General features: G+C 42.7%; 1 pseudogene; it reads right to left on the bottom strand.

Moving 5' to 3' along the window:
* Positions 1-38,496: 38,496 nt before the first annotated feature.
* Positions 38,497-68,968, bottom strand: LOC149267335 (flowering locus K homology domain-like; annotated as a pseudogene).
* Positions 68,969-72,089: the final 3,121 nt, after the last annotated feature.

The raw sequence follows: 72,089 nt of genomic DNA, 5'->3' as shown, positions 1-72,089 counted from the left end.
GATCGCGATGATCAACAGCTGTGGTAGAAGGAAGCTATAAGGGCAGGGAAAGAAGAAATCTTGGAGACAAAGCAGAGAAAGCACGGCTCAAAGTAAACACAGGATTAAATAGAGTTTTAAAGGTGGAACACAGATAGCAGAGGATGTGAGGATAAGCGAAAATGAAGGGGAAGAAGCCTAAAAGAAACGTTGTGAGCTCCCTTTCCTGCAATAACACATGGCCAAGTTGAAATTTGATCATCCAAATGCCTAAACATGTAGCAGAGCTAACACTAGCTCCTTCTGGGGATGAGATCCTCCCTGTGAGGTCTCAAGAACTGCAGACCAATGCCTTCACAACAAATGAACTTTCAAAACTATGCCTAGTATCCATTGGGCATGGAGTCAACTAAGCCTACAATAGAAACCTGTAAAAGAACATGCTTACAATAATTAAGGCCAAAGGACCTTAAACAACGTAAAAACTCAAAAACTGGCCAACTAATGGGGCATAAAAATTGTTTCTCCTGCTCTCAGCCCCTTCATCATAGAGCTGCAAAACAAGATTTATTTGATCCTCTACCTCAAACAGTTTAGGACATTTGAGGTTGATATGTAGATACAGATCAAATTTCATTTTCCTTTTGTGTATTCTCCTCCTTGGATGTTTTTCATAAGAGCCTTTGTACACCTGCTGGATAACCATGAATGTTGTTTATTTATCTGTGTCATCTGCGATCTATATAACTAATATGAATGATGAACCATCAATTTCTTGTCCAGGGGACACAGGGACATTATTTGCTCCTTCATTTTTCTTGAAACAGTCCACATCAAAGTAGGAGTTCCAAGACTGTTCATTCTCTTCCTCTGTCTTCTGGCAAGTTGCCTTTTCAATCTGTGTGGAGACCTCCTGGGCAGGCTTCAGAATATCAAGACTGAGATGATTAGCTTCAGCCTTGAGCATTGAGTTTTGTTCTGCCTCAGCATTTAAGTGGCAACTTTGAGGGATTGTTATTTGAGTAGACACAGAAACATAAGATGATGGGGAGCTTTCTTCTCCCTTCTTGATCGTTGGTCTGGGGAAAAAATCAGGCTAGCTAATTTTCAGATTTGCATAGCCATGTGAAGATGAGTTAGCATTGGACTCATGTTTTTCGAGGCAGAAAGGATCTGCTGCTGGCTGCCACTGCTGGTCAACTCGTTGATCTATAGCTACAACAAATTGCTGAGCAATGCCTTTAGATATTGCTTTTTCATAATCAACCCTTATTACGAAAGGAGTACCTTCCAAAACATGGACCTCCTCCTCATGCTACACTTCTTCCATGAATATATTCTGTAAAATGGGCCTTACCCCTTCATCTTCATTTGTAACTTTATTTCTTTGCAAAATTTGCAATTGCTCATGTTTTCCTCTATATGTATTTGGAGTTGGAAAAGGAAAGGAACAATGAGCTCCTGCTTCTTCAAAATGCTACTCAGCCTTTAATTTGGAAACTTAAGCAGTTAAAAACTCTATCATCCTAGCTAATTCATCAATCTCAGGCTCTAGGGATGATGAGGATTCACCTCCCTGACTTCTCCTCTCGGTATCACCTTCAATTCTCTCTATAGCAATGATGTTTGCTTCTACTTCAATGGCTGCAATATGTATATCAGCCAAAGAAGTACATCTTCTTTCGCTTAACAACAGGTAGAATTGAGAATCGAAAGCATTAGCATAAGTGAGCATAGTAGAAGCAGGGGTAGGTCTTACTTCATCTGGCATTCTGTTGTACATATGATTGAATCTGATGTTAAATTCAGACAACAGCTCACCAACTTCTCTCTGCAAGTTCCCAAATTCATCATGATAAAAGAGCAGATCTTTATTATTCCTCCTGTGCTTTAAAAATACATCATCTAGGGCCTCAGTATCTGCAATAGACCTAGGGGGTAAATTTCTGAACCATTTTCTAGCTTCCCCGTCTAGGCTTTGAATAAAAACCCTCATCCAGACATCCTCTTCATTAATATCTAGATTATCAGCATAACAATAAAAAGATTTTAGGTTCTCTTCAGCTGATATTCCTTCTGTACCAATAAACTTTGGCATAAATTCTTGATAATCTCCTGCAGGCATGGCATTCAAAGGGGTAGGCAAGACTAAGGGTCCATACCTAGAAGCAACTATTTTTTCTATCTTTGTAAGGGCTTGCTGACCTGCCATGACTAGGGTATATGAAAAGATATTGGTGGACTGAGGGGAATGAATCAATGAAAAGAATGACAGAAATAGAGGAATATGATGGACAACATGGATGCTTTTTTCAACTGAGGACCGAAATGGAAATGAATGACTAAGGAGCTAAATGAATCTCTAAAGGTGACCTTCACTAACAGAGATACATGGGACTTTAAGGCTTACCTGATCCTAGTGCTCCTTACTTCGATATTTTCTTCTGCTGAACGATCTTCTCAGGACCAGGCACTGATTCAGCTGATGGTTTCTAAGTATTTCACCGAACATGCCTCACCAACTGCACCAGAACTGCAATGTGGAGTCGCCAAAGGTTGGTCTTCCTCCAATGGAGTTGCCAGATAGATGATTACAACCAAAAACTGTGTTCAAACCTTGTCTATCATCAAAGCTTGAAGCTGTTTCATTCTCCCAGGGAAGCTGAGCTTCAATTCTCCTCTCCCCAGCAATGGTGCCAATTAATGTTATCACCCCAAGAAACTCTCCTAGGTTGTATATCAGAGATGATTAGGAACATTACAAACTCAACAAAATGTTGGATAAATGGTGGATGAATAAAATAAATGCTGCATATTCAAGCCAGATCACCACTTCTACTATGCTTAACCCCAGACATGGGTGAACACCCCCAGACTACAAGGCTTTAGACCACCAATTACTCACAGCTTTAAAGAAAATGTGAAGATGGAGAGGACTAATCACACCAGCAGATGCACAGGACCCTGAGATGGCTAGCTGCAACCAGTTAAAAGGTCTGTCAATCTATTTCTTAATGCATAGACAGGATGACAACTCTCTGGCATTAAAACAAAAGAAACATGCATACATATTCAATAATACATGCTAAATTCTAACACAAAGGTGGGATGACAACCCCTATAATGCTAAACATCAACAGCACATGAAATAATGCATAACAGGCACAGCCTGGAACAAAGAAGAAGAAGTGGAAAATGAAAAATTAACAGAAAAATAAGCTTGTATTAGCTGGAAATGAAGACCAGAAGCTGTAGGTCTCATAGTGGTTACAGTCTCCAAAAGTTGAAGCTTACAACAAAATAACACTCATCAACCTATTACATTCTGTCTTCTGAGTATATATGGAGGTTGATTACAAAATATCTCTGCTACTAAGTGTGGAAGGGTCATAATGGACCACCAACCACATTAATTCTTTGAAATGGGCCTCTGTTGCAGTTTGACTGCTTTAATGGATGAATTTGATCTTTCTGGTGCTTTGCAGTCCTTCCTGAATAGGTAGAGTGTAATATGTACAAAGCTCCATGATTGATTAATGTGGTTATCTTCTCGAGCCCTGTACTGTTTTTCCTTTAGCCATCCTGTCTTTAGTTGCAGGTAGTTGAATCTTTAATCCATAGGGTACAGGTATCTATTGGCTTCGTCCTTCCTCGGGCAGTAGAGAGCAGTCGGGAGTTAAGGTTTCATGGTGGAAGAATGAGCAGACCAGGAATAAATCTCAGCCATTAGATCACGTGGATCAATGATGAGGATCTATCAGAAGGGGAAAACATAGTAGAAGCAAGAGAGAGCTGTGAGCCATCGGATCACATAAACAGATGACCTAGATTAGTTTATGGAGTCTATCGGGAGATACACAATTGGGGTTAACGAGGGCCGTCAAATCTGGACATGACAGATCCAACGGTGATCTCTAGTAGAAGGCATGCACAGGTTAACTAGCGGGGAGCCATACAAGAAGGGCGGTTTTGCAGGCGGGCGGTATCCCCCGCACTGCTTATTGAGCAACGGTGGTTTTCATATATGGAGGAGCGATGCAATAAGAAAGTGCTGCGGGGCAGCCCAAAACCACTGCCCCCACAGGTTAACAGGCGCATAAGTCACAGGAAGAAGGCTTGCAACTACTGTCAGATTAGTCAACGGATGGTCAGGCAGCAGTGAAACTGATCGATGTTTAACGCGTGAGAAAAGGCACAAAGACTATTGGATCACGACGATCAACGACTGTAGTAGAAGGAAGCTATATGGGCGGGGAAAGAAGAAATCTTGGAGCCAAACATAGAAAGCGGGGCTTAGAGTAAACATAGGATTAAACAGAGCTTTAAAGGAGGAATGCAAATAGTAGAGGATGTGAGGATAAGCGAAAATGAAGGGGAATAAGCCTAAAATAAATGTTGCGAGCTCCCTTTCCTGCAATAACACATGGCTGAGTTGAAATTTGATCATCCAAATGCCTAAACATGTAGCAGAGCTAACAGTAATTATGGATCGGACCCCCGCCTATAGGATGCAGACCGAAACGCGAGCCCTCGACCCAGATGCGGGGATGGCATGCACTGGATTTCAGGGGTGAGGACGAGGATGAGGAGGAATGGGACTGTTAGCGCTTGAAATTTCACCTCAGGCTGAGAAAGGTAAACTCCAAGGCAACATCAAACCACTTAGCCTCGTAGCTAGCCCTACGGGGCAGGAGAGGGCTCTCTCAGGTCTATCTCGGTAAAGATCTTCAACGGGCGAGATAGCCAATGAGGAAACACTGATTTTAGGCCAGTAAACTGATCAAAAGGTTTAATTTGGGATTTTTAGGATTTTGGTGGAAAGTTGGGGAAAGGCAATTCTGGGTGCGGGGATTGGACACAGTTTTTGCAGGGGGTTCTTTGGGGCAAGGTAGGAGACTGTACTGATGCCTTTAAATTAAATGGATGGATAGGAATGACCGGTGAGGAGCTAAAGAGAGCAAGAATCCTTCAAGAGTTCTCTTTAGACAGATGAAAACATATAATATTAAGCAAACTTAAAAGCAGAGCATGACAATCATGAATTCTACTTTAACACTTCATTCGCCTAATTTGCAGAAGGAAAAGTAAGATGATGAATCACATAACAAATTCACAAGTACAAAGAGATACACACCATCAATACATGTAACCACAGGAATCCCAAAAAGACTGCAAAACCCTGGTCTTTCTTCCTTTGCCAAAACTGCAGAGATACAATGAATAATACAATAGTAGCTTCTCCCTCAAGAGTCCAACCATGAAAATGACCAAGAAAGTACATAATATAGGTAATCTAAAATATTTCCTTGCCTCTAGGGGTCGAGCTCACTATCCTAGGAGCTGCTTCAACCAATTCTAAACTGAGCACTAAAATCTAGGCAATCAAAACAACTTGCCTCTATAAGCTAGGAAACCAATTCATTCATTAAATTTTTACCTATCACATGAATGAATCTTCTAGAATAGGTAAATAAGTGTCATGTCAACATGAAAATACATTAATTACATCAAAGAGGGTGAAAAATCCCATCACAAGTCCAAACTGGTCAAAACTAGGCGAATTCCTGAGCTGTAGATGAATTCCTGTGAAAACTGCCCAACAGGTCGCGCCCTCTTCCTGAACGGGTCGCGCTACTTTGGAGCTGATTTTGAGGTACTTCCCGGTGTCCAAATGAGGAAAACGTGGGCTTGTTGGAAAGTTATGGATGTCTACTTTCCAAAACAGGTGGAATTTCTGAATTTGGTGGTCATTTGCCTCTCCAAAATTGCAATCGTCCAAGACTGCTTCCTGTGTGTCAAAAAGGTGGCAGAAAGTCATTTTTTGCTTGTTTTTTTGACTTTCTGGAGGCCCAAAACTTGGTGAAATTTCTTGGAAATTGCTGAGAAAGTGTATCTTTGCATGAAAAATCCAAAAATGCTGAGTTTTCCCAAAAAGGAGTTGCCCAACGAAAAGGTCGCGCGCAGCGCGCGACCCGTTGGGGAGGAAAACCTGTGTTTGGCACAAAAAATTCACAATTGACAAAATTTTCTCCAAATTTCTTGAAATTTGGGCTGGGAGTCCCCAATCAAGTACCATGCTCAGTCAAAGAGGCTTTGGCCAAAATTTGGAGTGGATCGGGCCTTTTCCGTCATTTTAGTGCCTTGGCCAACCTCCTTGGGTCTGGTGATTGTAATTTTGACATTTCTCTAAAACCATGACACCTGTGCAAAAAGTGAAGGAGGTTTTTCTTCTTTGGCTTGTTGTGGACAAAAACCTCTCTCAGTTTTCCAAAATTCATCTTCTATTTCTCTGAAACATCATTTGAGTGCAACGTATCGCGATGTGTGGAACAAGGGATTTTGTCGAAATGAAGTGAAATGAAGGGGATAAGGGGCTTCTAAATTCTTGGGGAAATTTTTGGAAGTAGGGAGGAATGTTAGGAAGCAGGGGAAAGTGGAATCTCAGAGATTGAGTGAGGGGAAGGGGTCCGAAAGGGCAAAACACAGGCCCAACCTAGAAAATTGCCAAGTTGTAGCTAGAAACTAGGGTTTGTGGAAAAATGAGGAATTTAGGGAATCTCAGTGATGGGAAGCATTTGATAAGGTAATTTAAGGATAGGGGAAGGTGTATGAACATCTGGATACAAGTTTTGCTAATGATTTGACCATCCAAGAGAAATTAGCTTTCAAAACCCTAGGAGAGAGAAATGACCTTGCCTAGGTGCAACTGAAGCATGAACAAGGTGTAAAATGACTCATTAGACACTGACATGATAATGAAAACCCTATGAATGATGATAAACTCATCTAAATGGCGACATGGATTGGCATTTGGGCAATTTTGAAAGGAGTGAAAGCAAACCCTAGACCTAATGCCTAGTGACCAAATTTTGCTTGAAGACTCATTGAAATGACAAAATTTGACCTTGACACTCTGAGACCACTTTGTAAGAGCATATTTGATCACTGGAGGAAGGCTGGAAAGACTGACACTAACATTGGCTCCAATGGGGATGGTAGCTCCTTGGAGGTGCCAAGAACCTCAGACCACTGGGAGAGCAGACCAGTGCTTTCAACCATTGGGCGATGGAGTCATTATTTTGGCAAACGACACAAGACTTTGACTCATTTATTGACTGAAACCTGACTCAAGCCGACACAATTATGAAATGAACATGACTGAAAACTTACTCATAAATGACTCATGACTGACTTAACGAAAACAAGAACTTACAAAGCTTATTGAAGGGCAGCAGTCCATCAAGATTTGAAATCATGATGACAACCACCTTGTTTCTTACAAGACAATATACCATCAAACTATATCAAAATGCCAATGCAACCAATCAAGCAGATGCCTTCTTGATTGATTCTCCTGATCAGATCTTTTGGTCAACAGTACAAACCTATCACTGGGCATCCAAAAACATAGTTGACCATGGCTGCAACAAAACACTGTAAAAAACACTTTCACTGCTGGCTGCAACAAACTTGCTAGAGGATCATAAAAAACATGAAGATTTGCCATTGCCACCTCCTGCTGAAAGATCAAGGTGTACTTTGTTTCAAATTCTGATCTGCCTTCATCATGTGCTTCGGTAAAAGTATGCTCATGGGCTTCAAAAAACTCTGAACAAATGGATGGGCAGATCTCTTCTTGCAAAAGCATTTCAGCACATGAAACATATAAAGAGGAATCTGAATGGAAATCCTGAATGTTTTGTTCTTCTATGGTGTGAATGTGCTGTAGGTCATCTTCATATGATATCACAACCAAATTATCAAGTTCCTTATTACATTCTTCAATATTATCAAGCACAGTATTATCATTTACATCGTCTGCCACAAATTCACTCAAAGAAACTTTTTCACTTGTTTGAGCATAGATCTCACCTTGCCGTTCATGAGTAGACTAAATGACCTCCTCATGAAGACTCTGTTCTGATGACAGACTGGCAGCACGACTGAGAACATTTGAATCCATACCGCTGTCTATGATCTCAACAACAAAATTCTCCTTTTCAGGATTCAGCACAAGGTATTCTTGGTCATCATGATCTGAATGTTGATCTGAAATAGCTGACTTGACTGCATCACATTCTGAAATTGAATCTTGACTACCCTGCACGCTGTCTTCTTCTGTGGGCAGATCTGAAATAGAACCCTCTCTTTCATCATTTTCAGCCATATGGCCATCTTCAACCTGCTGATCTTGATTCTGCTGCAAAATTTCCTGATCATCTTGATGGGTATCCACTAGGTTCTCTTCATGTTGCTGAAATGGATTCTCATACAGAGCCTCCATGATCTCAGCATCCATGAAATTATCATCTTCATAAAACTTCTCAAGGCTTTCAATAAAACTATATGCATGCTGGCAACAGTCTTGAACTAAATTTAATGATGGATAAGAGTCCTTATATCGTTCAATGAACATAGCATGAAAATCCTTTAAACAGTAAATACAAGCAGGCGGCAAACTTTCATACCATGATTGGGCTTCACCTTCCAGAGTGGCTAGGAATATCTTCATTAAGAAATCTTCAGGAAAATCCACCTTCAATTTGTGAATATGCATATGAAATCTAACTAGATGAAGAGCAGCATCCTTCTTACCATCATCATTAAATGTAGGCAAATTCCTTGACCAATCTACCTTCGGAATTTTATTTGGAAAACCAGGGATGTGATCTCGGCTCAGGGGAGCATATCTTCTTGTGATTCGGTCCATCTTGAAAAGTTCAAAGCTACTAATCTTCCTGCAGTGAAGTCACCATGAAGCATTGATCTCTGAAGTTTTCAGTGAAGGAGTCGTCGGTGAATGATTTCAGCCTTGTCAGTGTCTGATCGTTGTCCACCATCAACAATCAGATCTGAAATTGATACATGTACTGGGGTGAAAAGCAAATGAAGTGTTGTATTCACAAGCTCACGGAGATGGACTGAAGCAGTGTTTATCTACTTCCGCTTATGCAAAGCAAAAGCGTTTCGAAGGCTACCTGGCATAACTTCAGTCTCCGTCTAAGACTTATGAAACAAACACATCAATCCACAGACAATTTTGTTCTCCCCAGTATGGTCGCCAATATGTTAGCGCTTGAAATTTCACCTCAGGCTGAGAAAGGTAAACTCCAAGGCAACATCAAACCACTTAGCCTCGTAGCTAGCCCTACGGGGCAGGAGAGGGCTCTCTCAGGTCTATCTCGGTAAAGATCTTCAATGGGCGAGATAGCCAATGAGGAAACACTGATTTTAGGCTAGTAAACTGATCAAAACGTTTAATTTGGGATTTTTAGGATTTTGGTGGAAAGTTGGGGAAAGGCAATTCTGGGTGCGGGGATTGGACGCAGTTTTTGCAGGGGGTTCTTTGGGGCAAGGTAGGATACTGTAATGATGCCTTTAAATTAAATGGATGGATAGGAATGACCGGTGAGGAGCTAAAGAGAGCAAGAATCCTTCAAGAGTTCTCTTTAGACAGATGAAAACATATAATATTAAGCAAACTTAAAAGCAGAGCATGACAATCATGAATTCTACTTTAACACTTCATTCGCCTAATTTGCAGAAGGAAAAGTAAGATGATAAATCACATAACAAATTCACAAGTACAAAGAGATACACACCATCAATACATCTAACCACAGGAATCCCAAAAAGACTGCAAAACCCTGGTCTTTCTTCCTTTGCCAGAACTGCAGAGATACAATGAATAATACAATAGTAGCTTCTCCCTCAAGAGTCCAACCATGAAAATGACCAAGAAAGTACATAATATAGGCAATCTAACATCTTTCCTTGCCTCTAGGGGTCGAGCTCACTATCCTAGGAGCTGTTTCAACCAATTCTAAACTGAGCACTAAAATCTAGGCAGTCAAAACAACTTGCCTCTATAAGCTAGGAAACCAATTCATTCATTAAATTTTTACCTATCACATGAATGAATCTTCTAGAATAGGTAAATAAGTGTCATGTCAACATGAAAATACATTAATTACATCAAATAGGGTGAAAAATCCCATCACAAGTCAAAACTGGTCAAAACTAGGCGAATTCTTGAGCTGTAGATGAATTCCTGTGAAAACTGCCCAACAGGTCGCGCCCTCTTCCTGAACGGGTCGCGCTACTTTGGAGCTGATTTTTAGGTACTTCCTAGTGTCCAAATGAGGCCAAAGTGGGATTTTTGGAAAGTTCTGGATGTCTACTTTCCAACCCAAGTGGAATTTCTGAATTTGGTGGTCATTTGCCCCTCCAAAATTGCAATCTCCCAAGACTGCTTCCTATGTGTCAAAAAGGTGGCAGAAAGTCATTTTTTGCTTGTTTTTTGACTTTCTGGAGGCCCAAAACTTGGTGAAATTTCTTGGAAATTGCTGAGAAAGTGTATCTTTGCATGAAAAATCCAAAAATGCTGAGTTTTCCCAAAAAGGAGTTGCCCAACGAAAAGGTCGTGCGCGGCGCGCGACCCGTTGGGGAGGAAAACCTGTGTTTGGCACAAAAAATTCACAATTGACAAAATTTTCTCCAAATTTCTTGAAATTTGGGCTAGGAGTCCCCAATCAAGTACCATGCTCATTCAGAGAGGCTTTGGCCAAAATTTGGAGTGGATCGGGCCTTTTCCGTCATTTTAGTGCCTTGGCCAACCTCCTTAGATCTAGCGATTGTAATTTTGACATTTCTATAAAACCATGACACCTGTGCAAAAAGTGAAGGAGGTTTTTCTTCTTTGGCATGTTGTGGAAAAAAACCTCTCTCATTTTTCCAAAATTCATCCTCTATTTCTCTGAAACATCATTTGAGTGCAACGTATCCTGATGTGTGGAACGAGGGATTTTGTCGAAATGAAGCGAAATGAAGGGGATAAGGGGCTTCTAAATTCTTGGGGAAATTTTTGGAAGTAGGGAGGAATGTTAGGAAGCAGGGGAAAGTGGAATCGCAGAGATTGAGTGAGGGGAAGGGGTCCAAAAGAGCAAAACACAGGCCCACCCTAGAAAATTGCCAGGTTGTAGCTAGAAACTAGGGTTTGTGGAAAAATGAGGAATTTGGGGAATCTCAATGATGGGAAGCATTTGATAAGGTACTTTAAGGATAGTGGAAGGTGTATGAACATCTGGATACAAGTTTTGCTAATGATTTGACCATCCAAGAGAAATTAGCTTTCAAAACCCTAGGAGAGAGAAATGACCTTGCCTAGGTGCGACTGAAGCATGAACAAGGTGTAAAATGACTCATTAGACACTGACATGATAATGACAACCCTATGAATGATGATAAACTCAGCTGAATGGTGACATGGATTGGCATTTGGGCAATTTTGAAAGGAGTGAAAGCAAACCCTAGACCTAATGCCTAGTGACCAAATTCTGCTTGAAGACTCACTGAAATGACAAAATTTGACCTTGACACTCTGAGACCACTTTGTAAGAGCATATTTGATCACTGGAGGAAGGATGGAAAGATTGACACTAACAGGGACTAGGAAGGGGCCGTAGATAGTTAATTTGTTACAATTGCGCAGAACGAGGGCACTATGCCTACGATTGTACCAACCCAATGAGGATATCCTATTTGTGTTGTGCTTAGTTTGATCATGAAACAATAGACTATCCTACATTAATCACAAAGATGCATGGAAAAGGGGTATTCTAGCCTCCCCCAACTCAAAAGATACAAATGATGAGGTCTGAGCCATGCGGAAAGGACCCGAATGTAAACATGATGCTCAAAAGTGGTGTGACCATGGGAGAGGATAAGGGGAAGAAGCCAAAGGAAAGTATGTGGGTGTGCAAGGCTCCTGCAAAGGAACCTGAGTTTGACATAGAATGCGCAAAGGAGACATTCATGGAAGCTAAGAAGAGCTTCACAGAGGCCTCCACTTTAGGTAGTAAGGGTCAACCAGAGCCAGGAATGGATCCTTCAATGCTTACTACCTTTCTGGAGACATGCATGAAACTGCTTCGCAACAATAAGGTGGTTAAAGGACTATGGGAATTGATCACCAAGTGCGCGGGGTCAGGGGAATTGCGTGTAGTCTAGAAAGGTTAAAGGATTACTGGAACTGATCACTAAGTGCGGGAGGTCAGGGGAACCGTGCGTAGTCCGGAAATTGGGGAAGCATGTATTGCACACTAGAAGGGAAATGAGGTTGATTGCGTAGATTGGGGAGTATGAAATGGATCAAGTAATCCTAGATCTGGGTTCAGACGTGAATGTATTACCAAAGAAAACATGGGAATGTATGGGCAGGCCCATGTTACAATGGTACCCTATTCAATTACGGATGGCGAACCAACAGAATATTTTGCCCATGGGAAGGTTGCAAGGGGTAAAAGTTGATATTGAAGGAATGAGCATGCAGATGGATTTCAAAGTAATAGAGATTGTCGATGACAGAAATCCCTATCCCACGTTGTTAGGAATAGATTGGGCCACCGATATGAATGGAGTCATCAACCTAAAGAAGCGCAAAATGATCTTCGAGAGAAAGTCACTACGCGTAGTAGTCCCACTAGACCCAACTGAAGGAGCATGCTACGCTGAACCAGTGTGCGATGATGATCTCGATCGCATTTACAAGATAACTATGTGAGACTAGGAATGGGTGAATCTGACTGCAGATGGGAGGATCTTATGGGAGCGTGAAAGCTCCTCCACTTCGGATTCAGGCGAAGAAGTAGAGCAATGGTAGAATCGGTTGCATGAAGTGACAATGTTGATTTGTAATATGATGATTAGATCATTGTATTGCATGATAGCAGAGGCAAGAGAGCTACCGACATATGATGGATTAACGGCAATGGATGAATTCCTGAGCAAATTTGAAAGCGCAGTACCAGAACAATAGTGGCTCGAAGCATTCAAATGGGCACCGCGCGTGAAACCTGCATGATGGTGGAGTACACATCAGTGAAATTTTGAGGACTGGCACGGATGTAGAAGGACGATGCGTTGTTGGGTAGCGGATCCCCCCACAATAGGGTTTTTGGGCTTAAAGCCCAGGTTTTGGTCAATGTAATGTAAAGACTCTGTGAAATGTGGGCACAGAGTGTGATAGTCTAGGATCAGTCATAAGCTTCTCTGCCCTAAAATAATGTAATTTAATGTAAAATTTTGTCGACCTACCCATGGTACGCAGACCATGGGATTGTATAAATAGAGCGAGGCTCTAAGTGTAGACACATTTTTTGGCAAGAAAGTAAGAGATAGATGCAAAGGAATGGTTAGAGGATAGAAGTGGATTTGAAGTGTATTGGGTCATAGTAGTAGGTAGAGGCTCTGCAACTGAGTGCGCAGAGGCCTAGTAGAGTCTGCAGCTAAGTGTATGGACTGTTGTAGCTAAGTGCGTAGGGCGGAATCGACTCTATATTGAACTGAACTTGAAAAGGATTATTAATAAAGATAAGTTTGATTCGTCATATTGTGCATCTATTTCGTGGATATGTATTTTGATGTTATGTGTTAATTGTATCTAGTTATTTATATGTGCACACTTGGTAAAAATTGATATGAATGCTTATGTATGAAACCCCCTAAGTAATTATTGAACAGAACCTAATTAAGGTAGAGTTGGGTAAATAATAGTGGTCGCACTGTGGCTAGAGCTATGTGAAGGATGAAAAGGGCTTGCTGGTGCGCATAGCCCTATAAGTGCGAAGGTTGAATCATGTACCAATCACCACATATCAAACATGCCCAAGGTGCTGAAACCTGGTTCTAGCACCCTCCCATACTACTTCGGGTGAAACCTTAGTCTGTGGTCCATGGACTATTGCCAAAAGGGGCAGTAGTACCAGGATTTGCTTGGTTAAATCACTTCTAATCCTGGGTTAGGCCCCACGTAGCCAAGAAATGGTTCCGTTGCTAGGACCGGGATCTGCCTAAGGGATGTTTGATGTCATGCCATTGGAACCCAACAAAGAAGGAAATTGAAGAGGGGTTGGACAAGAATATTCATGAGTTTGCGACACAGGAAAATAGGACTCTGTAGGTATCTGAGAAAAGGTCGCTAGATTGCTACGTGTATGCGGAAATCCAAGAGATTTTCTTTGCATCGTTTGCTTCTGAATTGTATGAGTGGATTGCAAGGTTAGCCGACAACCAGGGAAGGTGTAGGCTTGACCAACTAATAGTGTGGACTCCAGAATTAGTGCGCAGACTAGAAGCATCAAAAGATAAGATTGTGTGAGTTGTGGATCATTGGTTCGACCGGATAATAGGGGGATTCATCACTGAGTTCGCGGTAGACATGACTGTGAGGTACAACGAAGCAGAACGACATTTTCTCAAGGGACCGCGAGGCAAGTATATTAAATCTTTGAATACCTGGATTAATATGCTGATATGTGAAAAGTGAGTTATGTGAATACACTAATGTTCGGAAGGATGTGGAGTGGAAAGATCTACAAAGGTAGCAGGGAATTAGGAAATAGTCCCTTAATTTCACCTTCGCGAGAGAGTGAGGAAGAGCTCGCTTGGGTCTTTCTGAGAATTGCGGTCAGTTTGATAAAGTAGCGTATTCCGCAGTTACCATCTCCACCCATGCCACCACCTGCTTCACCTCCCTCACCTCCATCTCCACCCACTCCACCTCCACCAGCCCCACAGTTTAGCATGGCGAGTGCAATCAAACTATTTATATTCAGAGGTGTAGGAAATGAAGATCCAGACAAGTTCTAGTTCGTGGTAAGAGTAGTCTGGGAAGTGCAAGGGGTGACAGACGACAACATTAAGAGGGCTACATTAGTGAGCGCGCTGCAGGATTGTGCATTGACATGGTATATCAAGCACTCCAATGACCACCCAAATGCAAGTATAGTAGAGATCCATAATGCGTTGAACAAAGAATTTAGTCGGCCGAAATCAGAGACATAGTCAATCATAGGGTTTAAAGAGATCGCGATGCTACTAGGCGAGACCCCCTGGGATCTGGATCAGCGGCTGAAGAGTACAATTCATGAGGCCAATATGATGCTAACAGATGCTCAACATTGTGCATGGTTTGTGGCATCACTGACACCACACTTGAGGATGGCATTGTCACAATAGAAGCTTTCCACCTAGACCGAAGCGTTGGAAATGACAATGAGGTTGCATGAGACCATGATACAAGACCCTAGGTTGGGGGTTCAACAAACCCATGTGCAACTACAAAATCTATGCTTGGAAATGTAGAGTTTGAAGTAGGATAGGGCACTACAGCTAGAGGCATGTGAGGAAGTATGGTGCAAAAAATGTAAAGTCCAGGGCCATGACAAGGATCACTGTCCAGTATTTGCGAACTACTTAGCAGGAGGGGGGCCAGTTCCATTGAGACCATAGGCACAGGCAAGGCCGAGTGCAACACCCACATTATGGTGCATGATTTGTCAAATAGGAGGAAAACACATGACAGACAATTGCCATTTGTTGTATAAGTATACATAGACTCGCGAGTAGTTGTTTTGTAATTTTTGCAGGTCGGTAGGCCACGACGAGTGCACTTGTCGCAAATACAAGCTAATGATGGATCATACCCCATCCTATAGGATGCAGATAGAAACACGAACCCTCAACCCACCTCCGGGGATGTCACATGCTGGACTTTAGGGGCAAGGTCGAGGACGAGGAGGAATGGGACCAGGAAGGGGTCGCGGATAGTTAATTAGCTACAATTACAAAGGACCAGGGCACTATGCCCACAATTGCACCAACCTGATGAGGGTATCCTGTTCGTCTTGTGTTGATTTGATCATGAAATGATAGATTTTTCTACATTGATCACACAAATGCACAAAAAAGGGGTACTCCAACCTCCTCCGACTCAAAATATCCAAATGATGAGCTCTGAACCGTGCAAGGAAGATCCGTATGTGAACATGATGCTCAGAAGCAGTGCAACCATGGGAGAGGATAAGGGTAAGAAGCCCGAGGAAGATACATGGGTTCACAAGGCTCCTGCAAAGGAACTTGAGTTTGACTTGTAAAGCGCAAAGGAGACATTCATGGAAGCTAAGAAGAGCTTCATGGAGGCCTCCACTTTAGGTAGTAAGGATCAACCAAAGCCAGGGATGGATCCTTCTATGCTTACAACCTTTCTGGAGACATGCATGAAACTGTTGCATGACAACAAGGTAGTTAAGGGACTACAAGAACTAATCACCAGGTGCACAGGGTCAGGAGAATCACGCGTAGTCTAAAAACCAGGAAAGCATGCATTATGCACCGAGATGGAAATGAGATTGACGGCGTAGGTTGGTGAGTATGAAATGGATTAGGTAATCCTAGATCTAGGATCAGATGCAGATGTCTTATCGAAACAAACATGGGAACGCATGGGTAGGCCCATGTTGCAGTGGTCCCCTATTCAATTACAAATGGTGAACCAACAGAAGATTTTGCCCATGGGGAGGTTGCAAGGGGTCACAGTTCATATTGAAGGCACGAGCACACAGACGGACTTTGAATTGATAGAGATTGTTGATGACAACAATCCCTATCTGCATTGTTAGGAATATACTGGGCCACTGATATGAACGGAGTCATAAACCTAAAGAAGTGGATGACGATATTCGAGAAAAAGTCACTATGCATAGTAGTCCCGCTAGACCCAGCTGAAGGAGCGTGCTACACTGAACCAGTGCACGACGATTAAAGTGACGATGAGTTGGATTGTATTTACAAGATAACTGTGTGATACCAAGATCAGGTGAATCTAACTGTAGATGGGAGAATATTGTGGGAGCGTGAAAGCTCCTGCACTTCGGATTCAGACGAAGAAGTAGGGCGCTGGCAGAATTGGTTGCACGAAGTGACAACGCTGAATTGCAACATGATGGTTAGATCACTACGTTGCATGACAACAAAGGCATGAGAGTTGCGAACATATGATGGACTGACAGTGGTGGATGAATTCCTGAGAAAGTTTGAAAACACAGCACTAGAACAGCAGCAGTTCGATGCGTTGAAGTGGGCATTGTGCGCAACACCTACACGGTGGTGGGGTACCCATCAAGGAAATTTTGAAGACTGGCATGGATGTAGAAGGGTGACGCACCTACAGTTTGGAAGTCTCTGGTTTCGAACAAGAGTCAGGTAGTGAGGACAGAGCAGCTTGCACGCCCACTTGTGTCGATGGGTACAAACATGTGTTGTGCAGTCTACACAAACACATCACAAACTAAGGATAGAAAATCAGAACAGGATGCAGCCATAGGAAAAACGACACACCCCACAACTGTTCCACGTAGAAGCATTCAAGAGGGTATGCAGAATCCTAGATAGGGTTTACCAGGCAGGACAACTGATTGGGACATCTGCGTATGAGTGGTCCAATGGGCCTATAGGGCCATGCACAAAAACCTGAGAATAATTCCGAAGACGACAAATAGAGTCGAGGCCATAGTTTTGGTGGAAAGGAATCCTCACGCAATAGCTCCCATAATTGGGACAACATGCAAGGACAAGAACAAAGGGATTATGCAGCCGTGCGAGGACAAACATATGCAGATTCAAGAAGCCATTTGGTGAAGGAACCTTGAGCTTCGCGAACTCAAAGAAGACCAGGTACGACTGAGGCAGAAAATCATGTTAATGGATGTGGAAATAAAAAAATAGAAATCAAAATTGCACAAGCATGTCACGTCGATAGAAGGACATGACAAGATATGGGCAGCCATACCACTGCATTAGAATATTGTCACCGAGAATTTCTAGATCTGCTACCATGGCTATGATCACACCTTATCAGAAAAAGTAACCAGGGGAGTGCACCGCATAAAAAAGAATGCGAGGCACTGACTGGCGCGAGGGTAACTGAGGAGGGCCCGTGGACTGGGCTGGAAGGTGAATTGAAGCCTTGCACCAATGGTGTGGCCACCTAACTATCCATAGGAAGCACAGTCTCAATGCTCCAGGCAGTTGAAAGAGAGCGTAGGACTATAAAAGAGTCTGTATGGGAGCTGCGCGATAAGAAGGTTGTGTGCAGGATCAGTATGTCACATGGGTCGTGTCTGCGCACAGGGGGCTATGATGCCACGAAGGTAGGCTAGGAAGTGACCGTTGGTGTCACTGTTCATGACAAGATGTCCAAATTAAGGCAACAAGGAGTGGGCAGTGAACAATTAAGACACGAAGTCAGAACTAGATTTGGGATTGTCTATTGCCAATATTGCATTAATGAGCCGAATAAGGGGGGAACAGTCAAACTTGAATTCAAAAAAGCCTATAAATCATAGGTGGCTCACCACCAAACAACACTTGGCATTTTTAGAATTCAATTGTTGCGCTATCAATTGGGTATTGACCTACTGAATTTGGAGGCTTTGAGAGCAAGTTCAGTGTTTGAGACATTGCTGAAGGAGACATAGGATTTCCTGAACAGAATGACGTCAACAACGGAGGGATCCATGGAGAGCCCTATGCCGTCGGTGGGGGATGCACCGGAAATTCCTAAATCGCCCCTGACGCCGAGGCCCAAAAAGGATCCACAGTGTTATGAAACCAGCTCAATAAAAGATAGAAAAGGTAGATCAACGCCTTAGAATTCAGCCTCTTCGAGGGGGAAACCTCCTTTACATTACATAAATGAACAATTCTTTGATGATACAAATGAAAATACCTCATTTCTATATATAGGAGTCTAAGGGGTCATAACATAATCAGAGCCGACATAACAATAATAATGTAAGGGCACAATAATAACAATAGTGGGCTTCTATGGGGCACATTAGTAACAATATGGGCACTACATGGGTACATCAATATGATAAGTGGGTTGTACTAATAACGATAAGGGGCTACACTAGTAGTATAGGGGCCTAACATGCCCCTCTCCTTCAAAAAGCGTTGTCCTCAACGCTTGAGTAGTTCTTGATGCTTCTGTATAAAATTCTTGTCCTCCCATGTGGAATCTTCAGCGGGTAAGTTCTTCAACTTGATGAGATACTCTGAAATTTATCGATTTTGTAGTTGTCGAGTTCTTGTTTCTGTGACTGCTCCAGGTTCAAATATGATTTTTCCTTCCTCTTCAATTTCTGGCAATATTGTTTGAATTGGGATTTTTTGCAACTTTTGAATAAGTGGCCATACTTCTTTGTCCTTCTTCCATTCATCCTTTGCTTCGTTTATCCAATCTAGTTGGATAATAGAAATAGCACAAAACAATGCTTCCACATCCTCATCCTTGAAGAAGTCTTCCCATTCGGTAAGGTCGCCATTTTTTAAGTGCATGTAGTATTGCCAACATTTCCTTGTCATAAAGAGCTTGCTTTAGATGTAGCAGTAAAAATACCCAATCGCCTACATCAAAACATTTTTCACTATGATGTTGATCTACCAGTTGTTTCATTTGATTTTGCACCGAAGTGGCGTTATCCTTTAAAAGTTGGAGAACTTGTTGTTGATGCTTGATGTGATCTTTCATTGATTGAACCTTTTTCTTCTTGATATGTCCTTCTATCTTTAGAGTTTGAGGAGTGGTAATTTCTTCCAATCCTTTACAAGATATGGTCGGAATCATTTCTTGACACTCAATATGATCTTTCACTTCTTGAACATTTTTCTTCTTGATATGTCCTTCTATCTTGATAGTTTGAGTAGTGGTAATTTCGACCAATGAATTACAAGATATGGTTGGATTCATTTCTTCTTTTTCGATGTGATCTTTCACTTCTTGCACCTTTTTCTTCTTGATATGTCCTTCTATCTTGAGAGTTTGAGAAGTGGTAATTCTTGCCAATACTTTACAAGATATCGTCTGATTCATTTCTTCTTTCTCTGGGGTGGGGTCCTGGTGCATATCTTCTTCTTTTGATTTTTCTTGATCCTTTTCTTCCTCCTCTTCATATTCTATGTAAAATAATTTCTTCTCAGCACACTTATCACCTTTAATGCATTTTCTATCACAATTGTAACAAAGCCCTTTTTCTCTTTTTTCTTCCAATTGTTGTGGTGTAACCCTTGTAGGTTGTGGAAGGCTAGGAGAAACAACACTTCCATCTTTATAGTTGTGAGGGGTATGCTTCCTGGTTTCCATAATTTTGCTTTCCACTATGTCACAAAGCCCTTTTACTCTTTCCAATTGTTGTGGTGTTTCTCTAAAGAAGGTGTTGCTCTTTGTATCCTCATAATGTGCTATCATTTCCTCCGTGAAAATTGACCACGTAACAAGTTTTTTATGAGAACAAAGCCCTTCATACCATAAAAATTGATCCGGTTCTAAATATGAAGATGCAATAAATACCTTTTGTAACAGTTGCACCTCATGTAGATCGAAATATTTCTCCATTTGTAGTATCCAATTTAGCGGATCCTTGCCATCAAACTTCCTCATCTCGCTTTTTCTTGATTTTAGGAGCTTGATCTTGAAACGACTGTAACTCTGTACTTTCAGATCTTTAGGTTCTGAAACTGTGGCCTTTAGTAGCCCTCTATGTCCTCTTTCCAATGCCACAAGTCTGACCGAATTTGGATTCTCCAAGGAAGCGTTATGCGAAATCTCCCACAATGACTTGATTATAGACTAGTTCAGGAGAGTGAACTTGTATGACGTGCCACGAGTCACTGTTTCGACCTTTGGATCTAAAAAATGCATACAAGAAACTAAAGTCCGTCCTATTTTTGTACCTTTCTACAAAATTTCAATCTGATCCCCAGAGAGAAAGTTATGACGATTTTCCCCAGGTCACCTGTTTTGAATGTAATTCAGGAGTCTGCAAAAAGACCAACTTCCTCAGATCATATCTCCGCAAATATCACGTGAAAAGCTCTGAAATTCGGACCCAAGGTTCAGCGCGACTTCTTCTCAAATGGGTTTTTCTTGCGACTTCTGAAACGTCACAAAAATAAAGTTATAGCGAAAATACCACGATGACCTGTTTGGAGCAGTGAAACCCTAGAATCCAAAGCTCTGATACCAAATGTTATGAAACCAGCTCAATAAAAGATAGAAAAGGTAGATCAATGCCTTAGAATTCAGCCTCTTCGAGGGGGCAACCTCCTTTACATTACATAAATGAACAGTTCTTTGATGATACAAATGAAAAGACCTCCTTTCTATATATAGGAGTCTAAGGGGTCATAACATAATCAGAGCCGACATAACAATAATAATGTAAGGGCACAATAATAACAATAGTGGGCTTCTATGGGGCACATTAGTAACAATATGGGCACTACACAGGTACATCAATATGATAAGTGGGTTGTACTAATAACAATAAGGGGTTACACTAGTAGTATAGGGGCCTAACACACAGGTAGCAGGACTGGTTTGTATGTCTCCGCGAAATCCACGGTTTGGTAAACTGCCTATGGAAGACAAGGGCAAGACTGTTAATCTTGAGACAGATGATGAGGAGGAGGATCTCCAAGCGTTCATAGAAGAAATCGAGGTGGATGAAGAAATGGTGGAAGACATTCAGCTAGTGTGCATTGTAGCAAAACTGCCCAAGTATGTCCCTCCGCAGAAAGGGAGAGTAAAAGTACCCAAAGATTTGGATGTTGTTAAGAGTGCACTCCAAACCCCGCTTCTCCCAGATGGAATTCTGTTTGAAGGATTGGTTTTGGGCCATGTGCCCATGATGAAATTTGAATATTGGGACCTTGGGGATAGTGAAAAGTTCCCACATTTGGAGACCAGCCAACTCATGAAATAGAGCAAGGAAGGGTCAATTACAACACTAAAGCTATAGAAATTGTTGCGCGGTGTGGAGGAGGCCGAGCTACTCCACCTACTATGGATTCAACACTTTCACCAGGAACCAATCATGATCTTTGTCATCAGGCAACTTCTTTTCCTGGTGCATGATGGGTACTTGTGGCTGGATGAGCCTATTCCCATCACGACAGAGCTTATTCATAGGATTTCTCAGCTTCATAGTACGGGAAGGGACCCTGCAGAAATAGTTGGCAAAAGCGGAGACTTGGAGGTCACAAAGGCCATGAAGATTAAATACAAGTTCGAAAAGAAGCAGAGAGGCTACATAATCAATAACATTCAAGACAAAGGGGTGCGCGTAGCAACCCAGTTGCTGGTTGGGAAGGTGATGAGAAAATGTCGCGGCAACGGGGTACCAGCAACGCTCATCGCTCTGGCTGAACAATGCCTAGAGGGGTTATAGTTCAACTAGGCGTAGTTCCTCTGCGAGGAGTTTTTGACGAACTGTAAAGAGGCCCAGGAGCAGGGTAAGACTTTCCACTATGCGTGGTTGCTCTTATCCATCTTGCTGGTTGTAGGGAAACTGCCTAAGGATAGTCAGTTTCCTCCTCTTGACCAGGACTTGCCAGAGGAAGCAAAATACGCGTCACTCTGGGCAACAAATGATGCCACGTGAATCTACAAGACCAAGATCTTGTAGATACTCATGGAGGCAAGCGTCTAGATGTGGATCAAAAAAAGGCCGCGCCTGCCCCCATGGTGTATGATAGTCTGTGGAGCTTTGCAAACTTTAAGGCGGATATGCACAATGTGTATATCAAGGCATGGAAGGATCCAGAGTAGAACTAGACCAAACTCCCTTTCATCACAATTGATGACGCTGTTTTCATGGTGCTCGACTCATGGCCACCTGAATGGTGCACCCCAGATCTAGAAGCAAGCGATGGGACAACGATACAAAGACAAAAGGATGTTGCCAAGCTGCTGGCACAATAGAAGCAAAATGAGACGTTCACCGAGGAGGTAAGGGCTTCCTGCGAGGCAGCGAAGGCTACCGCAGAGTAAACCAAGGCTGCTAAAAAAGCAGCAGCAGCTGGGGCCACCACGACGTAGGAGGAAAGAGGTTCGAACCTGACCAGAGGATAGGGGACAGACGACATAGCAAAAGGCATGGACCCAAGCACCACATCTACAGAATTGAAATGGCCACGTGGTATGGAAAGAATAGGGCCACGGAAGAAGACCAAATCTTCCAAGCTAGATGGGGAACCTATTACACTGACAGAGGGTGACCTATATGACATCGGTGACACAGTTCGCGAGGTCACCAGGGAAGCACTCCATGAAGCAATCACGGAGCAGCAAAATGTGTTGGGGGCTCTTAGGGAACAACTTTAGGGACTTCAGGTGCGGCCCCCATAAGAAGGAACGGTAGTCACCTACGGTGCCGCAGGTACATCGGAAATAGAGCAGCTGTTGTGGGCCACAATGGCTAACACTGTCGTGCTGTCAGAAGGAGCACTGATAGTAGACAGCACGAAGGACAAAGCCGTGGTGGGCTGGATCAAGGGACTTGGCCTAAACTTTGCTTCCCTTCCACGAGATATATTATACCAGCTGCAGGACAGAGTGACAATAGAACTATGCACTAGAGAAGGATGCGGAGTACAAATGCTCAGTGGATAGCTAATTAACATTGAGAAACTTAGCCTACAATGAGATGAAGCATTGGGGCACAATTAGCAGCTGGAGCAGATCATGGAGGGAGCATGTCGCTGTGCCTCAGAGCTAGAAAGTGCGACAGACCTACCAATAGGAGTGCAGATCCACAAATTGGCCAGTGGATTTTGCGAGGCAAAGTAGGAAGCAATGACAATCCAACTAGAGCTCAACCTACAGATTGCTGAATTGCGATTTAAGGCACAGTCATCCACGCCCCTAAAAGTTCAGGAACAATGCACTAACGCTATCCAAAAGGGGTTGGAGGAAATAGGACAGGTAGTGCAGACCTATACAACTCTATTGGAAGAATCCTGCGGGGTCGTCATTGCCTTACAAGAGGACCCCACCATACAATGCCTGGAAACAGAGGTGTGGGAGCTTCAAATGCAATATGACAATGTGCGTGGGACAGCGTAGACAGTGATCCCGACTTACTAGCTAGCAAAGCTACAGCAGGTGAAGGCATTGAAGGAACAAGTGGATGATGCACGCCAAAAGGAGGCAATACTTAAAGCACGCATCTAGTCTTGGATTGATGAGGCCTTCATCATCACTGCTGACATTGAAGGAAAGCTAGCGCAAATGAAAGTGATTCAAGCTTTACGACAGGGATTTGCCTCTGACAGCGAGCATTCAGTCGAGCGAGTAGAGTAGATATAGCAAATGATAAAGTAGTGTGGTGTTGACCTTCACGCATCCCAGACACAGTTGGGTGGACTTCACGTAAAAATCGCCGCACCTACACGGTGACTCGGGATGAGTCACGATGATTGTGTTGGGGGCCCGTTGGGCAGCAGATCCCCCCACAATGGGGTTTTGGGGCTTAAAGCCCGCATTTTGGTCAATGTAATGTAAAGACTTTGCGAAACGCAGGGGTGAAGCACAAGACTATAGAATGAGTCATAGGGTTGTCCGCCCCAAAATAATGTAATTTAATGTAAAAGTGTGTCAGCCTACCCTATAAATAGAGCAAGGCTCTAAGTGTAAAGACAGTTTTTGGCAAGAAAGTAAGAGATAGATGCGATGGCATGGTTAGAGGATAGAAGTGGATCTGAAGTGTATTGGATCGTAGTAGTAGGTAGAGGCTCTGCAGCTGAGTGCGCAGAGGCCTAGTAGAGTCCGTAGTTGAGTGCGCAGGGTGGAGTTGGGTCTATATTGAACGAAACTTGAAAAGGATTATTAATAAAGATAAGTTTGATTCAGCATATTGTGCATCTATTTCGTGGATCTGTATTTTGATGTTATGCATTAATTGTATCTAGTTATTTATATGTGCACACTTGGTAAACATTGATATGAATGCTTACGTATGAAAACCCCCTAATTAGTGAAAAGAGCCTAATTAAGGAAGACTTGGGTAATTAACACTGGTTGTGTTGCAGCTAGAGCTGCGCGAAGGATGCAAAGGGCTCGCTGGTGCACATAGCCCTGTAAGCATGAATGTTGAATCATGTACCAATCACCACATTTCAGATATCCCCAGGGTGCGGAAACCTAGTTCTAGCACCCTCCCATACTACTTCGGGTGAGACCTCAGTCCGCATTTCGTGCACTGTTGCCGAAAGGGCCAGTAGTACCGGGATTTTCTTGGCTTTTTTCATGTCAGACTAGGCATTAACTCCAAAAGGCAAAAGTGATTCGTGTGTAATATTCCATCAGGTAGGTCTTTGTTATATACAACAGGGAGAGACTATTCAGTTCATCTCCCGATGACTGTTCATATTTCTAATTTAATTATTTACATAAATTCACCCAATCACAAGGATTAGGTGTCAACATTCCCCCCCTTAATCTGAAGGGATGTTGGTGAGTCCAAGCATCATTCTCAATCGTTCAAGCTTTTCTCTTCCAAGCGCTTTGCTGAAGATGTCTGCAATTTGCTCATTTGTGGAACAATGACGGAGATGGATTGTTTTGGCCTCAACATGATGTCAAATTAGATGATATTTAGTATTGATGTGCTTCGTTCGATCATGGAATTTTGGGTTCTGGCCAACATTATTGTAGAGGTATTGTAAATCATGAGTGGAGTTGATTGTACTTGTTTTACCTGCAAATCTTCAAGAATTTTCCTGAGCCACACAATTTCTTTTGTTGCTTCAGCTGCTGCCACGTATTTTGCTTCTGTTGTGGAATCTACCAGAACTAATTGTTTGTGTGATCTCCAAGAGACAACTCCTGATCCAAGACTCATAGCATATCCTGAAGTTGATACCCCAATTTCTTTGTCTCCATCGAAGTTTGAATCAAAGTATCCAATCAAGCTGAAGTCGTCCACCTGTGTATACCCGATTCCAAAGTCTTGAGTTCCCTTCAAGTACCTTAGAACTCTTTTTGCAGCAGACCAATGTCCCTCACAAGGCTTTTGCATAAACCTGGAGAGGATTCCAATAGCAGATGAAATGTCTGGTCTGCTAGTAGTTAGGTAGTTGAGACTTTCTACAAGCTATCTATACTTTGTTGCATCCTCAAATTATTTTCCTTCAATAGATGTGAGCTTTAAGTTTTGTTCCATTGGAGTAGTAAGTGGATTGCACTCTGTCATGCCAAACCTGTTCAACAGGTCTCCAATGTATTTCTTTTGAGAAAGAAATATGGACTTTGGATGTTGGGTTACTTCAATGCCAAGATAGTAATGAACATAGCCCAAATCAGTCATTTCAAAACTTTTCCACAATTCCTTCTTTATGGATGCAATGTAGCTTTCATTGTTCCCTGTCATCAAAAGATCATCTACATATACCACAAGATATACAACTTTTTTGCCAATTTTCTTGACAAATAAAGTTGCATCATCAAGATCAAAATGTTTGAAATTGAGTTTCAGAAGATGCTCAATTAGTTTTTCATACCAGGCTCATGGTGCTTGTTTGAGGCCATACAAGGACTTCACAAGTTTGCATACTTTATGCTCATGCCCTTTCACAACAAATCCTTTAGGCTGGGACATAAAAACATTCTCTTTTAGATCTCCATTCAAGAAAGCCGTTTTTACATCCATTTGATGGACTTTCCAACCGTTCTGAGCTACTAGTGTAAAGAGTGTCCAGATGGTAGCCCATTTTGATGTGGGGGCAAAAGTCTCCTCATAATTGACCCCTTCCTTCTGTGCAAAACCTTTTTTCCACAAGCCAAGCTTTGTGCTTGTCAAGTGAGCCTCAACTTTATACTTGTTCTTGTAGACCCACTTGCAGCCAATTGCTTTGGTTCCTAATGGAGGATCAACCAGCTTCCAAGTGTCATTCTTTATGAGGGCATCATACTCCTTGTGCATCGCTTCTTTCCATTCATCATGAGAAGTAGCTTCTTTGAAGGAAATTTGTTCAAAATCTGTAGACAAGTTTAATTCACAATCATAAGAAACATCCATATCAATAGGTGAATTAGAGCCATCTACATCACCTCCATTTTGCTGGTTTGAATTTCTGGTTCCTGTCTTTCCAACTTCATCAAGATGAACACTTTCAAGTGTCTTTGTCAGCCACTTCGGGGGACATTTCTCGGATGGTCCAAGCTACTCCGTTGATTGAGTTGGGACTGAATCAAGATTAAGTCTCCCAATTCTATCAATTAAATCACTTAAAGCATCATCTGTTGTTGGAATTTCATGTGGGGAAGGGTGTTCTTCAGAAGAAGATTCCACATGTTGATCTAGTATAGGAATCCCCCCTTCAAGATGTGGAATTTGATTATCAAATTCTTGAAATGATTTTGCTTTTGTGAATCTATCCAAGCGATCAAGTTTCTGCTCAACAACATTATCATTTTTGGATGATTCAAGAAAAATTACCTCTCTAGATATAACAAACTTTTTATTTACTTCATCATAGAGATGGTATGCTTTGGAGGTGTTTGAATACCCCAGAAAGATACACTTACGACTTCTAGCACAAAGTTTGTTTCTATGTACCTTTGGTATCAAGGCATAATAGGTGGAACCAAAGACCCTGAGATGCTTTGCCGAAGGAACATGTCCATACCACATTTCATATGGAGTCTTGTTTCTTATAGCATTAGATGGACATCTATTCTTTATATATGCAGCACATAGAACAGCATCAACCCAAAACATTATCTTTACATTTTTGAAGAAGAGCATGGATCGTACCATATTTAAGATTGTCCTATTCATTCTTTCAGCTACACCATTCTGTTGGGGATTATAAGGCACAATTGTTTGATGTTTGATCCCATGTTGGCAAAGATAGTTTTCAAATTCATTTGATGTGTATTCCAGTGCGAATAGACCCAATATGAGATTTTGCATCATTTTCAATCCATTTATGAAAATTCTTGAGTGTTTGAAAAGCATCATATTTGTCTTCAATAAATAAACCTAACACATTCTGTTGTAGTCATCAGTAAATGTAATGATATATTTATTTCCATTTGCAGAAGGAATAGACATTGGACCACATAAATCTAAATGAATGAGTTAAATTTTTCTATGTGCTCTTGAACGTGAATCATGAAAGGACTGTTTGCTATGCTTTCCTAGAATGCAAGCATCACATTGCTTAAGTTTCCTAGGAATTGTAGGCAAACCAGCAACACCATTTTTCTTCAACAAGTGGAGATTGTCATAGTTAAAATGTCCAAATCTAGCATGCCATAATAAACTTGATGGAAGTGCACCTTCTTCATGATGAGAATTGTATGAGAAATGTTGTGCATGAGCAGAGGTTCCTTGCAGTTTGAGAAGCCTTTCTTCTTCTATTCCCCTCATGACAAGTGAGTGGTCAGATGCTTTTATTACCTCAAGCTTGCCATCAAACATATGAATGGAATGACCTTGCTGGTAGATGTGGACCAAGGACAACAAGTTTCTCTTGAGCTATGGGAGATATAGAACATGATGCAGAAAAAAGTCTGGAAGACCAGGCAGTTTAAGCCTGATTGTGCCAGGCCCTAATGGCTTGATTTTTGATTGATATGCAAAGTATACTGCTCCATCAACATTGTCAGTGAAATCTTAAAAAAAAGCTTTTCTATGAGTCATGTGGCAGGTTGCTCCTGAATCAAGCAACCAATCATTTTTCCAAGAAGCAAGCGAAGCATTAAATAAATCTTCATTTACTCCAATGTTACATTGTGTCACAACATAGTGAGTGGATTCAGGTGTTTTACCTTTGTCTGTATCATCAGTTTTACCTTTCTGTTGGTTTATTTTTTGCTCAATTTTGTCCCATGGTAGCTTGCATGTAGAGGCATCATGTGATCCATTTCTTTTGCAGCGAATGCAGTGCAAATCTGCCTTTTCTCCTTGAGAATGTCTGCCCCCCCTGCCTCTGAAATATCTTCCTCTTCCTCTTCGATCACCTCTTCCTCTTGTAGAATCTTGAGCAGGATGATTTTCTTGATGAGCAAGGCACACAGCCTCTTCAGAAGATTCAAGGCTGTCTTCTTTCCAAAAGCTTTCTCTCTTTCAGCAAAATTTTTCACAAGAGAGTCAAAGGTTATATCTTTGAGATTTCCATTTGCTTGCAATGAATCAAGGTAATTGGAGTAAGTAGGATAAAGTGCCTTGAGAAAAGCGATAAGAGGAATATCCAATTCAACCTTAGTGGATTTGATAGCATGCATTATAGACTTTACTTCAGATGCAAGAGCAAGAGGATCGTTATTTTGCAGTTCAAGAGTGAAGAGTTTAATCATGAGTTGAACAACTTCAAGTGCAGAATGTGAGTCATAGAGTTCTTTCAGCTTTTGTAAAGCTTCAAAGGAAGTTGAATATGATGAAATAAGGCGACTCACCTCTTCATTTACAGATGCTGTGATTAATGCATAAGCTTTGCTGTTCTTGTTTTCCCAAATGATGAGCTCTTTATCTAAGGTAGGTTGTACTGGTTCATTGTCTTCGTTTCCAACACACATTCCTTTCCACAACTCATTGAAAATGAGGGTGTGTTTTATCATCTGGGACAATTCAAGATAGTTCTCCTTGCCATTGAGAACTATTCCTACCATGGATATGATTGAATGCATTCTGAAAAAAATTATTTCTGCTGATAGAAAAATACTTCTGCTGAAAAAAATGCACTGTAGTAGCAATATTCTAAAAAATGAAATTATGGTAGCAATAGGACAAAGGTATTATTGCTAGAGGTATTATATGGAGATGCGGTATGGAAAATATGTATAAAGATGGGCAGAATAATCCATTGCATCGACTATTTTTGAGCTTTCAAGACATAACAAATTATTTGCAACATCTCAAATTAACAATATTTAAAACCACTCTCTGACCAATCAATGAGTATAGAGTCATCAACATTGTATCAAATACCAATCAATGCGCTCATCGAGGTATGGACCGGCCGGATATATGTACAAAGGAGAGGCCAAGCCAAGCAGCTTCGAGCGTTGGAGGAGCAGCGCAGGGTGGGAGTTATGGAGGGCCTTTTATAGGTAGCAATGTTGCCAGCTATTAGCACTTGTCCTTGAGATGCTGCAAGTAGAGGCTGTATGGAGACACAGCAGGCCGCTACGACCCACGTTCAACCAAAAACACCTACAGCTCTATCTATGGCGTGTTTCAATAGCATTTGAATTGATGCTGGCCAGGGCCAACGTGCGAAGCGAGCAAGCCCAATTCCCCTTAATGCAAGCAGAGGCTGCTTGGAATTTCAGATGAGGATCCAGCAAAAGTGTCGGCTGTTGGCAGTGGCATTATCACATCAGTCTAACACACTGAAATTATCCGGTTCAAGTCTAGGCGGTGTTACAATTGAAGATTTACAGGTGAAAATGGCACAGTTCACCAGGGAGAGAAATTGGGATCAGTTCCACAGTCCTCGCAATCTTCACTTGGCTCTTGTGGGAGAAGTGTAAGTGTTAAGGTCCAGAAATAGGAAAATGGCCGGCGTGTCTTACCAACACTACCCCATTGTGGAAATCATAGAATTGGAAGAGGATTCCATGAAATTCGATCTGAAGGGTACTTACCTGAGCATTGGAATAGTAGTCCCACGTTATGGCAGAAGAAAAAAATGTTATGTTGATAGTCCAGAGAGCACAGGTAATGTAGGTAACTCAGGACTGTATATATCGAATATGGCAGACAGAGAGCGCAGGCAGTGTCAGGCAGCAGCGTTCAGGTGATAGCATGGAGCAGGCTACCAACATTTATGAACTGGCAGCATTTTTGAATGGAAAGCAGAGGAGCAGAATAGGGAGTTACAAAGGGCAGGGATGCTAAAAAATAGAGTTGGCTCTGATACCATGTCAGGCCAGGCAATAAATCCAGAACGCAAAAATGATTCATGTGTATTATTCCATCAGGTAGGTCTTTGTTATATACAACAGGGAGAGACTGTTCAGTTCATCTCCCGATGACAGTTCATATTTATAATTTAATTATTTACATAAATTCACCCAATCACAAGGATTAGGTGTCAACAGTTTTGAACCTGGGTCAGGCCCCATGTAGCCAACATGCACCTACAGATTGGGCGCCCCCAAATTCGAACGAGAGTCGGACAGCAAGGATGGAGAAACTTGCGTGCTCACCTGTGTTGATGGGTACAGATGTGTGCTAGGCAGCCCACTCAAGCACACCCACTAATGATCGAAGATCGGAATATGATGCAGTAGCAGGAAAGGTGACATGCACCACAAGTGTTCCACGTAGAAGCATTCAATATGGTATGTGGAATCCTAAACAGGGTTCACCAGGCGAGACAAATAGATTGGAACCTGAATGTGCCAGCGATTTGATGGGCCTATAGGTCCATGTGCAAGAACCTGAGCATAGAGAAAATTCCAAAGTTGAGGAGAAGAGTTGAGACCATAGTTTTGGAGGAAAGTAATCCTCACGCAATAGCTCCCACAGTTGGGACAGTACATGAGGACCAGGATGAAGGAATTATGCAGCTACGCGAGGGTGAACATATGCATATTCAGGAAGTCATGCGGCGAGGGAACCTTAAACTTCGCCAACTCGATGAAGATCAGATACAACTGAGGAAGAAAAGCATGTTAATGGACGTGGAGACCAAAAAAATGGAAAACAACATCATGTAAGCAGGTCCCGTCGATAAACTAAGAATGACAGGACAAGATATGGGTAGCCATAATGCTGAATTAGAAGATTGTCGCCAAGCATTTGTGACTCTGCTACCATGGTTGCGACCGCACCTTACCAGACAAAGTAACTAGTGGAATGGACCACAGAGGGAAGAACGCACGACGTTGACTGTTGCAAGGATAATTGAGGAGTTCCCATGAACTAGGATGGAAGGTGAGTTGAAGCCTCGAACAGGTGGTGCGACCACCTGACTAGCCGTCGGAAGCACATTATCAATGCTCCGAGCAGTTGAAAGAGAGAGCAGGACTATAAAAGAGTTTGTGTGGGAGCTATTCGATAAGGAGGTTGCACGTAGGATCACTATGTCACAGGAGTCACGCCCCTGCATAGGAGGCTATGCTACCATGTGGTAAGCTAGGAAGTGACCATTGGTGTCACTGTTTATGAAAAGATGTCAAATTTAAGACAACGAGGAGCGGGCGATGGGAAATTAAGACATGAAGTCAAAACTATATTTGGGACGATCTGCCACCAATCTAACATTAATGGGCCAAATGTGGGGAGGATGGTTGAATTTGAATTCAAAAGGGCCTATAAATCATAGGTGGCTATCCAGTGAACAACCCTTGGCATTTTGAGAATTCAGTTGTTGCGCTATCAAGTGGGTATGGACCTTACGAATTTTAAGGCTTTGAGAGCAAGTTCAGTGTTTGAGACATTGCCGAAGGAGACGCAGGGCCTCCTAAATAGAATGATGTCGACAACCGAGGAAGCCGCATAAAGCCCTACGCAGCTGGGGGGGATGCACCGAAAATTCCAAAATTGCCTTGGACGCCGAGGCCCAAAAAGGATCCATAGGAAGCAGGACTAGTCCACATGTCTCCGTGAAATTTGTGGTTTGGTAAAATTTCTATGGGGGACAAGGGCAAGACTGTTAATCTTGAGATAGATGGTGAAGAGGAGGACCTCCATGCTTTCGTAGAAGAGATTGAGGCGGATGAAGAAATGGAGGAACACATTCAATCGGTGTGCACTACAGCAAAACTACCCAAGTATGTCCCTTCGCGGAAAGGGAAAGCAAAAGTACCCAAGGATTTGGATGCCATTAAGAGTGCACTCCAAACCCCGCTCCTCCTAGATGGAATTCTGTTTGAAGGTTCAATTTTGGGCCGCATGCCCACGATGAAATTTGAAGATTGGGACCTCATGGATAGTGAAAAGTTCCCACATTTGGAGACTAGAAAACTCATGAAACATAGCAAGGAGGCGTAAGTTACAGTGCTAGAGCCGCGGAAATGGCTGCGTGGTGTGGAGGAGGTCGGGCTACTCCACCTACTATGGATTCCACACTTTCACTGCATACCGATGATAGTCTGTCATCAGCCAACTGCTTTCCCTGGTTCACAATGGGTACTTGTGGCTGGAGTAGCCTATTCCCATCACGATGGAGCTTATTCATAGGATTTCTCTGCTTCCCTATATGGGAAGGGACCCTGTAGAAATAGCTGGTAAAACTGGATATTTGGCACTGGCAGAGGCCATGAAGAAGAAATAAAAGCTGGAAAGAAGAAGAGAGGCTACACAATTAGTAGCATTTAGGAAAAAGGGGTATGCACAGCCACCCAGCTACTAGCTGGGAAGGTGATGAGAAAATGTTGTGGCAACAAGGTACCAGTGACGGTCGTCGCACTGGCCGAACAATGCATGGAGGGGGTTTAATTCAAGTGGGTCAAATTCCTCTGTGAGGAATTCCTAACCAACTGCAAAGAAGCTTAGGAGTAGGGCAAGACCTTCCACTACATGTGGTTTCTCTTGTCGATCTTATTGGTTACAAGGGGAACTGCTTGAGGATAGTCAGTTCCCTCCCCTTGAATGGGACTTGCTAGAGGCGGCAAACTACGCATTGCTCTGGGCGACAAAATATGTCAGGCGAATCCGCGAGACCAAGATCTTCTGGGAGCTCATGAAGGCGAGCATCTGGATGTGGATCAACAAAAGGCCACACCAATCCCCCAAACTATACGACAGTCTGTGGAGCTTTGCAAACTTCAAGGCGGATATGCACAATGTGTATATCAAGGCACGTAAGGATCCGGTGCAGAATTGGAGCAAACTTCCTTTCATCGCGATTGATGATGCTTTTTCATTGTGCTCGACTCATGGAAACCTGAGTGGCGCACCCGAGATCTGGCGGCGCACGATAAGACAACAGTACAAAAATAGAAGGATGCCACCAAGCTGCTGGGTTAGCAAAATCATAATGAGCAGTTGGCCAAGGAGGTAAGGGCTTTCTGCAAAGCAGCAAAGGCTGTCGTAGAGCAGACCAAGGGCGTCAAACAAGAAACAACACCACAGGCAACAGGGGCCACCACAACATGGTAAGAATAAGGCCTGAACCTAACCATAGGATAGGGGATAGAGGACACGATAGAAGGCGTGTTGGCTTGTTGGGGCCTGACTTAGTTTCAGAAGTGATTTAGCCAAACAAATCTCGAAACTACTAGCCTTTTAGCAATAGCCCACGGTGCGTTGACTGAGGTCTCACTCGAGGTAGTATGGTAGGGTTCTAGAACCAAGTTTTCACACCCTAGGGATGTCTTAATGAAGTCTGGGAAGTTCGTGAACCAATCTGGCGCACTTGCACTGCTCCTTGCATCCATCCGTCCTTCACAGCTTGTGCGACTGCTTTCACGGAGCTCTATAAAGAGTGCGAAGAGGTGCTGTCTAGATCCTTAATCCTTACTATGATTTTATTATAGGCCTTAACTTAATTATGTGGGCCCAATATTCTCATTAATCATTCAACATTCATAACAAATGCGCACAATCATAAATTGTAAAGAGATGCATAAATAAAATAGAAGCATAGACATAGAATATTCCAAAATCAGCTTTTCTTTTATTAATTCTCTATCCGAGTACAATCCCAGCTCCACCCTATGCACTCAGCTACAGGGGTCTGCAAACACAACTACGGACTCTACTAGGCCTCTGTGCACTCAGCTGCAGAGCCAATTCCTACTAATACGACCCAAGACTTGGACTTACAGACTCAGAGCGAATTCCTCATTCAAAAACCCATATTAGTTCTCAAAGCTAAGACTTAAAACTCACTTTACACCTAGAGCCTCGCTCTACTTATACAATCCCATGGTCCATGGACCATGGGTAGGCCGACATACGATACATTAAATTATATTATTTAGGGAGGACAACCCTAGACTCTCGCACTCTGCGCCCGCATTTCGCGGGGTCTTTACATTACACTTGACCAAAATTCAGGCTTCAAGCCCCAAAAAATCACTATGGGGGCATCCGCTGCCCAACAAGCCCCCAACAAAATCATCGTTACTCATCCTGAGTCACTTGGCTAGTGCAGTGATCTTCGTGTGGAGTCCATCCAACAACTTTTGTGCTTCACTTTCTTCTGCCACACATTCTTCTATTGTCCACTGTATCAGTTGTGTGCGAATCTCCGATGCATCATTGTCACGTGAAATTCCTTACCTGAGCGCATATATGCCCTACGTCTGTGCCAAATTTCCCTCAATCTTGGTAGTGACTGTGAATGCTTCCTCGAGCCAAGGTTGGATGCGTGCTTTAAGCACTGCTTCTTTCTGACGCATGCCATCCACCTATTCCTTTAGAGCCTAGGCCTCCTTCATCCTGGAAAGCCGTTGAGTAAGGGTAACCATCTATGCAGTCCCCGTGATATTGTCATATGCCTATTGTAAATTCCATGTTTCTACCTCTAGACACTGTATGGTTGGATCTTCCTACAGTGAGGTGAGCGTGAAGAGGGACTAATCCAACAATCTTGTGCAGTCCTGTAGAACTTGCTCTATTGCTTCCAACCCTGATTGAATGGCACGGTTGTGCTACTCTCTAACTTCTAGTGGTGTAGAAGGCTATGCCTTTAGCCACAGCTCAGTGATCTGCAGGTTCAACTCCAACTGAACCTTCACGGCCTCCTCCTTGGCCTTCCAGACTCCAGCCGCTAGTTAGTGAATCTTTTCTACTGTTTAGAGTACTGCCGACATGGCCAACTCTGGTATGCTGCTACAAGCCTCCTCCACGGCCTATTCCAATCCCTAGGTTTGTGCAACCAGGTTGTCGTGCTACAGTTTAAGCTATTCTACATTGAACTTCTGCTCGCTAAAGACTTGGAGGGCGCGACCCTTCCTGGCGTGAAGCTCAGCAATTACTCGATCCTGTAGTTGGTATAGGATTTCTCTATGAAGGTGTTGAAGCCACGAAAATCGGGTCTACAACAAGGGGGATACCCACCCAGTCCGGACCTTGGTTAGCAGCGCCTTTTCTCTTTGGTATAGCGGGTCCGACTGGGGATATGGGACCAGTTTCCCAATTTATGTGTGTGTGTGTGTGTGAAGAATTGATATTTCTTTTCTAAAAGTTCCTAAGTGAGATGCTCTAATTCTAACTCTAATCTAATAACATGCAATTGTATTCTAATAAACGGAAACATCTAATTCTATACTAACCCAGGGTGTAATCCTTCTGTTATGCGATCTAAAATGATTTCAAAGAACAATTGGTAATAAAGATCATTCAACTGTTATGAGAAAAGAATTCAATAGAGATGAACCACTTCATATAAAAAGTTAGACGAAACAGTTGTGAAAAACATATCGCATAATAAGCTACTCATACATTAAGCATAAATAAATAGCTATCACTATACAAAAGTGCCAAATGATAACTCAAGCATTCACGCATCAATATATAAACAACTAAACATGAATATCACTTTAACACAAAGGCAGAAATAGTTAAGAGATAGAAGTACCATTTATAACTAGTTCTACTCATGAGATTCAAGCGATAATGATTTATCTCTTCTTAATCCAACATCCACTAAGAGTACAGAAGTGCAACATCAGTAGCAAATATTAAATACAGATATCAATAAATCCTGTTCCATTCATTCATCAAAACCTCCTCAGAGGGTACAAAAGTGCATGTTCTGGGGATAAGTTTTTGATAAATTTCAGGACCCTTATCTAAATGCATGAGAAGGGTTTAAATACTACTAATTAAATCTAAAAATAACTTATTACAAAAATGTAGGATACGGTTTAAATGACCGTCCTCATTTCAGGCAAAAATAAAACAAAATTAAAACTAAAACTGAATCTAAAATTAAAACTACTAAATAATTATTTCTGTATCTACTCCTTGAAATCACACGCGTTCAACATATTTTTGATAAGAGTCAGCTGGCCGACTTCCGATTTTAGTTATGCTGTGAAAACAGAATCGGAAAGAGTTGGCACCATCTTCTCGGCAAAATTGATGATACACTTGAGAGTCATGCACTGGTTGTGTGCTTTTACTAAATATGCCTAGTAATAATCCAAATTCAACTTGGTTAACCTTTGGATTGATTCTGCCTTTTCTTGAGCCTTCTGTCTCCAGCCTGCTTGTAGTTGTTGTACTTTCAGTAGATACCATATTGAAGATGTTTCAGACAATTACTACTGGTTTTAGGATTCAAGTTTTACTATTTTACCTCTAGCATTGCTTTCTTACAAATTTCTGGTCTTACAGGTGACTGAGCAATTAGAAGCTTTCCTTTTCAAGAAGTTTTGCCCAGTGATGCACATCGGAAACTGCCTCCGTTTCTTGATCTGGGCTTCCTTGGTGCGTTTTTCACCCTTTGCATGTTTTTTTTTAGCGGATATAAAGCTCAAATTTTGTGAAAACAATGATTCCGCAAGATCTTGACCCTGAGTTTTAAACTTTCTGTTTTTTATATCAGCGCTGTCCAGTGTCCATTTAACCATGTCCATGTATGGAAGAATTTTGGGCCTCACTGCTATTGGGTGTAAGAACGAACAAGCTAGCTCTGTGATGGATGCCTCAGAAGAACCATGTGAGCCTGCAGTAGCCACAACTTCCATCACTCTGGGATTCTCTTCTTTAGGTAGATTATACATGCCTTCCCAAGTAGCAATACCAGCGTCTCTGTTATAGGCAGTGTCTGTATATAAGGGCGCCATTTCTTTCTCTTCAGAGCTTGGAGCTTTGCCTTTCTTTCCCATAATATCCTGCGTACTACTTTGTATCATTCTTTGTTATTCGTTCTTGCAATTTACAAATGAGATGAGAGTCATGATATGGAAAAGGTGATGAGAAAGCTTTAAATGCCGAAGACATATAAAATACACCACCCTACGTGAAATGACTTTTTGATAAGCATGAAACCCTATTTCATTAATGACTGGAAACTAACTCATTAATTAGCATTAAAGCACATAACCAGGTCTCAGTTTATGGAAAATACTTTCTCTTGAACGACGAGCCCGAAAGATCTGCGATGAAGCGATTTTTCTATTTGCTTCGCAATATCGCAGATCACAACATCGAAACATCATAGATTGTAACATCATAGATCGCAACATCGAAACATCATAGATTGCAACATCACAAATCACAACATCGCAGATCGCAACATCGCAAAATCGCAACATTGTAAAATTGCAACATCGCTATATCGCATTACCGCTCTATCGCAAAATCACAATATTGCAGTATCGCAGGAGCGTGGCATATGACAACTTTTGTTAATCTATTTTCTACAGAATGTGATTTGTGATATGCGCCATCGCATATCGATAGTTTAAAGTTTTTCAACGTAAGTGGTCTTTGACGTATGCGATGCAATTTATGTTTACTTAATGTGTAGTCTCACATCACGGTCTCGCAATCTTAGAATTCGGCTTGTAAGGGGGTATCCATTATATTTTTATGATGCGATATTTCCTAAGAAATAATTCTACTTTATCATAAAGCTTAAGATTTTTAAATTTTTCAAGGATATTCTTTAAGCTTATGATGGTAAGTTTTATTGAAAAAGGAAATTCAAGCACTAATTAATTTTTAAATTTTTTGACTAAGGGTCCCCACTTATTTAGTATTAGGGATAACACCTAAATAAGAAGGGGGGTTGTTGTTGGCCACAACAGAAGGGCAGCCAAATTCAACCCCTAGCCCTTCATTTGACTTGTCGTGGCCCCGTCGCCCTCGGTGGCTGCTAAGACTACACCTTTTGGTAGTAAAAAGTGTTCATGGTGCGGGGACACAACATCAGCTCGGCTTCGAATGTACCTGCCACAACGTGTGGTGCCACCATTCATGGCGGTCACACCTGTAATGCCTGGAACCATGCTCTGAGTGCCCCCAACACAGTTGTCTGATCTATCATTAAGTCTTCAAAACCATCCTTACTAACATCGCGAACTGTTTCGCCAATGTCAAGAAGGTCTCCCTCAGTGAGCTGGATTGGGTCGGTGAAGGTCTTTGTTGCCTTCGTCTTTTTCCGTAAGGCTGGCTTCTCATGGATGCGTGGCCTCTTGACTTGGGTCAATTTTGGTGTAGGGTCCATGCATTCCTCTGCCTCAGCCTCCCCCTGTATGTCCTGCTCCGTGGACATTTCCTGACCTTCCTCAGTCTCTTTGTGGGCACGGTTTTGGTCAAAACTATATTTGGGACGATAAGCTGCAAATGTAACATTAATGGTCTAAATGTGGGGAGAATAGTAAAATTTGAATTCAAAAAGGCCTATAAATCACAGGTGGCTATCCAGCAAACAACCCTTGGTGTTTTGAGAATTCAGTTGTTGCGCTATCAAGTGGGTATGGACCTTACAAATTTGGAGGCTTTGAGAGCAAGTTCAGTGTTTGAGACATTGCCGAAGGAGATGCAGGACCTCCTGAATAGAATGATGTCGAAAACCAAGGAAGCCACGTAGAACCCTATGTTGTCGGGGGGGGGGGGGGGGATGCATCAAAAATTCCAAAATCACCCTAGATGCCGAGGCCCAAAAAGGATCAATAGGCAGTAGGACCAGTCCACATGTCTCCACAAAATTTGTAGTTTGGTAAACTTTCTATGGAGGAAAAGGGCAAGACTGTTAATCTTGAGATGGATGATGAGGAGGAGGACCTCTAGGCTTTCATAGAAGAGATCGAGGTGGATGAAGAAATGGAGGAAGACATTCAGCCGATGTGCGCTGCAGTAAAACTGCCTAATATGTCCCTCCGTGGAAAGGGAAAGCAAAAGTACCCAAGGATTTGGATGCCATTATGAGCACACTCCAAACATCGCTCCTCCCAGATGGAATTTTGTTTGAAGGATCGGTTCTGGGCCACATGCCCACAATGAAATTTGAAGGTTTCGGCCTCATGGATAGCAAAAAGTTCCCACTTTTGGAGACTAGAAAACTCATGAAACAGAGTAAGGAAGGATAAGTTATAGTGCTAGAGCCGTGGAAATGGTTGCGCAGTGTGGAGGAGACCGGGCTACTCCACCTACTATGGATTCCACACTTTCATTGGGCAACAATGATAGTCTTTGTCATCAAGAAACTGCTTTGCCTAGTGCACGATGGGTACTTGTGGCTGGAGGAGCCTATTCCCATCACAGCAGAGCTTATTCACAGGATTTCTCTGCTTCCCTATACGGGAAGGGACCCCGCGGAAATAGCTGGTAAAAGAGGAGATTTGGTTCTCGCAGAGGCCATGAAGAAGAAATACAAGTTGGAAAAGAAGCAGAGAGGCTACATAATTAGTAGCATTCAGGAAAAATGGGTACACATAGCCACCCAGCTGCTGGCTGGGAAGGTGATGAGAAAATGCCACAGCAACGAGGTACCAGCGACGGTCGTCACACTGGCCAAATAATGCAGGGAAGGGGTTTAATTCAACTGGGCCAAATTCCTCTATGAGGAACTCCTAACCAACTACAAAGAAGCTCAGGAGCAGGGCAAGACCTTCCACTACGTGTGGTTTCTCTTGTCGATCTTATTGGTGAGAGGGGAACTGCCTGAGGACAATCAGTTCCCTCCCTTTGAACGGGACTTGCCAGAGGTAGCAAACTACGCGTCACTCTGGGTGACGAAGGATGCCATGCAAATCCATGAGAACAAGATCTTCTGGGTGCTCATGGAGGCGAGCATCTAGATGTGGATCAAGAAAAGGCCGCGCCTATTCCCCAAAGTGTATGACAGTCTGTGGAGCTTTGCAGACGTCAAGGAAGATATGCATAATGTGTATATCAAGGCACGTAAGGATCCGGCGCAGAATTGGAGAAAAATTCCTTTCATCATGATTAATGATTCTATTTTCATTGTGCTTGACTCATGGCTACCTGAGTGGCACACCCTAGATCTGGTGGCGCGCGATAAGATAGTAGTAAAAAAACAGAAGGATACCACCAAGCTGCTGGGTTAGCAGAAGTGTAATGAGCAGTTGTCCAAGGAGGTAAGGGCTTTCTGCGAAGCAACGAAGGCTATTGTAGAGCAGACCAAGGGTGTCGAACAAGCAGCAACAACATAGGAAACAAGGGCCACCATGACGCAGGAAGAATAAGGCCCAGACCTAACCACAGGACAGGGGATAGAGGACATGGCAGAAGGCATGTTGGCTTGTTGGGGCCTGACCCAAGTTCATAAGTGATTTAGCCAAACAAATCATGAAACTACCGGCCATTTCAGTAACAGTCTGTGGTTCACAGACTGAGGTCTCAACCGAGGTAATATGGACGGGTGCTGGAACCAGGTTTCCACACCCTAGTTATGTCTTGATGAAGTCTAGGAAGTTCGGGAACCAATCCCGCACGCTTGCATTACTCCACGCATCCATTCGTCCTTCGTAGCTTGTGCGACTGCCTTTACGCAACTCTATAAAGAGTGCGAAGAGGTGCTATCTAGATCCTTAATCCTTACTGTGATTTTATTATAGACCCTAACTTAATTACGTGGGCCCAATATTCTCATTAATCATTCAACATTCATAACAAGTGCGCGCAATCATAAACTGTAAAGAGATGCATAAATAAATCAGAAGCATAGACACAGAATATTCCAAAATCAACTTGTCTTTTATTAATTCTCTGTCTGAGCACAATCCCAACTCCACCCTGTGCACTCAGCTGCAGGGGTCTGCGGACACAACTGCAGACTCTACCAGGCCTTTGTGCACTCAGCTGCAGAGCCTCTTCCTACTACTACGACCCAAGACTTAGAGTTACATACTTAGAACGAATTCCTCATTCAAAAACCCATATTACTTCTCAAATCTAAGACTTAAAACTGACTTTACACCTAGAGCCTCACTCTATTTATACAATCCCATGGTCCGCAGACCATGGGTAGGCTGACATACCATACATTAAATTATATTATTTTAGTACATACAACCATAGACTCTCATGCTCCGTGCCCGCATTTTGCGGGGTATTTACATTACACTTGACCAAAATTCAGGCTTCAAGCCCCAAAAACCCGCTATGGGGGGGTCATCTACCCAACAGGCCCCAAACACAGTCATCGTGACTCATTCTGAGTCACTCGGCTGGTGTGGTGATCTTTGCGCGGAATCCATCTAGCAACTTTTGCACTTTGCTTACGTCTGCCACACATTCTTCTGTTGTTTGATGTATCAATTGTGTGAAAATCTCCGATGCATCATTGTTAGGTGCAATTCCTTGCCTGAGTGCATATATGCCCTGAATCTATGCCAACTTTCCCTCAATCTTGGCAGTGACCATGAATTCTTCCTCGAGCCAAGGCTAGATGTGTGCTTTAAGCATTGCTTCTTTCTGACGTGCGTCATCCACCTGTTCCTTTAGAGCCCGGGCCTCGTTCATCCTGGCAAGCCGCTGAGTAAGGGCGATCGTCCATGCGGTCCCTCTAATATTGTCATATGCCTATTATAAGTGCCATGCTTCTACCTCCAGACACTATATGTTTGGATCTTCCTGCAATGAGGTGAGTGTGAAGAGGGACTGATCCAACAATCCCGTGTAGTCTTGTACGACCTTCTCTATTGCTTCCAATCCCGATTGAATGGCACGGTTTCACTGCTCTCTGACTTCGGGGGGTGTATAGGGCTACGCCTTCAGCCACAGCTCAGTGATCTGTAGGTTCAACTCCAACTAAACCTTCGCGGCCTCCTCCTGGGCCTTTCGGACTCGACCCGCTAGTTAGTGAATCTTTTTTGCGTTTTGGAGTATTGCCGACATGGCCAACTCCGGTATGATGCTACAAGCCTCCTCCACGGCCTATTCCAATCCTTGGGTTTGTGTGACCAGTTTGTCACGCTACAGGCTGAGCTATTCTAAATTGAACTTCTGCTCACTCAAGATTTAGAGGGCGCAGCCCTCCCTGGCGAGAAGCTCAACAACTACCCCATCCTGTAGTTGGTATAGGATTTCTCTGGGAAGGGCGGCCAAATTCAACCCCTAGCCCTTCATTTGACTTGTCATGGCCCTGTCACCCTCGGTGGCTGCTAAGACTATGCCTTCTAGTAATAAAAAAGTGTTCATGGTGCGGGCGCGCAACATCGGCTCGGCTTTAGATGTACCTACCGCAACGTGTGGTGCCATCATTCCTGGGGGTCGCACCTATAATACCTACAACCATGCTCTGAGTGCCCCCAACACAATTTTCTACTCCTTCATTAAGTCTTCAAAAGCATCCTTAGTGACATCGTGAACTATTTCGCCAAGGGAAAGAAGGTCTCCCTCGATGAGCTAGATTGGGTCAGCGAAGGTCTTCGTTACCTTCGTCTTTTTCCATGAGGCGGGCTTCTCATGGATGCATGGCCTCTTGATGTGGGTTGATTTTGGTGCAGGGTGCGTGCATTCCTCTATCTCAACCTCCCCTTATATGTCCTGCTCCATGGACATTTGCTTGCCTTCCTCTGTCTCTTTAGTTAGTACGGTTGTGGTCTATGCTATCTACACTGCCACAGCTGCCTCAGCCGCCTTTTGCTGCGTGGCCACTTCTTGTTCCTGACACTTTTTGTCTGCCAGCTGCACGATGCGTAGCTTAGTTTCCTTCTTGTGCTACTGTGTTGTAATCTTTTCCATTTCTGCCAAGTCCGGGGCACGCCACTCCAAAGGCCAGGACACCATTACCGCAAATATCACATCATCCGTTGCGATGAACGTGAGCTTCACCCATGTTCGTGTGGGATCTTTGTGTGCCTAGTTATACAGATTATGCATATCCGCTTTGAACTCTGTTGCACTCTGTAAGCTATTATGGACTGTAGGGGACAAGTGCAGCCTACGGTTGATCCATGTTTGTATGCTTGCCTCTACGAACACCGAAAACACCTTTATCTCGTGAATCCTCATCACGTCTATTGTTGCCTAGAGCGAGGTGTACCTCGCGGCTTCAGGTAGGTCACCCTCAACCATGGGAAACTGGTTGTCTTCTAGCAGCTCTCCTGTAACCAATAGGATGGATAAGAGTAACCATGCATAGTGGAATGTCTTACCCTGCTCCTCAGCGTCTCTATAGTTTGTCAAAAACCCGTCACAGAGGAATTGCGCCTTGTTGAACTGGACCCCCTTTACGCACTGCTCTGCCAACGTAATTAAAGATGCTGGCACTTCGTCAGCCAAACATTTCCTCATAAGCTTGCCAACCAGTAGCTGGGTGGCTACGCACACCCCTTGGTCCTTGATGCTTGTGATTACGTACCCTCGCTTCCTCTTCTCCATCTTATATTTAGCCTTCATAGCTCCTGCAAGGGCCAAGTCGCTGCTCTTTCCTGCTATGGCTACGGGGTCATTTCCTTTGATGCGCAACTGAGAAATCCAGTGAATTAAATTGGCCATAATGGGAATTGGCTCCTCCATCCAGAGATACCCATCATGTACTAGGCACAACAACTGTCGGATGAAAAAAATTGTGATGGGCGTGTGGCAGTAGTGGGGTATCCATCGCAGATGGATTAACCCAACCCTTTCCACACTGCGTAACCATTTTTGCTGCAGTAAATTCTCCATGGCCAACTTTGGGAACTTCTCGCTGTCCGCGAGGTCCCAGTCTTCAAACTTCATATTAGGTTCCCATCCCATTAGCAGACCTTCAAACCTTATTTCATCCAGAAGGAGCGGGGTCTGGAGCGAACTCTTCATGGCCTCCAAGTCCTTTAGTATCTTGGCTTTCCCCTTCCACCGGGGGTGTAGGGGGGTAACTTTATCGCCAAAGGCACTTGGGAGATAGTCTCTGCCTCATCGTTCTGCATTTCAATTTGGGCAACCAGAGTTTGGAAATCTTCCTCCTCCTCCTCTGTTTCAAAGGTGATGGTTTTACCCTTCTCTGTCATTGATAATTTACTAAACTGAGGGTTCCGTGGTGATACTCAGACTGGCCCCATTGTTTGCTTATATTTCTGTGGTCACAGCGTGTGGGGTGACTTGGGAGCTTCTGGTGCAGCTGCTGCCCCTTTAGGCTCTTCCTAGACTATACGGGGCTCCTGGGTAACTTCCATGATTCGCACTCTTGTTCTTGCAGCCATCATCATGTTTGAAGTTGAGGGTGGTAAGAGTACGTGGCGCTCAGAGCTCAGTACTTGCTCAATTCTCAAACAACCAAGTGTTGCCCTGTGGCTATCCCTAATGATTTTATAGAATCTTTTGAATTTGAATTCGACCCTTCCCCCCACTTTTGAGTCATTAATTCCTTTTTGACGGAAGATCATCCCAAATCTTGCTCTTAATTAGTATCTTAATTACCCGCCGCCCACTCCTTTTTGCCTTAAATTGGACCTCTTGTCATGAACAGTGACACCAGTGGTCACCTCCTAGCCTATCTACGTAGCAGCATGGCTCCCTATGCACAGCTGTGACCCCTGTGACATACTGATCCTGTGCACAACCTCCTTGTCGTGCAGATCCCATACAGACTCTTTTATAGTCTCGCGCTCTCTTTCAACTACTTGCAGCCCTGAGACTGTGCTTCCTATAGATAGTCAGGTGGTCGCACCCATGGTGCAAGGCTTCAAGTCACCTTTCAACCTAGTCTGTAGGCCTCCCTTAGTTACCCTCCCGCTAGTCAACGCCTCGCGTTCTTCCTTATACAGTGCACTCCCCTGGTTACTTTGTTTGATAAGGTGTGGTTGTAGCCATGGTAGCAGAGCTAGAAATTTACGGTGACAATCTTCTAATGTGGTGGTATGGTTACCCGTATCTTGTCCTTACCTTCCATTGATGTGACATGTTTGGGTGATTTCAATCTCCAATTTTTTTATTTCTGCGTCTATTACCATACTTTTCTACTTCAGTTGTACCTGAGCTTCTTCGCGTTCATGAAGGTTCAAGTTCCCTCACTGAATGACTTCCTGTAACTGCATAATTCCCTTACCCAGGTCCTTACGTATTGTCCTAACTGCGGGAGCTATGGTATGGGGATTTTGTTAGGCCCCTATACTACTAGTGTAACCCCTTATTGTTATTAGTACAACCCACTTATTATATTGATGTACCCATGTAGTGCCCATATTGTTACTATTGTGCCACATAGAAGCCCACTATTGTTACTATTGTGCCCTTACATTATTATTGTTATGTCAGCTCTGATTATGTTATGACCCCTTAGACTCCTATATATAGAAAGGAGGTCTTTTCATTTGTATCATTGAAGAATTGTTCATTTATGTAATGTAAAGGAGGTTGCCCCCTCGAAGAGGCTGAATTTTAAGGTGTTGATCTATCTTTTTCTTGAGCTGGTTTCATAACATTTGGTATCAGAGCTTTGGATTCTAGGGTTTCACTGCTCCAAATAGGTCATCATGGCATTTTCGATATAACTTATTTTCTGCAACGTTTCAGAAGCTAAAAAATAAACCCATCTGAGAAGAAATTGCGCTGAATCTTGGGTCAAAATTTTAGAGCTTTTTATGCTATATTTGCGGAGATATGATCTACGGAAGTTGGTCTTTTTGTAGACTCCTAAATTACATTCCAAACAGGTGACCTGGGGAAAATCATCATAACTTTCTCTCTGAGCATTGGATTGAAATTTCGTAAGGTACAGAAAGAGGACAGACTGTAGTCTCTTGTATATATTTTTCAGAGCCAAAGGTCGAAACAGTGACACGTGGCACTTCATACAAGTTCGCTCTTTTGGAAAGGTCTATAATCAGGTCATCTTGGGAGATTGTGCATAACTCTTTCTTGGAGAATCCAATTTGGATCATACTGGTGGCATTGGAAATAGGACGCAGAGTGCTACTATAGGTCACAATTTCAGAACATAAAGATCCGAAAGTACAGAGTTACAGTTGTTTCAAGATCGAGCTCCTAAAATCAAGAAAAAGCAAGATGTGGTAGTTTGATGGCAAGGATCCAGTAAATTGGATACTTCAAATGGAGCAATATTTTGATCTACATGGTGTACCACTGTTACAAAAGGTATGTATTGCATCTTCATATTTAGAACCGGATCAATCTTTATGGTATGAAGGGCTTTGTTCTCGTAAACAACTTGTTATGTGGTCAATTTTCATGGAGGAAATGATAGCACATTATGAGGATACAAAGAGCAACACCTTCTTTAGAGCAACACCACAGCAATTGGAAAGAGTAAAAGGGCTTTGTGACATAGTGGAAAGCAAAATTATGGAAACCAGGAAGCATACCCCTCACAACTATAAAGATGGAAGTGTTGTTTCTCCCAGCCTTCCACAACCTACAAGGGTTACACCACAACAATTGGAAGAAAAAAGAGAAAAAGGGCTTTGTCACAATTGTGATAGCAAATGTACTAAAGGTCATAAGTGTGCCGAGAAGAAATTATTTTACATAGAATATGAGGAGGAAGAAAAGGATCAAGAAACATCAAAAGAAGAGGATATATGCTAGGACCCCACCCAAGAGAATGAAGAAATGAATCAGACCATATCTTGTAAAGCATTGGCAAGAATTACCACTCCTCAAACTCTCAAGATAGAAGGACATATCAAGAAGAAAAAGGTGCAAGAAGTGAAAGATCACATTGAGAAAGAAGAAATGAATCCAACCATATCTTGTAATTCATTGGTCGAAATTACCACTCCTCAAACTATCAAGATAGAAGGACATATCAAGAAGAAAAATGTTCAAGAAGTGAAAGATCACATCGAGCATCAAGAAATGAATCCGACCATGTCTTGTAAAGGATTGGAAGAAATTACCACTCTCCAAACTCTAGAGATAGAAGGACATATCAAGAAGAAAAAGGTTCAAGCAGAGAAAGATCACATCTAGCATCAACAACAAGTTCTCCAAATTTTAAAGGATAATGCCACTTCGATGCAAAATCAAATGAAACAACAGGTACATCAACATCATAGTGAAAAATGTTTTGATGTAGGTGATTGGTTATTTTTACTGCTACATCTTAAGCAAGCTATTTATGAGAAGGAAATGTTGGCACTACTACATGCACTTAAAAAATGGCGACCTTACCGAATGGGAAGACTCTTCAAGGATGAGGATGTGGAAGCATTGTTTTGTGCCATTTCTATTATCCAACCAGATTGGATAAATGAAGCAAGGGATGAATGGAAGAAGGACGAAGAAGTATGGCCACTTATTCAAAAGTTACAAAAGATCCCAATTCAAACAATATTGCTAGAAATTGAAGAGGAAGGAAAAATCATATTAGAACCTGGAGCAGTCACAGAAAAAAGAACCCGACAGCTACGAAATCGATCAATTTCAAAGTATCTCATCAACTGGAAGAACTTACCCACTTAAGATTCGACATGGGAGGACAATAATTTTATACAGAAGCATCAAGAACTACTCAAGCATTGAGGACAACGCTTTTTGAAGGAGAGGGACATGTTAGGCCCCTATACTACTAGTGTAACCCCTTATTTTTATTAGTACAACCCACTTATTATATTGATGTACCCATGTAGTGCCCATATTGTTACTATTGTGCCACATAGAAGCCCACTATTGTTATTATTGGGCCCTTACATTATTATTGTTATGTCGGCTCTGATTATGTTATGACCCCTTAGACTCCTATATATAGAAAGGAGGTCTTTTCATTTGTATCATCGAAGAATTGTTCATTTATGTAATGTAAAGGAGGTTGCCCCCTCAAAGAGGCTAAATTCTAAGGTGTTGATCTATCTTTTCTATCTTTTTTTTTAGCTGGTTTCATAACAAATTCTTCTTTGCTCTTATGGTTGCATCTCCTCTTATCAGTGTTGGGATCACTTCCGAGCTCCAGTTTTTGCTCATGGCCCTATAGGCCCATTGAACCACTGGTACGCAAAGGTCCTAGTTAGTTCGTTTCACCTGGTGACCTTTGTTCATGATTCCGGAGAGCATTTTGAATGTCCTGACTTGGAATTGTTGTCACTTTTCCTGTTGCCGCGTCTGGTTTTGATTTTCGATCCTTAGTCTGGGAAGTGCATGCACAACACATGTCTGCACCCATCAACACAGGTGGGTGCGCAAGTTGCTTCATCCTGGCTACCTGACTCTCGTTCGATGTTGGGGACTCCCAAATTGCAAACACATCCATCTTCTACATTCGTGCCAGTTTCCAATAGTGTTCTGATGTGTACTCCACCATCGTGTAGGTGTTGCGTGTTGTGCCCATTCTAGTGCATCATACCGCTGTTGTTTCGGTATTGCGTTTTCAAATTTGTCCAAGAATTCATCCACCACTATTACCCAATCATATGTTGGCAGTTCCCTTGTTTCTGTCATCACGCATTGCAGTGATCTAATCATCATGTTGCAATTCAGCTTTGTCACTTCATGCAACTAGTTCTGCGAGCGTTCTACTTCTTCATCCGAATCCGAAGTATAGGAACTGTCACATTTCCATGAGATTCTCCCATCTACAATTAGGTTCACCCAATCCTGGTCTTGTGCAATTATCTGGTAAATGCAATCTAGCTCATCGTCGATGTCATCGTTGCGTACAGGTTCAGTGTAGCACTCTCCTTCGGCTGGATCTAATGGAACTACTATGCTTAGGGACTTTTCCTGAATATCATCTTCCACTCCTTCAGGTTGATGACTCCATTCATATTAGTGGCCCAATCTATTTGTAGCAACGTGGGATAAGAATTGTTGTCATCAACAATCTCTATCACTTGAAACTTTGTCTGTGTGCTTGCACCTTTGATATCAATTGTCACCCCTTGCAATCTCCCCATGGGTAAAATATTCTATTTTTTTTCCATTCGTAACTGAATAGGGGACCACTGTAATGTGGGCCTACCCATGCACTCCCATGTCTATTTGGGTAACACATTTGCGTCCAAACCCAGGTCTAGGATTACCTGATCCATTTCATAATCTTCAATCTGTGTCGTCAATCTCATTTCCCTCCTAGTGCACAATGTATGCTTTCCTAGATTCTAGACTATGCGCGGTTCACCTAACCTTTCACACCTAGTGATCATCTCTTGTAGTCCTTTAACTGCCCTATTGTCACGCATCAGCTTCATGCATGTCTCTAAAAAGGTAGTAAGCATAGAAGGATCCATTCCTGGCTCTGGTTGATCCTTACTACCTGAAGTAGAGGCTGCGAAGCTCTTCTTAGCTTCCATGAACATCTCCTTTGCACATTCTAAGTCAAACTCAGGTTCCTTTGTAGGGGCCTTGTGAACCCATATATCTTTCTCAGGCTGCTTCTCCTTGTCTTCCCCTATAGTCACACCGCTTCTGAGCACTATATTCACATTTGGGTCCTCTTCGTGTGGTTCAGACATCATCATTTGAATATTTTGAGTTGGTGTAGGCCAGAGTACCCCTTTCTTGCACATCTATGCGATTAGCATAGGAAAATCTACCATCTCATGATAAAACTGAGTAGAGTATGAATAGGATGCTCTTGTTGGGTTGGTACAATAGTAGGCGTAGTGCCCTGGTCCTCCACAATTGTAACAAATTAACTGTCCGTGACCCCTTCTTGGTCCCATTTCTCCTCGTCCTCGACCTCAGCCCTAAAATCCAGCGCTTGCCATCCCTGCGGCTAGGTCGAGGCCTCGCATTTCTGTTTTCATTCTACATGCTAGGGTCCACTCCATCATTAACTTGTAGCTTCGACAAGTACGCTCATCGTGGCCCACTGATCTACAAAAATTAAAAAACAGTTGCTGGGGAGTCTGTGTATACCTCTGCAACAACTGACAGTTATCCATTGTGTGATTTTCTCCTATCTGACATATTGCACACCATAGCACGGTTGTTGCACTTCGCCCTGCATGTGCCTCTAGTCTCAACGGAATTGGCCTCCCTCTTACCAAGTAGTTTGCAAATATTGGACAGTGGTCTTTGTCATGGCCTTGGCCTTTGCATTTTATGCACCACACTTCTTCACGCACCTCTGGTCGTGGTGCCCTATCCTGCTTCAAACTTTGCATCTCCAAGCATAGATTCTATAGTTGCATGTGGATTTGTTGGACTCCCAATCCCAGATCCTGTATCGGTGTTTCATGCAACCTCATTGCCATTTCCAATGCTTCAGCCTGGGTTGAAAGCTTCTACTGTGACAACGTCATCCTGAGGTGTGGTGTCAAAGATGCCACAAACCATGCGCAATGTTGCGCATCCGTGAGCGTCATATTAGGCTCACAGATCATACTCTTCGATCACTGATCCAAATCCCAGGGGGTCTCACCTAGAAGCATCGCGATCTGTTTAAATCCGATGATTTATTGTGTCTATGATTTTGGCCGACTAAATTCTATGTTTAGCGCATTTTGGATCTCTGCTATTCCTACATTTGGGTGATCATTCGAGTTCTTGATATACCATGTCAACGCGCGATCCTATAGCACACATACCAACATAGCCTTCTTAATGTTGTTGTCCGTGACCCCTTTTGCTTCCCACACTGCTCTCACCACGAACTAGAACTGGTCTGGATCCTCAGTCCCTACTCCTCTGAATACAGGTAGCTTGATTGTGCTTGCCATGCTGAACTGTGGTTTTGGTGGAGGTGGAGTGGGTGAAGATGGAGGTGAAGTAGGTGAAGTGAGTGATGGCATAAGTGGAGGTGATAATTGTAGAATGCACTGCCTTATCAAACTGACCGCACTTCTTGGAGAAACCCGAGTGAGATCTTCCTCGTTCTCTCGTGAATGTGAAATTAAGGGACTATTTCCTAATCCTTCGGTACCTTTGTAGATTCTTCTGCTCCGCGTCATTCCAAACATTAATGTATTCACGTCACCCGTTTTTCACATCACATCATCTTAATCCAGGTATTCAAAGATTTAATGTACCTACCTCGCAATCCCTTGAGAAAATGTCATTCTGCTTCGCTATAGCTCACGGTCATGTATATCGTGAACTTAGTGATAAATCCCCCTATTATCTGATTGAGCCAATGGTCCACAGCTCACACGATCTTATCTTCTGATGCCTCTAGTCTATGCACTAACTCCGGAGTCCACACTATCAGTTGGTCGAGCTTACACCTTCCCTGGCTGTCAGCTAACCTTGTGATCCACTCATATAGTTAATAAGGAAACGATGCGAAGAAGATCTCGTGGATTTTTGTATACACGTAGTGATCCAGCCACCTTTCCTTAGGTACCTACGGAGTTCTATTTTCCTATGTCATGAACTCGTGAAGCTTCTTATCCAACCACTCTTCAATTTCCTTCTTTTTCGAGTTACATTGGCATGACATCAGACATCCCTTAGGCAGATCCCGGTCCAGGAAACAAAACCATTTGTTGACTTGTTGGGGCCTGACCCAGGTTCAGAAGTGATTTACTAAAACAAATCCTGTAACTACCGGCCCTTTCGGCAATAGTCTGTAGTGCGCCGACTGAGGTCTCACCTGAGGTAGTATGGAAGGGTGTTGTAACAAGGTTTCTGCACCCTAGGGATCTCTTGCTGAAGACTACGAAGTTTGCGAACCGATCTCAGGCACTTGCACTGCTTCATGCAATTGTCTGTCCTTCGTAGCTTGTGTGACTGATTTCGTGCAGCTCTATAAAGAGAGCGAAGAGGTGCTATCTAGATCCTTAATCCTTACTGTTCTTTTATCATAGACCTTAACTTAATTATGTTGACCCAATATTCTCATTAATCATTCAAAATTCATAGCAACTGCGCGCAATCATAAACTGTAAAGAGATGCATAAATAAAACAGAAGCATAGGCATGGAATATTCCAAAATCAACTTGTCTTTTATTAATCCTCTGTCCTAGTACAATCCCAACTCCGCCCTGCACACTCAGCTGCAGGGGTCCGCGTGCACAGCTGCAGACTCTACCAGGCCTCTACACACTCAGCTGCAGATCCTCTTCCTACTACTATGACCCAAGACTCAGACTTACTCAGAGCGAATTCCTCATTCAAAAACCCATATTACTTCTCAAAGCTAAGACTTAAAACTAACTTTACACCTAGTGCCTTGCTCTATTTATAAAATCCCATGGTCTGCGGACCATAGGTAGGCTAACATAGGATACATTAAATTATATTATTTTAGGGCAGACAACCCTAGACTCTCGTGCTTCACGTTGACATTTCATGGGGTCTTTACATTACACTTGACCAAAATTCAGGCTTCAAGCCCCAAAAACCCGCTATGGAGGGATCCGCTACCCAACAAGCCGTGGACCCAAGCATGACATCTACACAACTGAAATGGCCATGTGGTACGGAACGAACAGGCCCACGAAAGAAGACCAAGGCTTCCAAACTAGATGGTGAACCCATTACAGTGATAGAGGGTGACCTATACAACATCCATGACACAGTTCGTGAGGTCACCAAGGAAGCGCTCCAGGAAGCAATGACGGAGCAACAGAATGTGTTCGGGGCCCTCAGGGCATAGCTGTAAGAACTTCAGGTGCAACTACTATGGGGTAAAATGCACGAGATGAAAACTACCCTTGAAAGTCTTCCCGGGACTTCCGACAGACCATAAGGTTATTTGCAAAAGGTACCTGTTACACACATGTTCATCTATCTGACATATATTGACAGGATATGGAGAAAGGATAACCTTTGATTCTTTCTAGATTCGCTTGGGGATCTCCATGCGATAAGAAGAACTCCTCCTGACCGGCTCCAAGACGATTCCTACACAAAAGAATGAAGCAAACCAATCACAGAATATACTTCTGACAATTAATGAATGAATCTGTAACAAACATGTATAAATGTGTAACTTATCTACTCAACACAACAAGAATCAAAATGGACAAATAAATGCACAATATCACCAACACTTCGAGTAGTGGAACACAACCGCAGTCCTATATTCAAAACGGAAGAGTGATTACAACAACCCTGTTGCATCAGCCTTACTTATCCCTTATTCCTCTCTCTCTCTCCTCCTTTCAGCTAGCTCCTTCGAGAATATGACAATATTACAACAACACCATGTACTATCGTTCTAAATGTTCTGACCCTTGTGCAATGGCCCTCTCGTTGCTTAAATAGCAATCGAATTAGGGCTTCCCAACTCCACCTGTAGTTCATTTGGGTAAAAACCATGAACCTGCCTCTTTTACCAGCTTTTTCTCATTTGCCTCTATTTCCGGAATAGAATTTCTCCAAATATCTTGATTTTTGGAGTTTCCCTGCTTTTCTTGCACAAATTTAGAGAAATGATATCTAGATATTTTATGGCAGATTCATTGGCATAACCACTTGAGCATCACTAAAGTTCACTAACGCTCCCCTTGGTCTAACAACAAGAGTTAGCAGGTTGACTAACATTCCTTTATGCTTGTAAACAAGCTTTATAAAGCAGGTTATCAGTGTACAGAGAGTGTTAGTGTGGATTCTAGGCCTGCAACTGTGGTCATTCTTTCAGTCATCTTGTCTTTCTCCTCTGAGTTGATTAGGAGGTCAATTTGTCCTATAAAAGATGCCCCTAAAGTATGAGATCAGAGGCAGAGATGATAGCTGAAATACTTTATGAAACTACTATAGTTTCCTGTCAAAATCTTTGTACAGAGAGAGAGAACTTTCGGACGATAAGGAAAACCTGATACAACAAAAGTACATATATATGAACTACTAAAATCATTTCCTGAGTTGGGCATTCCCATGCTTAGTATCTATGTCGGAGTAAAATTCTTCTCAGAGATATAACAATGCTAGCCGCCGACATGGCACAGGGCAGATCCAGTGTCATAATAGATTATCTTGAAATGGCTATCTTCGAAGAACAATATCGCAGCTTGGGATAAGAAACAAGGTTGAATGATGCAAGCCTCTACCCAAGGTCTTGATTCCTGCTTCACCGAATAGCATAGATCGGTACATGTGATAAAATGATTTGACATCGAACATGCATGAAATCATTTGATTACCAGCCAATAATGGAGACTGTTAATAGATGTGAGGAAGGCCACCGATAATGGTGATGGTCTCCAAGATGCACAGTGCAAACTAGCGAGTGTGAAAGATTTTTTGTCATCAAACACTCGTATAATTGCTTAACCAGGAGCCAATGATGAAAATCTGTGATCAAGCACAAGGTAACCTGCCACTAATGTCTGCAAGCACCAAGGCACTGAATGTGTTTCTGGGTTATCTTCCTAGATAGAGTGTTGAATTCAATAGGAAGGAACCTGTTGAAAGGTAGGTAATGATGTGTCCTACATTAGTCGACACGAAACCGGACAAAGATGATTTTTTTTTCTGAAGAATATTTTGAGCTTTTGGGTCTAAAAAACAGAGGGCATGATGAAAGGATATGTAGGGTCAGTTGATCGAGGAAACAAGTAGGGACCCTTGAACAATAGAAGGCACGACAACAGTTTTAACCAGACAACACTAGACTCATGAACACTACAGAGTGTTTAAGATACGGAGATGCAGTGGCATCAAGGTATATAGGCTAAAAACTCATAGGTTGGTAGGGTTCATATTGAGAGGCTATCAAAATGATGGTTTATCTGAGAGAGTGCCATGTTCAAGGGAACTTTTGTTGCCAAACCATGCTTTAGGATACGGTTGTATTTCCACTTTTCCCCATCTGATTTTTAATGAATCCAAAAGGGTAAACTCATCGATCTTTTCATGTTTAGAGAGTCTGAAAAGGATCCAAAAAAGAACGACTCTTTTCCCTATCTGATTAGTTTAATGAGTCCATACAGGCAAACTCGTTGATTTTTTCATCTTTTAAGAGTCTGAAAAGTATCGTAAAAAGAATGACCCTATATCTTGTCTATGTATTTAAAGAGTCCAGACTAGACAACTCAGTGATATTTTCATTTTAGAGAGTCTAAAAAGATCGTAAAGAGAGACTCCATGGTGGTCCCTTTGTCATAGTTGTTAAACAAGTGCAACAAAAGGTTAATAGTATACTCGTATCAGTTACTTTTCCGTATTTAATCTACTGGACCTGGATAAAGAGAAACCTTTTTCCATTAGATGTCGACCTCATTTTGTTACGAGTATGAGGCGGTGGACTAAACTCATGTTTTGTTGTGACACTTTAATGAGCTCAGTAACAAAAATTTAGGATTTTTTATTTTTTAACGAGCTTGAAAAAGGTACGTGAAAGAATGCTCGGGTCATCTTTACCATGTTTAATGAGCAGCAAGACACAGCTCGGGATTTTTTCAGTTTAAAGAGCGAGAAAAAAGTGCCTAAAAAGGATGCTCCATTGGTCTTTTTCATTTTATGAGCTAGAACAAGATCAAAAAAGAGGTGCTCAGAGCATCGTTTGCATATGTTTAACGAGTGCAAAGGATGAAAAACTCGGGGATGTTTGTATTGATTAAAGAGTGATAAAATATCCAAAAAAAGTGCTTTACGGGTTGTGGTATATATGTTTAATGAGCTCTACTACAAAAACTCGGAGGTGTTTATATTGTTTAAAGAGAGATAAAATGTCTCCAAAAGTGCTCTATTTATCGTTGCATAGATTTAACGAGCGCAAGGACAAAAACTCGAGGATGTTTATATTTTTTAAAGAGCAATAAAATATCCTTAACAGTGCTCTTGAAAGTCTTGCATGCAACTTTTACTACTTTTCATTCCTGAAGTACTTTCATCAAAAGCAGTAAAAAGGCAGCAATTCCTATGATCTAGGTTCATGCATGATAAAAAATCATGTAGAATGGACTATTCCTCTTTAATGATTTTTCAAAAAATCATATCTCTCATAGTTATATAAAGAAATGCTTTGAGCTCTCACATGCATCATTTTCACTATTTTGAAGTTTGTGAGAGCTAGTTGGAGCTAAAGAGGAGCAGATTTTCCGCAAACCATTGCAGGAGATCCGGGAAACCATTCGACATGCTGTCAGTCCTAGGTGAGAGCTAAAACCTTGCTCTATGCTTTATTAAACCTTTTTTATCAGTTTTGTGGGTGGAAATTTGCAGATCTGAGGTGCCCTAGAGCCATATTTGCACACTAACACCCTCCAACAGGGCAGTAGGGAGTGTTAAACGCTCTGTACGAGCCATGGGAGGGTGTTAATCCTCCCTGTGCAGCACTAGGAGGGGCGTTAAGGTAGTAGGGTGCATTTGAAACCCTCATGCATGGATTCATTAAGTGATTTTTCCCCATTTTAACTAATTTTAGGGTTATTTTGTGCAGGTTTTGAGCTGAAATGACTCACCTATGGAGAGAACGGGCCCATGACAATGAGGAATTGTTGATGTGAAATGATCTAGCTTGCATACTTACATTGCTCTGCTATGGTTTGTTGAAGTATGCAAGGCTATAGCTGATGAAAGGACGGGAGTAGCTATTGAGATCGATCATACATTGCTGGGATGAACACGAGCAAGTGTTCAGGATTGGAGATCAAGAGCTGGCAATTGACTGGGGTGACATTTACTTTTTGACTAGTTTTTCATGCCGTGGGGCACATGCAAACCTTACCGGTGGCAGGTTAGACCCATGAGCTACTTCAGAGCTGGTAGATATCTACTGCATCCCTGGGAGTAGATTAGTTAGCAATAGAGTCTCAAATGAGAGGATTCGATCTCGGTCTATGAGGGCAGTTTTATGGTTGATTGTGCATTTGGCGGGGTCCAAAAGTCCCCATGTAGCAACAAAGGCCCAATTTTTGCTTGCCATTGACTGTATCCAGCCCCAAATGTTCAACTGGTGTGAAGCAGTGCTTCGCCAGTTGAAGGCAAAATTGACAGCATGCAAGACCCGTACCCAACACAGTTTTGGGTACGGTACTATCATAGTCTCATTTATCCTTAAGAGGGAAACTGTCATGTGCCCACGGGTGAGCTTGGGTACTTTTGATCTGAGGGAGCCGAGGCAGGGTCGTTGGTCATCAATTGGTCCTCACACAGGAGGAGGACCACTACGACACTTTTTTGAGGAAGACTTCTTCCAGTGGCTTCGCAGCCAGATCGTGATTGTTGATGACTATGCCTATGAAGGCATGGACTTTACTGGTGACCCAGACTTGATGCTACCACCCGGGACCAACTGGGGTCCTCAAGGTGAGAATAATATTTATAGTAATTACGTATTTTTGTACTTCTGAATGTATATGTAATTTTTTTTTAATGATGAGATAAGAACTGACATGAAACTTTTATGCTTAACCCAGATGTGGTGCCAGTACGACCTGCAGGCCAACCTCGCTATGTGAGACGAAGCGGCCAACTACATGCTAGAGGGGGTGATGCCGACAGTCTCCACAAGGTTTTGAGGAACCTAGAGGGTTTGACTTTGGGTGTCCCCCCCATTCCTATGAAGGAGATTCCTGCTCATATGCAGCGACACACCATTAGTGTACCGGAGCAGTTTCTAGTTCCTCTTCGGATGGTAGCTAGAGTTATTTTAGCTTTTTTGGAGCAATAGGCTCATTCTAGCAGGTGTTCTGGTTTAGCCATATGAGCATTTGTAGCTGGGCTTTGAACCATTTTGTACTTAACTCATCCAAGTTTTGTAATATTTTTGATGTAAAATCCTAGATTTCGATCTATATATATATACAGATATTTTTGGTATTTTTGGTGGTGTAAATGTGTTTAAAAAATGTTTTTTGTGACAAATTTTTAACTTTAGTAAATGTTTTTACTTCTTATGCATGCTTATTATAAAAAATGTGACGAATTCCAATCTAATACATAGTTAGCTAACGAATCAGCGATAATATTTAATTCTCGAGGAACATACTCATATGTGATTGTGTCAAATTGGAATTCCAAGAGGCGTACCCTTAGATAGTTATGTAACAAGGCTGGATTTCGGACATGATAATGATTGGTCAATTGCATAACGACTAGCTGGGAGTCTAACTTGACCACCAGATTGGAGATGCCCCTTGATGACGCTTCCGTTAGAAGCGAAATGACAAACATGTACTTAGCAATGTTGTTGGTGGCAGTACCAAGGAAACTCACCCGGAGAAAAATAGTTTCGACTCGGGTGTATAGATGACCTAAGTAGCTGATGCAATGTGCCATGTGTGACGACTAGCACTATCCGCATATCCTACGTATGCTAGGGGCAATGACGACATCTGCATTGCGAACAGAATTTATGAGACAAGTACTCCACTAAATAACAAAAACAATCCAATCACATTAAAAAAGGGATGCAAAACTTATGAATACATAAAATTACAAAGTACCTACCTAGCATGACACTAGGTAGAATAATTTTCAGATAGAGCCCGTATGTGGGCTCCTTGAGTGGGTTTCCATCCCAGTCCTGTAGTTCATATGCCCTTGAGGGGAGGACTTTAGTTATGACATACGAACCTAGCCAAATTGGTCGAAGCATGCAAGCCTCTAAGAGATTATATTTTGGATGATAGAGTGATATGAAGTCACCCTCTTGGAAAGAAGAAAACCTAACCGCTTGTGCAAATCTAGCTTGCACCTGCTCCTTGTGAGCTACGAGTGCTAAATCAACAGCTCTATGGGTTTTATCCAGTTGTTTGAGGTATAGTAGGCATTCTTCTTCAGCCGTAGGACTGGGCATGGGTTCAACGCCTATATCGAGGGAAGGAAGTGGCCACCCATTCTATTTTGCTTTGTTGTAAAGTTGGATCTCATGCGCGACAAATGATGGGTTAAAGTTAAGAATTTCCCCTTGAGACCAAACAAATTCTTCGTGGAATTCCTCATGTAGGCTGGTGGAGTTTGCAATTTCCTTAGGACTGCAATCTATGCTCATTTGGGTATCTTCCATGGTGCTTTTCTTGACTGAAATATCTATGGGCATTGACTTGGAAGTGTCGTCCATATTTTCTTCCGACCCATAAGTTTGGATGCTTGTATAGGGTGGGGAAATGATTTCGTTTATGTCAGAGGATAGGACTTGAAGAGGCATCATGTGCGAATCAGATGTCAGACCCCGAATATGCCACTCCTCCCAATGTTTCTCTCCAAAACTCATGATTTCTCTAATGGCTTCGTCCGTTGAGGGGAGTTGATCACATGGATCTAAAGGAAGAGTAGTTATGGGAAGGGGGGTGGTACTGTCGGCGATGGCCAACTTGACCGGAGATGTGGATGCTGATTGAATGCCTTGGTAGGCTAATTCAGCTGATGACAACGACATCTGGTCTCTGAATGTGTCAAGGTCTGAAGGAGATGTTAGGATCCAGGGCTCGGTCAGTTCATGAGGAATTGATGAAAGCATGTTGACCGATTGTGGAACCTGTGGCAACAAAAGAGGAAAACAACCCATAAGGGAGGAAGCCTTCAACAGACCAGTACCGATACTAACAAAACTGTCAGTTACACCTCCTACTAGGGGTACGAAGCCGTGTGGTAATGGTGAATAATCAGAGGTGCAGAAAGACAACTGATCGACTGTTATGACCTTTCCATCCAATGGAAATAGGATGATATGAAAGACAGCAGATACGACATTTGTCATGGCATATGTCCAACTGCGACCTAGCAACAGATTATAGATGAGTTCTCGGTCTACAACTTCTACATCCACCGTTACGGTTTTCCTAGTCAAAGTGATGGGAAAATTGGCTAAGTATCCTTTTGGGACAAAGGTGTGGCCGTCAAAAGCTTTAAGGGAGTTCGACGGTAGTGAGAGGGTTAGGGAACCCAAGGCGAGCCAACATGAAGCTGACATGATTCAGGTTGAAGCACCTTCATCAAGGTCAGTTCGGTGTATACCTTTCCCTTTCGAAGTGATATGCACCTGAAATGTAAGCTGGTGGGAAAGGGGAGGTTTACACTTGTCCATGTTGAAAATGGCAAGCATGGAATTCGCAGGGTCAATAGCCCCAATAGCCGAAAGCAAAGCTTTCCTTTGGCTGGGGCATGTTTGTAATACTTCGAGCGCCAACATAGCCGACGGCACTTGCATCAAATCCTCTACGATGTTGTAGTGTTGGGCGGCACATGTAGATGTGTTGTGCGTTGTGCGTCAAAGTGCCCCCTTGGGGGGCCAAATTACACAGTCCTCAACCGGCCTTTCGATTCGCAAATTGTTGGGCGGCGATGGGTTTTGACCTGTGAATGATCCTGCTGCCGGAGCGACAGGAGCTTCATAAGATTTGGCTCTGGTTGTTAGTTCTACCATTTCAAATGTGTAAACAGTGGAACTTCCTTCACCAACTAAAGGTTGTTGTCAACCATCTCTGCCCCCTAACATGGGCAGTGATTGGTTGGCAACAAGATGTTGCTACTGTTGATTAGGAAAAGGATTTCTAAGGACAACAGGTGCCTTACTAGAATCTTTCTTGGTAAGGTAATCCGTACATTCTTGAAGATGCAGACAATGCCAGGTTACGTGATCTTCAAGACAGAGTTTGCACAAATAGTTAGTGCCTTTATCCTTTTCCGTATCAGTAGGCGTAGCAGCCTTTTGTTTCGGGTTGGGCTGCTTAGATGACTGCTCCTCAAAAGGAGCGGTCTTGTTCTGTTTCTTCTTGTTCTTGCTACTAGATTTCTGTGTAGACTGCATAGAGTTAATCGCAGTGGTAGGAAGAGCAGTCGTTTTGGAAGAGGGGTCCACTGCCAACTTGGCAACGGACCCATTGAGTTGTTTTACAGCGCTCGTGGAGGTTATGCCAACGATCCCGTCGGCATGTGCTCTAGGGTGCTGAGTGGTGGGAGGATTGGGGTTACTGGGAGCATAGGGGATAATGTCATAGAGAGTGCCAGATTGTGAATAAATTAAATCCAAGTGTTGGGAATGATGTATGGATTGGTCCTTTGTGACAGCACCACCTAGAGTGACATCTCTAGCAATTTTCGGGAGCAATGACTTACATAAATAGTATGTTAAGAGAAAATCAGGGATTGGAGCTTTGACTAACCTCCATCTACATCTCCATTCATGGATATGATCGGAGATGTGGGTAGTAGTATCTTGACAAAACGAAGTAAGGAGCTTCGTCCCTATCTCATAATGGATAGATAACTGAAAGTGCTTTAGGAACTCCATTGCTAAAGTGTCAAAGGTATTCACTGACGCCTGTGGTAACTCAATATACCACTTTGCAGCATTGCCAATGAGGGTGCCGGGAAAAAGACGCAACTGGAAACTGTCATCCACCATGGAGTTAGAAACACACCATAGATGGTAGGTGGTGACGTGAGTGCCTAGATCCTCCCCTTGTTTTTTGTCAAACTTAGGAATATCCACCGGTATTTTATGCGAGATCGGCGGCCACTGTAGGTTATGGTAGATGGGGTCGTTAGCCAACTTGTATAAGTTGGGGATATCCAATGTTGCCAGAAAAGGAAAATTGTTGGGTGCCCCCGACTCAGACCATTATGATGACGGATGACCTAAGAATCTCTGTGCTCCTCCCATCGTTTGGTTCCCCATGGTGTACATGGGCTACGTGGTGTAGCAGTTTCTTTGAGGTACGGTGTTGTAAAGTGGATTACCATGAGGATTTTGATACTGGGGTATGAAGTTGCCCCCAGTATAAGCGGTTCCCCTTTGACTCATATGAGCTTGTGAGTAGGGTGCCCCCATGGATTGGGTGGGGATCCCTTGTGGATTCCCAACAGACACTGAACTGACCAGATGGCTTTGATTGACAGAGGGAAAACTCATGTTAATCAGCAACTGTCCATGCATGCCTGAGAACGGCGGGGGAACTGTGACATTTCTCGCCGCCATGTGCATATTGGGAACTACCCCAGATATTTGAATCTGGGGGTTAGAACCATACATTGGTGGTCGACCTTGGTTTTGGTAAACTGGGACCGCACCCATATTGCCACATTGAGTGTTATATGGAGCACTATATGTGGCACTAGTTGAAGGTATGCTTTGGCACACCATAGGAGTGGAACCTAGCATCTTATGGGTTCCACTGATAGAGGGTGTTATGTGAGTTACAGTACCTAGGACAAATGGGATTGCGGTGTTCCACATTGCCGGTGTTGTGATGACCATTGACTGGCGAAGTGGTAGAGGACTCACAGTGTCTCTATAATTCCACAACCCTTGAGGTGTCAACTGAATAGATGGGAGAGTTCCTGCCAGTGAAGAGTGAAGTACTGGTACAACGGGACCAATAACAAGATCTGACTGATTTGTAAGAAGAGTGTTAAAATGAGGAAGAAATCCTTCCGTGAAGAAATCCTCTGGCAAATCAGAATCGTCAGTCGTCCAAAACGATCCTGTGTGCGAATTAGGAGACTGATTCCTCGAAGATGAGGAATCTGAGTCAGTGGATCTCGACAGATCTTCCATAGTGAGTGGAGGAAGTCCTAACAACCATCTAGATTGATAGTGAGGGCTAGATGTAGCCACAATGACTGGTAAATTTTATCAGATAAATTTTAAGGTGATATTTTTTAAGTCTCAAAAACGATAGCACTTAGGTACCTAAAAAGAAAAAATACACTAAAAATGATAATCAACAAACAAATTGAAATTACCTTGTCTAATAAACACTGATTACTGGAGATGAAACCCAGTCTCTCAATGAGTAACAGAGAAGGATGGCCAAATGTACGGTTACGATTACTTTTGAGCTTCGCTTGAACCTTAGATTGAGGGGCCAAGTACTCTTGTGAAGACGAGCACCCTCCAAAAAAATGAAGACAAAGTAGATCCATCCGTTTAAGGTACCACAACAGCCCATCCCAGTCACCTTAGGTAAGTACCTAGAAGTATTGGCCACTAGAGATACCTCAAATCACAAACATTACTAGGGGGGACATAGTCATAGACAACACACTGTGTGCGTAGGATACCTGAGTCCCTGACTTAGTTCTGAAATCCCCGAAGGGACCCCCGTTACACACAATGCCCAAAGGAGTTGTAAAAGAAGGCGGGCTACCTTCGATTACAATCTGATGTTGTCTCATATTTTGCTCCAGTGTGAGTGGAGTGGTCCTGGTAATATGAGTGCAGAAGGATTTTTCACTCTTTAACGACACTAGTTTGATTTGCAACCTTGGGTAGTTGACTCACTCTCTTAACCCAAGGTCCTAATCTATCTAATGTTGGTTTTCTCTAAAGAAGAGTATATAATTGATTTTATTGTAAATTTTAGTGTACTTTCTTATTTGTCTTTGGAGGGGGTGTTGACCTATGAATATGATGAGACTCTCGACTCGATAAACCATGCAGAACTATGCTTTGAATTTTTTTCTTCAATTTCTTATGCAAACAAGTCTTATTCTACACATGTATTATTTCACATATTCATGTATTCGCCAGTGCATCTAAAGTCATTCAACACTTTGCATAACCGAAAGTTCCTTTTCTCAATATTCCCTAACAACTATTGAACCAAAACAAAGAAGCGTACAACTATTTCTATAAAAGGAGATGTACAGTTCATTAGCTTTTCTTTCAACAAAAATTTCTTTTATGAGAGAAAAACTAAAGCATTTTCTTAAAAAATAAATTTTAAGACACCAAATTTGTTAGCATGATACTGTTGAAGATCTTAATTTAGCCCTTGGGACAAGTTTCCCCCCCTTTTGATCCACAAAATCTCTTGAAAAACATGGAAATAGGTCACTAATGCTCTGTCTATGTGTAAACAGAGCTTTAGTTTGGCCACTAACGCACCCTGTGCATAGTCAAAGAGCTTTATAAAGCTCTGTCTAGACCAGCAACCTGCATTAGTGAGGGAAAGAGCTCAAAAAGTGGGCTTCTGGGATCAGTTTCTAAAGAGAAAGAAACTTTGCAGGATGCAACAAATTAGATGGTGGATCAGAGAAGGATATGAAGAAGCGGGAAGCTCATAGAAGAGAGAAGAGATCTGAGAGGAGTCTGGATAACCAGGAACTAAATGTATAGTCCCTAGCGGAGTCGCTAATTCTGCTATGGGGTAAAATGTACGGGATCAAAACTACCCACGAAAGTCTTCTCAGGACTTCCGAAAAACTGTAAGGTTATCTGCAAAAGGTACTTGTTACACACATGTTCATCTATATGACATATATTGACACGATATGGAGAAAGGATCACCTTTGGTTCTTTCTAGATTCGCTTGGGGATCTCCGTGCAGTAAGAAGAACTCCTCCTGACCGGCTCCAAGATGATTCCTACACGAAAGCACGAAGCAAACCAATCACAGCATATACTTCTAACAATTAATGAAAGAATCCGTAACAAACATGTATAAATGTGTAACTTATCTACTAAACACAACAAGCATTAGAATGGACAAATAAATGCACAATATCACCAAAACTTCAAGTAGTGGAACACAACCGTAGTCCTATATTCAGAATAGAAGAGTGATTACAACAACCTTGTTGAATCATCCTTCCTTATCCCTTCTTCCTCTCTCTCTCTCCTTCTTTCAGCTAGCTCCTTCAAGAATATGACAATATCACAACTGCACCATGTACTATCCTTCTAAATTCTCTGACCCTTGTGCAATGACCCTCTCGTTGCTTAAATGGCAATCAAATTAGGGCTTCCCAACTCCACAAGTAGTTCATTTGGGTAAAAGCAAGAACCTTCCTCTTTTAGCATCTTTTTCGCATTTGCCTCTGTTTCCGGAATAGAATTTCTCCAAATATCTTGATTTTTGGAGTTTCCCTGCTTTTCTTGCACAAATTTAGAGAAATGATATCTAGATATTTTATGGCAAATTCATTGGCATAACCACTTGAGCATCACTAAAGTTCACTAATTCTCCCCTGGGCCTAACAACAAGAGTTAGTAGGTTGACTAACGCTCCTTTATGCTTGTAAATAAGCTTTATAATGCAGGTTATCAGTGTACAGAGAGTGTTAGTGTGGATTCTGGGCTTGCAACTGTGGTCATTCTTTCAGTCATCTTTTCTTTCTCCTCTAAGTTTATTAGGAGGTCAATTTGTCCTATAACAGCGACCCCCACAAGAAGGAATAGTAGCCGCATATGGTGCCACAGGTACATCGCGGAGCAGTTGCTGTGGGCCAAAATGGCTAACAATGTCGTGCTGCCGAAAGGAGCACTGATAGCGGATAGCATGGGGGAAATAGCCACGGTGGGCCGAATCAAGGGACTTGGCCTAAACTTGGATACCCTTCCGCGGGATACATTATACCAGTTACAGGATGGTGCAACGGTAGAACTTCACGCTAGGGAAGGACGCACCATAAAAATGATCAGTGAATAGCGAATCAACATCGAGAAACTTAGTCTACAATGCGACGAAGAGCTGGCGCAGAATCAGCAGCTGGAGCAGGTAGTAGAGGAAGCATGTCACTGTGCTTCAGAGCTAGAAATTCCGACAGACATACCAATAGGAGTGCAAATTTACAGATTGGTTAGTGTATTCCATGAGGCAAAGGAGGAAGCAACGAGGATATAACTGGACCTCAACCTTTAGATTGCCGAATTGCGATTAAAGACACAGTCATCCATGCCCTCGAAAGTTAGGCAACAACGCGGTGGCACTATCCAAAAGGGGTTGGACGAAATAGGACAGGCAGTGCAAGACTGTACTATGATGTTGTAAGAATCCCTCGCGGTCCTCAGTTCCTTATAAGAGGACCCCACCATACAGCGCCTAGAAACAAAAACACAGGAGCTCCAAGTGCAGTATGACAGTGTGTGTAGAATGACATAGACAATTGTCCTGACCCAGCAGCTGGTGAAGCTACAAAAAGCGAAGGCGTTGAAGGAATAGGTGGATGCTGCACAACAAAAGGAGGTAGTACTTAAAGTGCGCGTCCAGTCGTGGATTGATGAGGCCTTCTGCATCACTATTGATATTGAAGGTAAGCTTGCACAAATGAAGGTGATGCATGCCTTAAGATAGGGATCTAACCCTAACAGCAAAAATTTGGCAGAATGACTAGAGCAGATCCAACAGACAGCAGAATAGTGTGTTGTGGACCTTCACGCAGCACATGCACAGTTGGAGGGGCTCCATGCAAAGATCGCCGCACTAGTAGAGTGAGTCGAGACAAGTCACAATGATTGTGTTTGGGGCTTGTTGGGCATGGGATCCCCCACAGCAAGTTTTAGGGCTTAAAGCCCATGTTTTGGTCAAATATGGTGTAGAACTCCTCAAAGTATTGGCACGGAGTGCAAACTATATAATTGAGTCATAGGGTTGTCCACCCTAAGATCTGTAATTTAATGTAAAGTTGTGTCGACCTACCCATGGTATTCGGACCATGGGATTGTATAAATAGAGCGAGGCTCTAAGTGTAAAGATAGCTAAGTTGAATGGAGAATAGATAGAATAGTTTGGACATGGTTAGAGCCTAGAGTGGAATATGAAGTGTATTGGGTCGTAGTGGTAGGAAGAGGCTCTACAGTTGAGTGCGCAGAGGCCTAGTAGAGTTTGCAACTGAGTGCATGGACCCCTACAGCTGAGTGCGTAGGGCGGAGTCGGGTCTATAAGTGGGATTGTACTTGAAAAGGAATACTAATAAATATAAGTTTGAATCGGAAAATTGTGCATCTATGTTTCTATTTATCTTTATGCATTTATACTGTTTATGATTATGCGCACTTACCTGAATGTTGAATGAAGTAATAAGAATATTGGGCCCTCACAATTTAAGCTAAGCACTAATATAATAGCGTAGTAAGAATAGAGATCAGGATAGTACTTTCTTCGTGCCCTTACAGAGTCGTGCAAAGGTAGTGGCATAGGTTGTGATGGATAGATAGTTGCACAGGGTAGCACAACCACGCCGGTTCAGACCGCGAACCTCCAGAAACTTCAGCAAGACATCCCTAGGGTGCAGAAACCTGGTTCAAGCACCCTCCCATACTACTTCAGGTGAGACCTTAGTCTGCTCTACGCAGACTATTTCCAAGAGGGCCAGTAGTACCGGGATTTTCTTGGATAAATCACTTTCGAACTTGGGTCAAGCCCCACTAAGCCAACAGTCCACGCTCCGCGGATTGATACTGAAAGTGCCAGTAGTGCAGGGATTTTCTTGGCTGCTTAACGTTGAACCTGGGTCAGGGCCCATCAAGCCAAAAAATGGTCCTAATTTCAAATACTTACATTATGACCCCTTGAATAAGTGGTGCTCTACTTCACTGTAACTAACCAAAGTATCAACCGTGCACTCTGTCACAAGCCCTACTATGATACAGTGGAGCCAATTATCGACAGTGTGCGTGATCTTCTCTTCAGAGGCTTCCAATTTCCGCACTAACTTCGGGGTCCAGATAATCAAACCATCAAGCCTCCAACTCCCTGGGTCGTCTACCAACTTCATGATCCACTTGTATCATTCAACTGAGAAGGAACAGAAGAATATTTCATGTATATCTATGTACAAGTATCTGTCCAACCACTATTCTCTCATCAATTGCTGATTCCTGTTTTCTTGTGCTACAAATTCGTGGATCTTTCTATCCAACCAGTCTTCAATCTCCTTAGTTGGATTCCAATGATGTGACGTCACACATCTTGTTATGCAGATCCCGGTCCCAGCAATAGAACCATTTGTCCCAATCACAACATCATCATATGATAAAGGAATTTGCATCCACTGAGAAATTGGTATAATAACAGGTGCTGGTGGCACATTTGGCATTGAATGACCAACAAGAGTATCTTTTCCATATATGTTTTAGCCGTGGGGGGAGTGAGTTTCTGGAGGAATGGCTGATGGCGTATAATAATTATCATGTGGAGGAGTGGTGGGTGTGTATTTGGAGTTATTTCCAAAAGCACTGCCACTATTAGGTAATGAACTAGTTTGGTTATGACTCCATGGCTAGTGGCGTAGGTTCTAGTCCATCTGAGACTGATTTGCCTTTGACACATTCATTTTGAAAAGAGTAAGAATGCTACAATCAACCAAGAATTTCCTCAGGTGAGAAACAACTAGCTCAAGGGCCTTATGTACATTTGCAGGTTCTCCTTATATCTCGATAACCTTGTCATATGCTAAAGCGTAATATGGGATATCCTTAACACCAACTACTCGAGCAGCAACACCTTAGTTTTCCTCAATAGACTTTATTGTTGTGCCTTTCTTACCAATTAAACTTCTAGACTGTATGCCTACTAGTAGCAAGCGATTTATTATTGGTGCACCCCCATCTTGTTGAGTTCAACCTACTTCATCTATACCTTCAATAATTCACTTATGAACTTTAAGGATCCCATCCATTACTGGAGAAATTGTTGAGTCGGGTTCTTCTTTTGCAGACACCATGACAACACGCTCAGGGGTGCCTGAAAGTCCATTGAGAATCTTAATACAAGATCTAGTCTCCTCGCACATTTTCTTGACAAACTCATCCTTCTGACCTATTATGTCACCAACCTTCTGACTTGGAACAAGCAATCAAAAGACATTCTCTCCAGGCCATCCGAGCCACTTTTTATCACCACCTATTGCAAGAGTATGATTTTGAAGTTATTGTGAAACTAGGATGCTTGAATGCTGGATAGGATCATATGTCGCACATTGAAACTGGAGAAGAACCTACTAATTTGGAGGAAGGACTACCCGATGTACAGCCCTTTCTAGTGCACATCACGGATAGTCACTTTGAAGATATTATACACTTCTTGATGATAGGAACGGCTCTGGAAGGTTATACAAGTCAACAGAAGAAGGAACTAGTGGTGCGGGCAGCAGACTTTTCTGTCATTACAGGACACCTATACAAAATGGCCTCCAATGAAGTGTTACGATGTTATTGCCAGAGTTTGAATGAAATAACATCCTTACTAAGGCACATAACAGAGTAGGAGGAGGTCATTATGCGGGAAAAGCAACATCACAGAAGATTCTACATGCTGGGTTGTGCTAGCCAACCTTGCATAAGGATTCAAAAGCATATTGTAGGGCATGTGATGCATGCCAAAGGAATATAAGACCCTCACGTAGGGATGAACTACCAGTCAATCTGAAGATATCATTACAACCCTTCAAGAATTGGACAATTGACTTTGTAGGACCAATTCAGCCTCCAAGAAAGAAAACGGGTGCATGGTACATCATCACCGTGACTAAATACTTAAGCAGATGGGCAGGCGCATAGCCTGTGAAGGGTTGTACAAGTGCAACAACAGAAAAATTTATCGTTGAGTACGTACTGACAAGGTTTGGTTGTCCAAAAATTCTAATGAGTGATCACAATACACACTTTCTCAATGAGACGATCAATGCATTGACAAAAAAGTTTCATGTTTACCATCAGAAGAGCACACCCTATCACCCACAGGCTAATGGAATGTTAGAAGCTTTTAATAAGATACTAGAGAATGTTCTCACAAAGGTTTGCAATGCTCAAAGGAATGACTGGGATGTGCACATCCCCATGGTACTATGGGCTTATAGGATGACTTGCAAGAAGCTGATTGGACAAATGTCATTTAGTTTGGTTTATGGAACTGAAACTGTGATGTTGATGGAGTACAATGTACCTAGCCTACGCATAGTGGCATTCACAGGAATGGCAGATCATGGAACCCTAGAGGAGAGGCTCACGCAGCTAACAGAGCTTGAAGAAGATATATTTGTAGCTAGATTCCATCAACAATTTCAAAAGGAGAGCGAAAATGCATGGCGAGATTGGCACATTAAACTGTGCACGTCCAAGTTAAATGATTCAGTTCTATTATATGACAACAAGTTTGATAAATTTCTAGGAAAATTTCGGATGCATTGGATGGGGCCCTATTTCATCAAGGAGATTACTGATGGTAGAGTAGTTCAATTGGTAAAGTTGAATGGAGAACCATTCCCAGGGCGGGTGAATAGTAACAGACTGAAGCCATACACCGGTGATCCGGCTAGATGAGTACATGGTGGAAGCATAGTCTTAGTGCTCCAGGCAGTTGAAAGGAGGCGAGAGACTATAAACTACACTGCCCGGGTTGGGGAGCTACCCGATTGGGGAACTTCGCGGAATGAGGGAATGCCACAGTGTCAGCAGAAACGCGTAGGGAGCTGCGCTATAAAATAACAGACCACGCAGGGTAGCCAGAAAGTGATCGTTATGGTCACTGTTCATGACTTGACAATGGGAAAATGACCAAATGGAGTGGGGGGCAACATTTAAGTGAGAATATAAGGGAAATATCTGTGAAAATATGTCGCCAATCTAGCATTTATAAACGAATTTTTGGGGGGAATGGTTAGATTTGAATTAGAAAATGCCTATAAATTGTAGGTGGTTTTTGAACGAAAAACACTTGACGTTTTGAGAATTGAGGTGTTGAGCTCTCCGGCGTGCATGAACCATGATAAATTTGAAGCTTTGATAGTGAGTTCAATGTTTAAGAGGTTGCCGAAATAGACGCAGGATGTTTTATATAGCATTATGTCAGTGCCCACAGAAACCGTGAGTGTAGGTGAAGCAATGGCAGCTAAGGGAGCTACCTCGTAGGTAGCAATGGCAGCTAAGGGAGTTGCCCCGGAGGGTGAGAGCATCAAAGTAGTGGCTGAAGTGCCTAAATCATTGAGGACGCCCAGGCCGAAGCCTACGCCAACCAAGGAGGATCCAAAAGCAAAGAAAGAAAAGTAGAAGGTGCCACAGCCATTGCGCGCATCACCTAGAAAGCACCCACAAAAGGAGAAGCCCACTGCATAGGATAAGGGAAAGATAATTGACCTATAGCCTGAAGCAGATGTTGAAGAAATCCATATGGGTGAGGAAGATATTAACATGGGGGAGGAGGATGTTGACGTTGAAGGGTTCGACCCTATCTCCAAACTGCTCGAATACATTCCTGCATGCAGAGGAAAAATAAAGGTTCCGAAGGACATTGATGAAAGTAAGGTCAGGCTGCATACACCCTTATTGTCGGACAAAATTGTCTTTGAAGGACCATGCCTGGGGCACGTCCCCTAGTTAAAATTGGAGGACTAAGATCTGGCTAATATGGAATGCTTTGCCCACTTAGCGATGGATCAACGCATGCACTGCATCTTCTACAAAGACTTGGGTGTGACCATGCTAGAGCCAAGAAAGTGGGTAAAAGGGGTGGATAAGGTGGGTCTGTTAAACTTGTTGTGGGTACCACATTACCACCACACACCCATAACCATGATAGTAATCAAGCAGCTACTATGCTTGGTGCATGATGGGTGCCTGTGGCTAGAGGAGTCGATACCAATCACTGACATGTTGATCCAAAGGATCACTCGGCTGCCACACATAGGAGAAAATCTAGCCATGGAATTTGGTGGAAAGACAGGTGAGCATGACCTTGCCAAAGCAATGAAGGATAAATTTAAGCTCACAAAGAAGCCGCGCGGCTACTCCATCACTAGCATAACCAACCCCATGATCAAGGTAGCTGCTCAGATCCTGGCAGGTAAGAATATGCGGAAGTGTTGTGCAAATGAACTGTCGGCAACAGTAGTGTCTTTAGTGGCCCAGTGCATGGAGGGCGCACAGTTCAACTGGCCATGCTACCTCTGTAGTGACTTTCTAGCTAACTGCAGAGAGGCACAGGATCAAAGCAAGATTTTTCACTACACCTGGCTACTGTTATCCATAGTGTTGGTCACGTGAGAGTTACCAGAGGATATTCATTTTCCTCTGGTTGTGCAAGACCTACTGGAAGCAACAAAGTTCGCTTTATTATGGACTACAAAGGACCCCAAAAGGGTCAAGGACAATAAGGTATTTTTGATATTTATGG

Source organism: Pinus tabuliformis, chromosome 6 (genome assembly GCF_031772625.1).
Source record: "Pinus tabuliformis cultivar Carrire ecotype Pingquan chromosome 6, CPIR1, whole genome shotgun sequence".
Taxonomy (NCBI): Eukaryota; Viridiplantae; Streptophyta; class Pinopsida; order Pinales; family Pinaceae; genus Pinus; species Pinus tabuliformis.
Note: the sequence above shows the minus strand (reverse complement) of the source record. Positions and strands in the feature narration are given on the sequence as shown.